The sequence below is a fragment of the Phyllostomus hastatus genome, unplaced genomic scaffold (genome assembly GCF_019186645.2).
Source record: "Phyllostomus hastatus isolate PE091 unplaced genomic scaffold, TTU_PhHast_1.1 phas_contig_196, whole genome shotgun sequence".
In the NCBI taxonomy this organism is placed as follows: domain Eukaryota; kingdom Metazoa; phylum Chordata; class Mammalia; order Chiroptera; family Phyllostomidae; genus Phyllostomus; species Phyllostomus hastatus.
Window position 1 is genome coordinate 14,127,428 of NW_025333709.1, and position 69,756 is coordinate 14,197,183.

Sequence of the window (69,756 nt, forward strand, 5' to 3'; positions counted from 1 at the left end):
GGCTGTAATTTGCGGGGCTGTCACAAAGGGGGCCTTTCTCCGCGTGGTGCGCGGCGATGATGAGCGCGGAGCTCAAGTTGAGGGGTCCGTGCCTCTCCCCGCGCTCTCTCGGAGCCAGAGCCGGCAGAATGGACGCCTAAATAGCTGAGTCTAGCTTGAGGCTGATTACAGGCCAGATCCTGCTATTGTGCCTCATCAGTTGTCATTGTTGAGGCTGCAATTGCACGGTATGTTTCTCTTTGTCGTCTGCGCCAAGCCCGTTTCTAGGACAGGGGGGAAACGGTGCGGTGAGCCCGAGGCCCGGGGTGCGGAGGATTGTTCTCTTGGTGTGTTGCCCGGGGAGGGGCGTGGCCACTCTTCGGAAACAGAAGATGGGCTGGCTTCCACCACCAGGCCTATAGCCTTGGCATTGGTTTGGCTCCCAGACTGACTTTGTTGGATAATCTCCAACAAAGAGGAAGGAAGTCAGGGCTCTGCCCTCACCGGCTGCGTGAACTCAGAGAAGCAGCTCAACTTCTCTGGACTTAGTTTTCTCATCTGTACAGCGGGATTCATATTAGTTCTCTCCTATTCTGATGGCAGGTTTGAGTACCAATAAAATGAAATATAAAAAGCCCTGACACACATACACACACACACTCTCTCTCTCTATATGTATATACATATATGTGAATAGTAGATATAAATAGCAACTACTAATATATATTATTATGGGTATTATGTGTGTGTATATACAGTTCTTAGTAATAGGGGTCAGATTATAGAGGGTTTTATATGTCAGGAAATGAAATCTGGCCTTGACTGCCTCATAATAATAATAATAATAATAATAATAATCGCGCATTGAGCGTTTCCTGCGAGCCAGGCGTTTCTCTGGGCACTTCACCTGCATCGAAGGGGTGATTCTCCACAGAGGACCATCAGCATCTGGGAAGGACCGTTCCTCGTCCTCTTTGGGACAGTCCTGGTCATTGTATGACATCGAGGTTCTTACAGAACGCTCAGCGTCTCTGCCCACTGCACACCGCCAGCGCGTCCTCAGTCATAACACCGCCTGACCCCCTGCACTCTTTAAAATATCCAACCGAGGACCAGTTTCCTAAAGTAAAGGCCTGTGTCCAGAAGCTCCTGGCCACCTGTGGCTGCAGAGCCCTGGAAATGAAGCCAGTCCTCATTGAGATGTGCCAGAAGTGTAAAATAATGCACACTGGGCTCTACAGACTCAGCGTAAGAAAACCCATAAATATCTCGTATATTTTTATATTGATTGCATGGTGCAATGATAACACCTTCGATCTATCGTATTAAATAAGATACTTAAATTAATTTCACCTGTTTCTGGGTACTTTTACAAAGGTGGCGACTAGGAACTGGGAAAGCCTGCCTGCAGCGAGCTTTGGTGGATTGTGTGACATTTCCTTTGGACAATGTGGAGCAGTTTTGAGCCAGGCCTATTTTATTCTAAAATGGGAATAATATTTACCTGAAAGTTGGCAGTGAGAATTAAATGAGAAAGTGGTTCTATGGACTTAGCCCAGTGCCTGGAAATAGTACGTTCTCAGTAAATGATAACTGCTAATGTTCTTGCAGCATCTTCCCCGACGGGCGGGGCCCCCAGGTCCCCCGCTGACCTCCCTATATTCAGGGCCCACGTGGGGACCAATCCAACACCCGCTGCAGCATCAAGGAAGCGGGAAACCTTAGGCAGCCAAGAACTCCCAGAGGTGAGATTTTGGTTCAGTTCTTTCCTAATAAAAAGGCACATTGAACTTCTCTGTGACTTTGATGCTGCAGATGGAGTTTCCCAGACAACTCCACAATGAGAAATCTAGGCCGTGTGATTAGCCAGAAATGCCACAGGCTCATAGCAGAAGCTCTGAGCCGCCTCCCTCGCCTGAACTGCAGACACCTGCCTGCCCCGGAGAGGACCAAGGACCGGGCAGGGGTCAGACAGACCCTTCCCTCACAGTCCTCCGGGCCTCAGCTCTCCCTCGTTCCAAACGCTGCGCAGTGGCCGGCTCCAGGCAGACTCTGACCAGCTTGGCCCAGGGGCGAGTGGACCTGTCGTGTGGGACACGCACCGCTGTCCTGCCGAGGGAGGACGTACATCCTGATGCCATCCTACAGGGCACCCCTGTGACTGCCCGGAAGGCCAGCTGTGGCTGATGGAGTCGAGGACTGATGGATACACGCTTCCCTTTCACCCCCTCCACAGGTAGCCCGGAATCCCCATTCACATGGCCACTTAGGCAGGCCTCGTGGGATCAGGAGGCAGCCCCCGTGGCACCAGCCACCTTGCTTCTTCCTGTGGCCCCGTGGATAACTCCCCCCAGCACTAACCCCTTCCAACAAAGCCTTTGTCTCAGGCCCTGCACACTAGGGGTCCAAGCCAAGACAATCCCCATGACTCCCCTGAAATGAAATTCATTCATCTGACATCCACTGGTATTTTTTTAAAATCAATATAATGCCCCAACTGTATTTTAATGGAGCAATCATAGAAATAGGCTATAAAATAAAATGTCTTTCAATGTGAGCAAGTTTAGGCAGAGCTCCTGTAGAAGACCACGGGAGCAGCGAAACTGTGGGCACCTTTGTGTGGACATGGCCCCGTGGTCAGAGCCCTGAGAAGGTCCGCGGACCTGGCTCTAGGCGTCAGCTCTGCCATTAACCTCCTGTGTCAGCTGAGTCCTTTGCTCTGGGCCCCGGTTTTCTCAAGGATAAAACGTGGCCTTGAACCGCATGTCCGCTCGGGTCTGCTTCTGCTCTATTTCCGTGCGGTTTTCTGATCTTCTGACCTTTTCCGAACACTGGTTTCCTTCCCCCGGTCTCCCTCCAGCTGTTCAAGCAGCTATCAACAGTTAAAATAATCATGTTCGCACAGAGGACCCACATCTTCCGGACGCTGACAGAGACACACACAGCCTGGTCATTAGGGAATTTCCATGCAGGGAGGCGGTAGGGGGTGGAGAAGAGAAGAGGCAACAAGCAAACAGCTAAACACAAAGCATGCCGGATGGGAAGTCAGAGAGAAAAGTAAAATAGGTAAGGGCCAGGGACCACGGGGCTGGGAGGCGAGGGAGGGTTGCTGAATAGATACATCCCTTATGATGTTTATCTCAGGGAGTTAGTTGTACGCGAGCTCTTTCCCGTTTGGAATGCCTGCTGTTCTGGGTACTACTGCTGCGTAAAGAATGGCCCGACGCATAGTAGCTTCAAACGGTAACTGTTTTATCATCTCGCATGGTTTCCGTGGGCCAGGACTTGGGAACCTGCATGGTAGGTGGTGCTGGTGTGGGGTCTCTCCCGCTGGGCAGTCAGACGGGGCTGCAGCTGCAGCAGCCGGGGGTGCGGGACATTGCACGGGTGTCTCCAGGGGGTCTCCCCACAGGGGGCGGTGGAAGCTTCCTCACGGCAGGAGGCATTTGTGTGGTCAGCCCACTTACGTGGTGGCACAGAGCTCCCGGTGAATGTCCCAGAAAACCAATGGAAACCCTAACACCTTTTGTGGTGGACAGTCCCTAGAGAGGCCCTGTGATTCTTGTCCCCTGATGTCTACACCCTGTGGAATCCCCTCCCTGGGAGGTTGTCAGGAAGTGTGACCTCATTCTAATCAATGGGCTGCCACTCCCCTGACTGTGTTATGTAAATGACAAAAGTGTGAAGGTTTTTCAGATGTAAAAGTGGTAACTTTGAGTCCATGACCCTGAAAGGGCCTGAGCTAACAATAAGACCCCATGGAAGGTCTAGACCTTGCCCGAAGTGAGAGGCTCCAAGGAGCAGACACCCACTCAGTCCATTGCTCACCAGCTGACTGTGCCCCCTTCATATGGTGAAGCGCTAACCCCTGGTTCCGTAGAATGTGGCCATTTGGAGAGAGAGCCTTTCAAGAGATGATAAAGCTAAAAGGAGCCATTAGAGTGGACCTTCAGCCAGTCCAGCTGGTGACCTCACAAGACTACGAAGTTAGAACACACAGACAGACAGCAGGGAGGCCTGTACGCAAAGACAGGACCACGTGAAGACAAGGGCAGCAAGAAGGTCACCATTTGCAAGCCAGACCTCAGAAGAAACCGAACCTGTGGACACCTTGCTCTCAGACTTCCAGCCTCCAGATCGGTGAGATAATGAACCTCTGTTGTTTAAGCCGCCTGACCTGCGGTGTTCTGTTGTGACAGCCCCAGCAGACTGATATTCTTGCCTTGAAGAAGCCAGCTCCTGCGAAGTCTACAATCACAAGGAAATCAATTCTGCCAAGAGCCCGAGGAACCTTAGAACTGCATCCTTCCCTACTGGAGCTTCCTGCAAAGAGCACCGCCCAGCAACACCTAGATTTCACCCCTGGGAGACCCAGCTACGGCATGCCCAAACATACGACCCCCAGAGAGGGAGAAAGATAGACGGTAATGAAAGGCGTGGTAAGCTGTGAGGCGAGCGGTCATTTGCTACGCGGCATAGAACCCGAACGCATCTTTTACGATTCAGCCTTGGGCGGGGGGGGGGGGGGCGGGCGGGGGCGGGTCACAGCACCACTTCTGCTGCGTTTTACTGGGTGCGAGGGAGCCATAAGCTCACCCAGACTCCAGCCTTGGGATGGGAGGTATTGCCGTGGCCAGATTTCGAAAAACGCAGCCTGCGGCACCGACATCAATGAATTGCAGTTTGTGACTCGATTTCGAAACCGCAGCTTGCTCTCTGCATTGACGTCGCGCTCACTGGAGTGCCTGGGCTCTCCTGGGTCTTCCACTGAGGCCCGTCCGAGCCCCCCCGCGGGACGTCCGTCTGTCCCTTCCAAGAGCCCCAACCCACACATTATGGCGTGTATTATATATAACACAGCGCTTCCACACGCGCGCTCTGTGTTTGATGGCCCCTCAGTCAGGCATGCTCTCATGTAGCAGGTAGAAACATTTATCTCTCTTTACAGATACTCCTTCCCTTCCCCACCGTGGCCGCTCCTGGTGGCCGGTTCCATCGGATGAGCCTGGGAACGCATGCGCGTAGGGAGCCACTTGACGTGGGGGTCTCCGCACCCTGTGAAGTGGCCCTGCAATCCGTCCACTCAGCCAGTCCTCAGGGGTGTAGCTGCTCTGAGAAGCCCCCCCGGCCTGGACTGGCCCTGCTCATGCGGGCACAATGAGAAAGCCACGGTCCAGAGCGCAGGCCCCAGGCTGGAGCTCCCTCAGCCAGGCCACCCTCACTGGCGCCCCCAGCCTGGAAGGACCTTAGGCCATTCAGGCAGCTGAGGCTCGGTTCCCTTCGACAACATCCCCACCTAGTGGACCTGCCAGAGTGCTTCTCCTCGGGGATAATAATAACTCCCCGTTGCCCCCAGAAGGCAAGGGCAGGTTCAACCCTGAAGAAAGAGGCTATTCATCAGCTTGAGCCTCTAAGCTGCCTTCCTTGACCTCTTTAGCAAGACCATAGTTTTGACAGCCAGGTGCTGTCAAAAGAGAAGAATTTTCTAAATGCCTCCAGTTTCACGGGCCTACTGAATCATAGTTTTACCTTAAGAGAGAGGAAAAGGGAAGTCCATTTCTTCTACTGTGGGGATTGTGGGAAGGAAAGGAGAGAAGCAGGGGCCAGGTCGCGGATGCGGGGGGGGGGGGGGGGTGGGCAGGGGGCTAAGCTGCCAAGGTCAAGGGGAGGGTCAAGAATTCTACAGAGCCCGTGACACTTCCCCACGCATCCCAGGCAGAGGCTGCCAGGGTCCAGGAGAAGCCCACCAAGTGGCTTCTTCCTACGTGGCACACAATGAGGGACAGCAGCCCTAACAGAGCAGCCCCTCTGGCCCCACGGGTCTCAACGTTTACCTGCCCTGGCGAGTGACCGCCAGACGCTGAGAGGGCCGGCGGAGCGGCCTGTGAGGGGGACAAAGAGGCCGCTGCAGGTAAATGCCTAAGACTGGGGCAGGCAGCCCAGACCCAGCGATGGGCCCAGCCAACAGCAACAACGCGAGCCATGTATGGAACACTCGCTACATGTGAGGTATTGCCCAAAGCGTTTCTCATCTATCCTTTCAGCTAACCTTTGAATTCATCTGGCGAGGTAGGTGCTATGACAATCACAATTTTGCAGAGGAGGGAGCCTGCCCAAGGTCACTTAGGAGATCATACAAGATCAGCCAGACCTTAGTGGTCCCAAGGCCAAGTACCAAGCAAGGACAGGGGAAAAGCCAGGCGGTACCTAGAAAATTCTACACGCATGTGAGGACCCTCCCTCCCCTACTCCCTCTGCCGCAAGGACCCTGAAACTTGTCCCAAAGTAGAAACCCGGAGGGTGGAAATCTGAAAACCTGTGTGTTTAACTCACCACAGCCTGAAGGATCTAAGGAGAGTATTGAAACTGTTCAATAAGACCGAGGTTACTGGTTGGCCTACCTTCCATTACTCGTTACCCAGTGGGGTGGGCCCACAGAAAATATCAGGTTAATCAGGGGACTAACAGAAGCTCAATTTTTGTGCCTGTGGGCGGGGGGGCGGGGGGGGGGTGGAGTCAGTTCAGGAGCCGGCTTCACGTCTCTGTCTTGGCCTGTCGAAAGTATCACCTGTTTGGTCTCAGCCTGAGAGTCAGACGCTCTGGTGTGAATTCCTGCTGAGCCACTCACTGGCTCCTTGACTTTGAACCCTCCGGAGCTTCCTTCCCTTCCCATGTACAAAGTGTGGGTGCTGGATGAGGGTTGCCAGATTTAGCAAATAAAATACAAGATGTTGTATCTGTTAAAATTTGAATTTTAGAAAAACAAGAAATCGTTTTTAGCCTCAGTGTGTCCCATGCACTATTTGGGACATGCTTATGCTTTGAGATTTTGTTGTTTATCTGAAACACAAATTTAACTGGGCGTCCTGCCTTTTCGACCCTGTTCTGGAGGTGAACTGGGTGTGTTCCTACCCCAGGTCTTACTCACTCCACAGATGTGGGCAAGTTACCTCACTGCTCTGGGCCACGGTGTCCTGGCTTTGCTGGTCTTCAGCTGTACGACCCGGGGAATCCCTCACCCTCTTTGTGCCTCTGTGTTCTCATCTGTAACATGGGGATGTGAGAGTGCCCGCTTCATAAAACAGTTGTGAGAATAAGAGAGTTAAGACATGTCATACACTCTCCCTACTGTCCAACACTCAACAATCACATCCTTTCAGAAAATATTAATCGGGGAACCCTTTGGGGCTAGGTGACATACTGGGTCCTAGAAAACCAGGGGTGACCAACACAGACGCAGCCTCTGGAATGAGCGTTCCCCCTGCTGTGGCCACTCTCCTCCCCCAGGACTTGGTTGGTTATAGAAATTCCACGTCAACTTCATCTTTCATTTCCTTAATGGCTCGGTGAGCTGTTGTTTGAATTAACTTATTTTTTTCTTTGTGAATGTCCACTCTTTTCTTCCTCTGAGCCATCACGATTATGAGTCATCGTCTGAGTCCCACGCTTAGAAAGAGCCGTCCTGGAAGCTCTGGAGGGTTTTACCAGGCTATTTATTGTGACCGAGATGCAAATGCGCCCGCAGCACACACAGGGGGAAAAGCCACCTCAGCAGCACGCGCAGAACGTAAATGCAGATGGAAGCGGTGGGAGAAAGTGTCATTTTTAGTAAGTAGAGCAGATACTCCACTTTGCTGAAAATCTGAAATGCCAGAAAATTCTCCTGATTTTCTGTGTTACTGAAGGAAATTTAAAGTTGACCTGTTTCTTCTTGAGGATCCCAGGATGACATTATATTCAATGTGAAAAGATAAAATAGCCAATAAAATCTAGAAAGGGATTGTGGGGAAGAACAGAGCTTTACCCAATTCTATCAGCTCCTGTCACCTGCAAAGCAGGTCCTCTCTCGGCGCTGGCAAATTTCTCTTGTCTCCGGGTCTGTTTCATTCCAAAAAGATCTTTTCCACGAGGTGAAGATACATTGCTCTGTGAACAACTTGCAGATAGACCCTAAGAAATAGGAAGCCTGAGCTCCCCAGATCTGCTCAAGTATGAAGAGACATTGCCTAGTCCCGAGGTGCTGACATCAGGGGGCAAAAAGTCTCCTTCCCCACTCCTGGTGTCACCTTCCCCGTGGAGGACACCCCAAGGGTATCATACTCCCAGCACCAACCTGCACGCTTCACTCTGCACCCGAGCCAACTCGGGATGTCCCACAGTGACCGGGGAGTGCGCAGAGACACTGGACGTGCCAAAGCCGGTCTCCCCTCCCCCTCCCGGTGTGCATGCCGAGAGTGAGTGTGCCCCCTGCTCCTCCACACTGTGAGTCTGCGACCTGGTATGTCTGTCTGTTTCGGGGTTCAGTGTCAGGAAACCGACCCGCCTGCTGATAGTTAGTCACAGTCTCCAATCTAACTCTTAGCGATAATAAAGGTGCTAGTCTGGCATTCTCCCATTTCTCAATGGGTACAGTCTTTAAAGAATAGGGGCTTGCACCCTGGCTGATGTAGCTCAGTGGTTTGAGCGTGGGCTGCGAACCAAAGTGTTGCAGGTTCGATTCCCAGTCAGGGTACATGCCTGGGTTGCAGGCCATGACCCCCAGCAACTGTACATTGATGTTTCTGTCTCTCTCTCTCTCTATCTTCCTCCCTTCCCTCTCTAAAAATAAATAAATAAAATCTTAAAAAAAAAAGAATAGGGGCTTGCATCTTAGTCAGTTCAGGCTGCTCTAATAGAATACCATAGATTAGATGGCTTACAAACAGGGATTTATTTCTCACAGCTCTGGAGGCTGGAAGTCCAAGGTGTTGGCAGATTAGGTGTCTGGGGAGAGCCCACTTCTGGTTCACAGATGGCCGCCTTTTCCTTATATCCTCACATGAGAGGGAGCAGGGACAGACCATAGGTTTCTCCTTCTTTCTGGAAGGGCGCTGGTCCCCTTCCCGAGGGCTCCACTCTCACGAGCTGCTCCCCTCCCTCCCAGAGGCCTCGCATCCAAATACCATCACACTGGGTTTAGCCTTCAACAGAGGGACTCAAGGGAGGGACACAAACATCAGTCCCTCGCAGCTAGTGACAGGCGGAGTATCCCGGGTGGTCTTCAGAGCAACGTCATCTTTCCCGGGGTCAGACACAACCCTCAAAACCAAGGCTGAAGACTGGGAGCAAATCACACCCGGGCTGAGCAGAGCTGAGCCTGGGGTCAGGACAGGAGTCAAGACTGCTCTCTCCCTCCAGGCCCCAACCTGACATTCACAAGCCCTTCAGCCCGTGCTGCCCTTGAGAGATAAGAGGGAGAGGATAGAGCTGACCGGGCTGGCGATACAACCTGGCGTCTGTCAGTGCTACCAACCAGAACTGCTGGTCAGAGCTCTGGGTGACTTCAGGGGACGATGGACTTGGTGAGGTGGCGACGGGGACCTGGGCAGCTTTCTCTCCCTCTCTCTCTCTGCCCCAACCATTATTTATTGCAAAGCAAAGGGACTCAGCCGGGCTTTTTCTCGTGGTTCCTGGTAGACTTCCTGGAGTAGACCCCTGGAGGTGTGCGCAGGAGAATGTGCTTCAGGACTCGCATACAAATTTCAGAAAGTGCTGGGGACTCTGGGGTTCACGTCCATGACTGAAGGCCTCTTTTCCTGCATTGCTCTGGTTTGCTGTCTGGCTGAGGGCAGGAGCAGCTCAGGTTTAACAAGAGACTGCCTGGAGCGGTGGCCAAGAGGTGGGGTTGGTCTAAAGCCTTCGGCCTCCACGCTGCTACCAATTTGTTGGGGAAAGTCATTCGCGCCAATTAGACCCTGCTCGGTAAAGGGCTGTCCTGTTTGGGAGGCAGGTAAAGAAGCCATTGCGGGAATAGGTGATCAATGAAAGTGACACATCACTTATGCCTCCAGTCCTTCGTAGACAGTTAGCCCTCAATTAGCTCTCCAAGAGCAGAGGAAATACATGTACTTGCCTTGCTAATGGGCACATGGTCAGGACTAGGCAATTCATACAAGCCTTTATGTTCTAAGATGAAATGCACCGAGATATTGGGATTAATGAGTTTCTGACTTGTGGGTTTGGAAAAACTGTGTTTTTTCATACTTCTCCACAAGCAATGGTTTAATGGTAAAACAACAATGAAAAGGAACCAGGCCCCTTTCCTGCCTTTATCCTGCTCAGGAGAGAATGTGTCCAGGAGTGACATTTTCCCCTGTGCCTTTAACACCTGTATTCACAGCTCATATCCCACAGGAGTGTGCGGGGCCTGAGTCGGTGGTGGTTTATGGCTAATGTCTACTCCGATCAGCTGGGCATCCGTTCTGTTTGTGGGTGCCTATGGTGGACACACCCTAAGGTGACACTCTCTCCCATGAGTCAGTCATGTTCTTTTTTTTTAATTTTCTTTTTTTGGGGGGTGTGGTTTTGCGGTGGGGGGGGGGGTGCTGGTGAGTCACGTTCTTTAGAATCCCACCCCTTTGAGTGGCAGCAGAACCTGTGACCTGCTTCAGACCAATAGCACTGGGTGAACATGACGGGATGTCATACTCATGACCCCAGATGATCTTGAAGACACCTACAGTCACGTCGTAAGAGGACTTGGGGAGAAGGCCACTGGCGGCTGCGTGTGGGGAGCCTCCAGGAGCACAAAGAGGCCCCCTGACAACAGCCAGCAAGAAAGGAGGCCCTCGGCGAAGGCCCAGATCCCAGGTGTGAACTAAGTCACAGGGGTGAGAGCACAGCATCGGGGCCAGTAATTTCTTAATAACTGTGTACGGTGACAGGTGGTTATTAGATTTATTGTGATCACTTCGTGGAGGATGTAAATGTTGAATCACTATGGTGTAAACCTGACATTAATATAATATTGTATGCCAACTACAATTAAAAATAAATTTTTAAAAAGTCCACTGCCAAACACACACACACACACACACACGCACACACACACACACAAATACGAGGCACTCAGTCCTACAGTCGCAACGAAGTGAATTCTTCCAAATACCTGAATGCGCTGGGAAGCAGGTCTTTTCCTAGCAGGGGCTCCATGTGAGAATGCCGTCTGGCCAACGCCGTGACTGCAGCCTGTGAGACCCTGAGCAGGGGCCTGGCTGAGCCATGCTCGGACCCCCTGGCCCACCAGAACCACAAGCTCACGAACGTGTTTTGTGTTAAGCCACTACACTTGCGGTCATTTGTTACATAGCAACAAAACCCAAATTCATTGCACGTGCTGTACCAGTCATGAAACGTTCAATGATTGCCCGTTTCGTTTGTGGCATAATTAGCTACACCCCAACCGCTCTGTGATACAGCATGGTCCGTAGACCTTGTGCAGTGACTATGGACTCAGGCAATTATGATTTTGCTTCCTAATGGGATTGTGAGCCCCCGGAGGGCGAGAACTCTGTTCTTGTACTTCTTAGAAATCCCACAGTGCCTCAACGTGCTTGGCACACAGTAGGTACGGAGGCATGTGTGATGTGAGTTTTTGACCCTTCATTTGTCCAACTGAACTAAAGGGGCCTTAGATTAAAGACGTAGAGGCATGCAGCATGCCTCTGCTAAATGCCTGGGGTATAGCAGGTTAGGTCCCACACACGCAGAGAACAAGTCAAAACTCCTGCCCTGCCCGTCGTTCATGGTTCAACCCAACCCATGAGGTCTTGCAGTCTCGTCTCCTTCCCACGCAGAATCAGAAGACACCCAACGATTCCTAGAGTTGTCAGTCTGTCAAATTCTGATTCTGCAGGTCAGGTAAAGGGGCAACTAGAAAGATCTTCAGGGACTTTTTGTGAGTTTTCAGTTTGCAAGGTGAAAATGCAAAAGGCCGCTGTGGTGCCCGTCTTCCAGGAAACAGGGAGGGAGCGTGAGGACACATGGCCACCCTCTGCTTGTCCTCCACAGCCCGGGCAGTTGGCCCTTCACCTCTGACTCGGGGACGTAGCCACATTCAAGCAGACCAGAGATCAAAGCCGTAATAGGCAGGAGCTACTCTTTATTCATAGGTTTACAGAATGGATCGAATTAAGAGGCATATCATTTGTTAACTCTATTTACCAAAAAGAGCTAAATATATGTTCAGCCTTAAAATGCATTCATTGTAGCTTGTACACTGCAAAATTCGCTTTCATATGCACATGAACTATTCTTAGTTTGCCTAAATTATGCATTTAAAATACATAAAAATGATACCAAATGGCACACTGGCCTATTTTATCACAGGTCTTATACATTCCTGATAGTCAAAGGGGTTAATGGGGAATGCATAGTTTCCTACTAGAAAAAAAGGCAGATTCTCATACAAGCAATGGCGTAATGTAAGGATAAGAGTGCCTCGGTTTAGATTTCAGTCACTTTTCAGATACTTCTTACTCTCATTAGTGTTATAATTGGTTTTCTTCATGAATAATTGGGATGCTATTAATTTGCCTGATCATTCCACCGTCTACTTGCCTGGCTGAGGCAAAGGAAATCATTATGACTTTCTCTTTTCTTCCAGTTTATTTCCACTTTCCCCAAAGAGTTCCCTCCACCACAGCCATCTGCCCTGCTTTTCTGCCCATTTCCTTTACTTTTCCCCCAGGTCCTGGCCGTCTCGCTCACTGTGTCAACAACTAGATCATTGCCCTCTAGTCCAGGGTGCCGTTTCACAGAATCTCTGGCCACCGCCTAATTAAAGAACTGTTCTAAAGCTGCGAGCGAGGGGCGGAGGCTTCTGCAGAAGAATTGGGGAGCCAGCCCGAGACATTTTCATTAGGTGGCTTGCAAACAGACTGCCCTCCCGCAGGCCTTCCCCTCTCTTTCATTATCCCCCGGCGGAGACATTTCCATCGCGAGTGTTCCTGGCAGCCCAGCCTCCAGCATCCCACGCTGATTCCTTTCCTAAAAATATGCAGCCTCTCAGTCCGTGGGGAAGAAAAATGCAACCCTGCCATTTCCAGCGAGGCTGAGGGCGGCCTGGAGCAATTCATCATCGCTCGTGCATTCGAGTTCTCCGCTCCTCCCCGCCCCCCACGGAACCGTTCTTGTTTATCTTGTGGACGTCGTGACAAGAACCAGATGCGCCTCAACCTCAGCCTCCTTCCCACAGGTATGTGAGGGGAGAGACGACCGTGCCGGATGGAAACCCTCTTCAGAACAGAAAATTCTCTGCAACTCCTGGAAGACATTCAAGAGTGGGGGCGTGCCTGGAGCGGCGGTTCCGTGGCGTTTAATCGTTAAATGGTCCGGTTGATTGGATGGTTGTCTGTTCAGCACTATTTTCCTTCGGGCGATGCCCATTTTGTTGCACTTTTCATTTCCTCTCAAGGTGCTGCTATCTTCAAAACCACAATTAGAACGTTTTTCGCTCAGAGGACACAGCCGAGGCACAGAAAGAAAACGCCGGGCTTGCGGCTCAGAGGGCAAGTTCTAGTCTTGCCAGTCTCCACTGGCTCATGTTGAGCGAGCAATTGACTTAGAATTTCTGTGTCTACTTCCTTCTCTCCGAAACTGGAATGATGTCTGCCCTCGAATCAACTCCTTCTGAGCAAATGAGATGAACACAGATATACGTTGGGAAATATAAAGCTTTGATGAAGTACAAGTTGGTCTTATTATCCACCGCCCACGAGCACAGCGCCATCCGCACAGAAGGCTTATTTTTAGAGTCTTGATAAGAGATCTATTCCTGGCTCCACGGCATTTGGGGACAAGTCCTTGCTTTCAGGCTGCGTATCTCGGCCACACGGCTGTGTGGAGGGACTCGGAGTGAGCGCCTAGTCACCAAGATTGTAAAGAGAGAACAAGCTGAGATGACCGACCAGCGGGTGATGGGAACGGGTGGAGAAAGAAGCACATCACCTCCTAAAGCTCCCTCCACGGGGACGGTCCCCCATGTCCCTTGGCTTTGGATGTCTATCGTCACTCGGGGTTTTTTTTTTTTTCTCTCTCACATTATTACTGGAAGAAATCTTCTTGCAGAAATTGTTTAAAACTTGAGGGACTCTTGGGATGGAGCAGTAAGATTAATGAAGCAAAGCTTCCCTCGCCTCGCGCCAAGAACATCCACACTCCTTAAGTAAGTCGGCCAGAACAAATATCTCCTCCCTCAGCGCAGACACTCTGCGGGCTGCAGACTCGGATCCTGTCTAAGAGTTTCTAGACAAGCAGGTAGAAGAAAAGAAATCCTGACTGCAGCCGAGTGGCTTGCCCACCCTCTCACCCTCCAACCCCCACTCCCATCAGAAGCTTTAGATTTTTCTTCCCCCCTGTCTCACCTGGACTCAGCAGGTCCCTCCACCCCTCCTCACACCCAGCCTGGCACCCTGTGCTCCCTGGTTTTCAAGATTCTGGGCAAGGGTGACCAGGGGTTGAGGACACGTGGTTAGCCCCTAATTTTGCCCTCAGAGGTGAAGCTGGGAAGCAGGGGCACCACTCGGTAAAGGCAGCACTGTGGCGACATCCCGGGTGCCTTCTCTACAGATGTCTAAATCAGGACATCATTTTGATCTGGCCCCAGTGCGATCTAAACATCTGCTACCTGACTATTTGCCCAGAGCCCATTTTCCCACCCAGCCTTGCCTGAGGGCTGCCAAGCACCAGAAAAAATAGTTTGCCCATCTTGACAGCCCGAGGCACAGCAGGGCTGGCCCATGGTCAGCCACCCCAGGGCAGGGATCTGGGCGTCTGCTGTCCATTCAGGCAACCAGGAAGGCACAAGAACGCAGAAGAAAGAGTCACTTGTGCTTTCAAAGAGAAAAGCCCACCACTTTTCTTCTGTTTGTTTGGTGCTTAGTAGGAATGTTTCAAGCAACAAAGCCACTGTGTGTGGATGAGTTCGTTCACTAAAATCCCTGGCGTCCTCAGCTGGAAGCCCTCAGCCTGCAGCCCCAGAATGTACCCAAGAGAGCTGCGGTGACATCGATGCATTGTTCTCTAAGTGCTATTTATTGCCTCGATCTGCACTGCTTGAAGTCTGGGAACAAACACATTCATATCTGCGGCAAAACATCTCCCTACTCATGACTTGGCCAACAAAAAATCACTAAAAGAAATAACAATACAGTACAATGATTATGCTGTGCTCATGGCTAGAAGAGAAGTTGTGGGTTACTCTGTGAGAGCCACTCCTGAAAAGCATCCACTTCATACTCTCTGAAGAGACCCAGCTAACCAGGCAGAACATCCCCCTGGACCAGTCCACAAAACCAGACCCCCTGCCCCCACCGCCCTGCGATGAGCTTCCCAATGGTCCACACCAGAGTGGCCCATTTGAGACAGGCCACCTGGGCCCCTGAGTGCAGACCCACTCTGTGGGATTCAGCTCCACAGCTCTTCCCTACGGATGAGCTGGTCCCCCACCGCCATCCTGGATGGGATGAGCCCCCTGGCAGCACATGGCCCCCACTGAGCTAAGAACTGAGAGAGGAAGGAGCGTGCCATCCAGAGTACCCCACCTTCTACAGTTTGGTGCTATAGCACCTTTGGAAGGGCTGTGCTGGCAGGACGTCGACAAAGCAGACTGTTACATGAGTAGGGAGGTATGCAGGTGGGCAGGTAGGCAGGTTGCTATTCAATTACTTCGAATATTAAGTTGCCCAGAGGGCAGAGACATGCATCGGTCAAAAGGCCATCGCTAGGTTTCAAAGCACGTCGAGATTCGTGTCAAGTCCCCCTTGACTCCGCAAAATCTTCCTTCAGAAATTCTCCCCAGATGGAAATACCTGCTCTATTGCTCTGCAGGACAGAATAAAAAGCACCATTCAGTCTCTGGGCTGTCTGCTGGTTACCCGCACCCTCAAAGGACGGGGTCAGAGAAGCAGGTGAGTCGCAGAGAGCATCAAACGAGCACCGTCGCTCTGGCCACCGCGGGGGTCAGCTCTGAACCACAAGAAGAGGAGAAACTCCTTTGTCTCGCTCCTGGGCCCACAGCCCGTGCTGGGCCTAGACATGTATCAGCAGAACATTTTCTTGGTAGCAGAGGAGGCAATTCGTTAAACACTATTTGTTGACACACCCATGACAAGCATCCATATGAGCCAATGAAATAAATAGTCAGGGTTCAGCTAATAAGGGGGGGAGGGGTTTGGGAAATTGGGATGGCTCAAAATAGCACTGCTGAGTGTTATCAGATTTTTAAACTTATCATCAGCAAATCTTTTCAGCTGACTTTGGCTTTAAGCGTTCTTACCAGAAAGATTGCTAAAACGAGGTGAGAAAGGCCCATAGTTTGTTTGGTCTTTTTTAAAAAAAATGGTTCATTGTAATAGCTGTCACACCTTATCCAATGTTCTCACTTAAAAACAAAACAAAACAAAAAAACACATTCCTTTCCTAGATGGTAAGAGTTAAGACTGTACTCTTTTCTCCAGAATTACAGGCTTTAAGATGTCTTTTTAGATGGGAGAATGGGCGTGTCATGCAGTTAGCCAATAAACGCAATCCCTGATTAAAATGTGAGTTCTAAAAGGTTGAAAACTTCTAACTACTTCCCCGATGCAGGTTTAGTTTCAGACCTCTGAACCGGGCTCCTTTTTAAATATCTGTCCTCGCCCTGTCTTGGGAGAGCTAGTGCTACGCGTCCCTCACGTTCACCCAGCACCCCCCTTCACAAGCTTAAGTCAACCACTATGTGTTCGAAAATCTTTGTTTTCCCTTTGAAACTGGAGGCGAAAAAGAAATCTCTCCTGTCGGTAGAGACCGCTGTGAAGCACCGAGGTGCCTGCACATAAATCTCCTTAAATTTCTTGAACAGCTGCTTCTCTTTATCCCACTGGTAGATCTGGGAGAACGTGTAGTCACTGCCCAGGGCCAGGTAGTGGTTCTCTTTAAAGGAGAAGGGCTGCAGGGTCATGGCCCCCCGGGAGGGCAGAGCCTGGACCTCCACAAACTGCTTACTGTTCCACCTCATGACCCTGGAGTCCCCGATGAAGCGGGTGAGGGAGAGGTACAGGGCGTTCTGCATCCGGAAGCTCTTCACGGCCAGCACGTCCTCCATGTTGGGGATGTCACTGTGGGGGACAAACTTCTTGGAGCTCTTGTTCCACTGCAGGATGATGGGCACCTGGGAGCGGCTGGACAGGATCAGGTGAGACTTCCCGTCGATGTCCACGAACTCGGCATCCGTGTCCCTGAACCACTCGTGCAGGGACTGGTACGAGTAGAACCCTTTGCTGTTCCACTTGTACACCGTCGACAGGCCGGCTTTCGAGCTGTCGGCAATGATGAAGAATGTCTCGTCGTCGATCTGAAACAGCTCGATGTCGTTGGGCTTGGAGATGCGAGAGACTTCGATGTCTTGGAATTTGACAAACTTGGTCCAGCTCTCATCGTATTTGTAGATGTGAGAGCCGCCGAAGAGCTGGGCCACCACCACAAAGACCTGGTCCTCGATGAGGATGGCCTTGCAGCCCACGATGGACTGACCTGCGCTCCAAAAGAAAGGAGAGGGGGTTAGGGCAGACACCACGGCGACAGGGGCTCCTCCACGGTGACGTTGGGACCCAGGGGAACTACTGGCGAGAAATGTGTAACGGCGCAGCCCCTATGGAAACCATAGGAAAATTAAGCCATTGAAAACAAAGAATTACCATATGATCCAGAAATTCTATCTCTGGATCCTTAGCCAAAGCAATTCAAGATAGGGTCTTAAAGAGAGATGTGTACACCCAAGTGCCCAGAAGCATTATTCAAAACAGCCAAGAGGCGAAAGCCACCCAGGTGTCCACTGAGGGACGAATGCACAAACACACGTGGGTTATCCCTACCGTGGAACATTATTCAGCCCTTAAAAGGAAGGAGGTTCTGATACAGGCTACACTGTGGATGGATGGTGAGCACATTGGCCAAGTGAAATAAGCCAGTTCACAAATACACAAATGCTGTGTGATCTCACTCATATGAGGCACCTCGAGCAGTCAGACCCACAGAGACAGGGAGTAGAGTGGCTGCCTGGTCTGGGAGGAGGGGACAGTGGGGAGCTGCTGTTTCATGGCTGTGGGTTTTCAGTGTTTCCAGACGAGAGGGTTCTGGAGTGCGGCTGCACAAAAACGTGAACTTACCTAACACAGCCGAATGGTACACTTCCAAATGGCCAAGGCGGTCGGTGTTATGCTACGTCTGTTTTCCCACAATTAAAGAATTTTAAACCCTCTTTAGTACATGGCAGTTCCACAGAAACAGGGACATGCTGGCTGCCTGGGTCTCTGCGTCTTCAGAGGCAGGCGTCCAGTTCGGGAGACTCACTGCCACACCGAAGGGACCGTCTTCACGCTGTTCAAAACAGTGCTTCCCGACTGCACGGGACAGAAGGAGGCCATTGCGCGGGCTCCCTCTCTGGGCAGGTCGGGGTGGGGGTGGGCAGCCAGTGTTAAAGGGAGGCCTGAGGCCTCGTGGAAAGGAGGAAAAATTGTTAATAAGGGCTCTTGAAGACATTTGGCCTCTGCTGATTTCCAGAGCTACAGGAAACCGAGGCAGCGTGGCGTCAAACCTTGGGACTCGAGACCAGTGGCCCAGGGTTCCCAAGGAAGCCCCGCACCTGAAAAGCCCTGTGACCCCGAGCCAGTCATCTGGACTCTGTGTGCGCAGGCTCCTCGTCTGTGAAACAAGACAAAGAAGGAGGCTGGCCCTGACCTCACGGGCTGCCGTAGAGACGCAGTGAGACGCCCCGGTTCAGGTGTTAGCCCAGAGCGCCTGCACGCGGGAAGGAGTCGATAGCTAGTGGCTATCATCACTGAGTCACTGCAGCAACTGTCTCCGGAATCAAAAGACCTAGCTCTTCGAGAGACTGCCCACTGCACAGACACCTGTGGGATGAGCGATGATCGGTGGTGTGGCTCAGGGGGCACAAAACTAGACCTTTGCAGCTAAAAGGGAACATTGTGACTCCCCCAGAGGTCTGGACCACCTCCTACCAGCCTCTCCCACTCTGCTTTCAGACCCCAGACGACCCCCACCATCCTTCCCATTCCAGCCCACCAGCAACAGGACCCCCCCATGTTTCCAAAGTATTGACCCTCCATCTCCGTCATTTTATTAAAAGTTCTTTCCTCTAGTTTTCTAGGCAATTTGGACCAAAGTGAATTTGATCTGTAAATCACAAGGGAAGCCACCCAGTGTCTGTCCTCGGCAATAACTTTGGGGGCAGGCAGTAGGTGGCTGTTACAGCGATGTTAACTTTTCTCTTTCACTACGCTGGCCTTCTTGCAAGAACCTGGTCCCTTTCCTCTGCTTCTTGCATTTTTTTCTGAGTATCAAAGTTTTAAATGTTCCCTAAAGCAAGTTTTTAAAAATAATAATAACAGGTAGCATTTATAAAGTGTGTACTATGACCAAGCACTGCACTAAGCACTTTATATGTATCTTCACTTATTTAATCCTACACCAACCAGATGAGGCAAGTACTATTGTTACCACGATCCCCATTTTATAAAGGGTGAAACTGAGGCACAGAGCTTACGCAAGGTCAGACAGCTAGAATGTGATTGAGATGGGAAATCTATTGCTACCTCCCTAGTCTGGCTCTACTCTACACTCTGTCAACAACACACAGAAAGGTACGAAGAAGAAAATCTACATCACTGGTATTGCAAATGCTGAAATAATACTTCATATCTTGATGCATTTCTTTAATCCTCACTCTATGCTCATATTCAAATGCACTTTTAAAAAGTAAATGTGAGCTTGTGGGATATATACACAGGTTTCTGATAACCTACGTGCTTTGCACTTGACCGGTGTGTTGTGGACATGTCCCATGTTACTGCATCTTCTCTAACTAGATTTTTAAATACTACCCAGAACTCCAATGCATGAATGCACCCCAGTGTCACTAGTCCCCTATCGCTGGGCATTGCGGTTATTTCCAGCTTTTCATTATTGTGAGTAACATGCTCCCTTATAGAGAAATCTTTTTTGGAAAACCATCTGGCAGTGTTCTTCAACGTTTGCTGAGTCAAACATTGTGCACATTTTCAAAGGCTTCTGGGCTGAAACTACCAAGCTGCTCTTCGAAAGCTGCACCGACTCCCCGCCGCCGACTCTAATTGAGAGTGCGTGCTCCTGGTCTCCTTCCTGAACCGCCTGGCCGTGGAGGTCCCTGCTGCCCAGAAGCTCCCTCCTGGCCTGCCAGCCGCAGCGGAGGGGCCGGTGGGGCAGAAAGAACTCGTTCTTTAGGAAGGCTCCACCACGTTTCTGTGCACGGAGGTGCCAGTAGGAGCAGAGGTCATACTGTGCGCACCCGTGTGTGTGTGTGTGTGTGTGTGTGTGTGTGTGTGTGTGTGTATTCTAACGTAGGAAAGAGAGACTAGAGGCTGGGCCATACTTTGTACATAGAAATCAAAAGTCAAACAAAACAAGTCAAAACCAGAAGAGCTGAGAAGAGATGTGGAAAGAAAAAGATGTGAGGAGTAAGCCCTTGGGGTGAACACGACCACGGGTTTCCCTCGCCCCCTAGAAGCTGATGCACAGCTGGAGCTGGCCCTGTCGCCCAGTGCTCACTGGGGTCACAAGGGCGGAAGCAGGTGCACCTCCCACTCCCCGGAACTCCGGTCTTGCCAGGCAAGGCTGAGAAAATCTGCCCAGCCCTTGCCTGACTCTGGGACCACCCCGTGACCAAACAAGATGACCAACGAGACGTGCTCGCCCCATGAAGAGAAACCAGTCCACATTTGCCCAGGTCTTCTTTGGGGCAAGCGGTTGCGTGGCTGTTCCCTTTCTCACCCTGTGCCTGGCGCATGCGTGCTGCGGGGCCTCCTTCAGGTCAGGCTCAGGTGCAGCTGGCCACGCTCCTTCCTGCACCCAGGGGTCCACCTACTTCAGCAAACGCCCTCTTCCCCTGCCTCCCTGCTGGCCCCTGCCAGTCCCTACACTAATGAACATTGTGGAGAGGTTTTATCTGAAGTCAAAGAGTTAGGGTCTGTGGGGGGAGGGGGCCTGCGCCTGTCTCTTCTTCACTATAAAACAGAGACAACACTACGCATGTTAAGAGCTTATGTGGTTTACGACAGAAAAGGCTTAAAAATCACTGCGTACATAAATGTCCGTTGTCTTCCTCTGAGGGAAAAATTGTGTGGCAATGAATGTGATCTGTGTTTAATAGAAACTCACGTACTGAGGGAGGAGAGAAGACAGGTGTGTTATTCCAATCGGGTCATCAAGGAGTGCTTCCTGTAGGAGGCTGCATTTGAGCCTGGAGACCCGGGTGAAGGGAGAAATATATGCAAGTGAGATGGCTGAATTGTAAGATGGGATCCGAAATCAATAAATGACGTAAAATAGGCCACACATATCAGGCAGGCATGCTCAGGCCCTGCTGCATGGATTTGTGTGCTTTCGTGACAACGGGTAAACAATCTGCAGCTGGCAGCTCCCCTAGTGGTGGTGGCAAGGAATGGAAATCAAATACCTATTTCTTACTCCCCGCTGGTAACCCGACGTTCATTGAGAGTTTACTATGTTCCAGGCTCTGTGCTGAGTGTTATACCCGTTACCCCCATTCAATTCCCATGGGCCCAATAATGCTACCACGGCCCCATTTTACAGACGAAATGGGAATGCATGAAATTCCTGTTTTACAGATGAAAGGGGCACATGGAAGTTAACTAGCGTGGCCAAGGTCATCAGCTATAAACATCTGAAGCCACTTTTATCGATCACCAGTGTGATGTTCGCACTTGTAAGCTTTACCACTGTGGGAGCCATTTCTTGAGCTTGGCTGCGAAGAGAATCCCAGTGAGCTTCATGACTGGCTGCCACCCCTCAGACTCAGACATCGAGACTGAGGGGTCCAGGAATCCCTGGAAACTAGCAAGGTCCAGCCCTGGCTCTGGCCATGGCCACACCCACTCCGACCTCACTGACCACTTCCTACACTCCACCTGTGTGGGCTCCACTGGGTCCAGGCCATCGGTGCCCACCTGCAATTCCTGCAACAGCCTTTCAACCCTTCACTCTCTTTCCACCTCTGCTCCTCCTCCCACAGGCCACTCTCAACCCAGGGCAGCCCTCCGATCTCTGCACAAAGCCCTCCAAGGCTCTGCGGAGCGCTTGGAGAAAACGCCCGAGCCCTCTGTAAGACCTGCAAGGCCCCGTGATCAGCCCTCCTTACCTCTCCGACTTCGTCTTCGCCATGCTCCCCCGGATCGTTTTGCTCACGCCAAACTGGCCTCCTGAATTGCCCAGACAAGAAACCCTCCTGCCTCTGTACCTTCGCACTGCTGTTCCCTCTGTCTGTAATGCTCTTCCCCAAGTTCTTCGCATGGGTCAAGCCCTCATGCCCCACAGGCCCAACTCAGAAAACACCTGCTCCATGAGGACTTTGCCAGACACCATCTAAAATTTCAACCTCCCACACCCAGCCCACCTTCATCTCGCTTCTTAGCATGCTGCTACCTAAGTGTTATATGTATTACAATTATTTGTCCTTTTTATTCTCTTACTCTCTCTCCTGTGAGAATGTAAACTCCTTGAAGGCAGAGGTGTTCATCTGGCTTGTTTGTTGCTACGGCCCCAGCACCAAGACTGTATCTGGCTCAGGGTAAGTGCTCAAGGAGTCTCTGTGAATGAATCAATGAATGAATGAATGACTTGAACTCAGGCATGCCATGAGCTGTAGGTGGGGGGCAGTGCCAGCCCTTCCCACCCAGGTCAGCCTGGGAGAGGGAAGGAGTGTGATGCACCAGTGACAAACCCTGGGCTCTGCAGGGTTATCTGCAGAAGTCACAGTGGAGTGACTCATCCATGACAGTGTGAAGAGGAAGCCAGCATGAAGAGCTGCCTGCCCCGTGCCTGGCACTCGTCAATCCTCACAGCTTCCACATGGGGTGTACCTGCCCATTTCGCAGATGAGAAAACTGAGCCTAGGGGGCCACCGGGACTTCCAAGCACATGGCAGAGTCAGGAGTAGGACCCACATCCGTCACTTTTCAAAACCCCAGCTCTTCAGAGTCTGGATGCCAGCTCCCCCTTGAAGGGAGGGCTTTTGCCCTCTACCTAAGGGCAGGCAACTCACAGTATTACCCCCAGTGGCTGCTGTGAGTTTCCAATGAGACAAAGCAGCGTCTGGCACCCCGCACCCTGACAGCCAGCACTGACAACGAGTGTGGACACTGGGAACTCCCTGCACAAGAGCAAAGCATCACTCTGCTCCCACCTCGTATCATGGCAGAAGGCCGCAGGGGGTTGGGGGGGGGGCAGCTCTCTCACCCCTCACCTACCTTCCAAGTCAGGGAAAACAGGGGAAAAAGTACATGGGTAGCGAGTCCCTCTATCGCCTCCCTTTCTCCTTTAATGTGGACTCCGTTTAGTGTCCGAAGGCCTCAGCTTCCGTCGACAGGTTCACCTGCGCGGCGGCTCCGTGCTGAGTCTGCACTTGGACAAGCGGGGCTGCGCTCAAGAATGTGAGCTCAGCACCAGGTGGCCAGATGGCTCGACAGCAACGTGGCTCATCTGAAAGGGCCTCTTGGTGGCATCTGCTTGTGCGCCTCACGGGCCTCTCAGGGCTGCGAGATGAGGCTCCTTACGACACTTTCCCTGCCTCTCTGCATCCTGCACCTGCTGCGAAGCCACTTGGTGCCGGAGAGATTCCTGGGAGCCTCCCCATCCGGAAATTCTACCTAGATGTGCTTCTCGCTGCCACAGCAAAACGCTGCTCGAACTCCAAATCGGGAACCGCTAAAGGAAATTCTCTCTGGGGGTAACAGTTGGGCCACCGTGATGCGGTTTATAAAGTTAGTGTCATTATCAGGTTGCACTTGATAAATGAGAAGTCTTTGAAATATCATTTTGACTTTATGCGCTTATTTAAAAAGCAAACAGACCACCCATTTTTAGTAGCACTAAGACCCTGGGATGCCCTGCCAGCACTGAAAGAAGCACTAACTCTTGTCCCAAAGGCCTGAATCTAACAGCTATGTGTTTTTATTTGTTTGCACTTACTAAAAGGAAGCAGTGACCACCAGGACATGACATGGGGGCAGGAAGAACAGCTAGAGAGTGTACATGTGTTTGCATGCATGTTCACGTGCATGAGCATGAGCACTGTGTGTGCATGTCAACACATGCCTGTGTGTGCTGCATGAGCACACATGCACATGTTAGTTAATCATCGGCTTTTAAAACGTCAAAGGAGTCCTGTAGATGCTGCAGAGCTGGTGCCATCTTAGGCAGCCATGCCCACTCAAGATCAAGGGGTTCTCGAGGTCACTTCTCACCCCTCCAGGAAAGTGCCCCCCACCACAGGCAACCCGTCACCCTCTCCCTTTCAAAAGGATCACCAGCAATAAACAGGGTACCACATGAGGCTTCTGGTCTCACCAACAATGGACCACGTCATGAAAAAAAAACAGAGAGATGGGGTGAGGCTGGAACATGTCCCCCAAATCTAACCAAGTGAGAGAGCAAGCAGTGTCTCAGCAGAGAACGTCTCTTCTCTCGCCACAGTGAGGCCCGCACGTCTGATCACAGCCACAACACACCTGTAATGTTGTCGTAGCTCCGGAAGTTCATTTCGATGTGGTCCCACTCGAGCACCATGCAGTTCTCCATGCTGGGCTGGGCGATGGCCACATACACATCGTTCTTGGAGTTAAACGTATCCACCGAGACCGACTGGTAGGGCAGAGTCTGATGAACGACAAAATCTGGGGAAGGGTGTTGGGACAGAAAGCCTCCGTGAGAGCTCTTGTGGGAATGACCGAGCACCCCTTCTTTCCTTTCTCTCATCAGTTCCCAACAAAAGGGGGAGGGGGAGGACAGGAGAGAAGCAATGCAAACATCACAGCGTGTTTGGCTTTGGGAAAAGGCTGTGGCGTGCACGGGATCATCAGGCCGAACGCACAGCTCCTAATACAACTTCTTTGAGATAAACAGGTGATGGGTTTGGCTAAAAGATCTCGGTGTTTTAATCAAATTGGGTGAGACCTGGCTTTCAAAAAGGCATGACAGAAGGATGCCACACAGCAGCATTCCGTGAACTTTCCTCCGTGAACAAGGGGGGCCGTGGGCAACTTCATTTGGGAGACGCTGTGTTTCCAGCCCTCCCAGAAGAAACCTCGGTAATAAGGAACCCTGCTGGTGGTGTTTGCCACGGTGGGCCTCCAGCTCACCGGACAATGGGGTCCTTGGAGCCCATTAGCACGCTCCCCTGCTCTGCGTTACACCAGCGCCAAACTGTCGTGGCAGGGTCACAATGAAAAGTCGACCCCCAAGCGGCACACTGCATATGTGGCAGCCACACCAAGCCCTCCGGTGTGGTCTCAGAGGTTTATGAAGCCCCTCGTGCAAGGAGGTTAAGCATGTTTGCTGGCTCCTGGACCCAGTGCAGCGTGAGTGCCTGCAGTCTGGAGATCTGTTGGAGCTTCAGGCACGTGCTTGACTCTTACATTTAGCAGTAAAGTAATACCCCTTGTCCACATCGCTCCCCTGACTCACTGTATTAAACCTCGGGAGGGAATGTACAATTTCACTAAGGGGCAGGGCACACATGCTCTCAGGTGCACAGACAGTTAGTGTGGGGGGGAGCCAGAGAACCGACGAAGAAAAGGAAGAAAAGAACACTAATAAAGTATAAGAGAAGTCCTTTCTCTGGCCAGAGAGCTTTCCACGTGCACTGCTTCCTGGAGGGTTAAATGCGCCCGGGACACAATGATGGAGGGCGTCTGGCTAAGGAAAGTCGCTCCTAAGAAAAGTCCTGGCTTTGTCCATCTAGCCCCACACCATCCTTGACGGTGGCCCCTCAAGTCCTGTCTCCCCTGCAAAGCCTCTCCGACCCTTCCAATCCTCAGGACCCTTCCTAATGCACTGGGCACATAAGCCGGCCCTGCTGTTTTACACCCTATTATTCACGATGATTGAATCTTCAACGTGGTGACAGTGGGGTCAGCTTTGGAGAAGTGGGAGAGAGCTAGAGCCTCGAGGAATTTTACAGAGCCAGGAGCCCAGAGAGGGTGTGTGTCTGCCCTTAGACACACAGCACGGTGCATCTCCTGAACAACTGGAAGGCCTCTAAGGTCAGACCTGGGTCCTACACTTCTCAGAGCCCTCATGGCCCCAGCCCATGGCAGCCACTCAAGAAATAACTCTGACACGGAAGCCTCTTAAAGCTGTTACACGAGACAGGCCGTAAAGGGACAGGCCACCCACGAGTGAGTAAAGAGGGGCAGCGCTGAAGGAGGGGAGGCGGGAACAGAGGTGAGAGCAGCGCTGGGCAAGTGCTGGCGTAGGGAGCATGGAGGCGGCAAGAGCAGGTGCCGGTCGGTCGGGGCAGCGGCGAGGGGCCCGACTGCGGGAGTGAGGGCGACGGGAGGCACTGGAGAGGGTGCTGCGCCTGGGGTCAGACCACCTGAAACCACTTCCTGCACAGGAGAGACACTGCACAAGTGCTTCCCCAGACAAGGCCTCAGTTTACTGAGCCACACTATGGGTGCACTGGTGCTTACCTCCCCAGCTGAATGGCAGAGGGACATGTGGGGCAGTGTTGATAGAAATGCCCACCTCGGGGCTTAGCACACTGTAGTTGCTTAATAAATATGGAATTAAAGTTAGAGAAAGGACGGTCTACCTCCCCTGTCCCAGCTACCACTGGGCTGTCACTTGGGGGAGTGTCCACTTTAATGGCATCGAAGACAAGATGCTAGAGCTGTGACTCCATCTGCCTGCTGAGTGACCTAGAGGAAGTTACTTAACCTCTGCCTCAGCCTCCTCATTGTACATTACGATCCACACTCACTTAGACCTGCATAAAGTTAGTGCCCGATACACGTTCACTGTCAGAAGTGTCCCTCCCTGTGTATGGAAGGTGCTTGACTGGTGCTGCTGGCTCATTCTGAAGGCCGTGGGGGTGCAGGCAAGGACAAGGCTGAGTGGACGATGCTCGCAGGTGTAGTGAGAAGAGGGAGAAGCAAAGAGGAGGCTGTCCCTGCACACCAACAGCAAGAGGTAGCCAAGGGGGAATGGGGACAGGTGGCACTGTGGATGGGACCCCGTCTGTGGTCGCCCCTTGGTAGTGTTATGTATGTAACTAGACAAGTACATATAGTCTTATGGTATTAGTTCCAATGATAACCTTAGGCTACCTGCATGAAGATACGGAAGAGTCACGATGGCCCCTAGCCCCAACTTTCTACCAACAAACCCAAAACACCACCGTTCCGCACTCAAAGGGCAAAGCAGAAAACGTCAGCCTCGGTTCTTGCCTGCTGGCAGGGGCAGGACCAGTGCAGGAGCCGGGGACCACTGACCTATGACACGTGTCTCCTCTGTGCTCGTGCATCACTGCGTGGGAAGTGGAAGCAGGCCCTGTCTGCGTCCTCTTCAGGAGTCAGAGAAGGACTCAGAGAGTAGCAGTGCATTCCTTCAGTGACAACTGAGACGGCTACAAACCCTCCCCGACCCCCGGGTACAGCCCTCGGATCCGAGCCTGCAGGACCTTCTAAACACCACGCGATGCCCGTCACACTTGTTCTAGTCTGTCTCCTGGCTACATACATATTGAACTCCCAGAGACACGAGCATCTTCTTAAACATGGGGGTCCTTTAAAGTGATGACCAAAACGTCAGTTTTTTATGAACGAAGCCCAGAAAGAGAAAGAGCTGCCAGAGAGGACAGCCTTTTACACACCTAGCCATCAGTGGTCTGCTGATCATTTATTTTCCCCAAAACATCCGTCTCATCATATTTTCTATAAACTGAGTATCTGACACAAAACAAACTGTTAAGTCATTTGAATCATAAATCTAATTCTAAGGAGATTCCTTTTCCCTTCCTCCCTCCCACCCCCCCCACCCCCTTTAAAAAAGGAGGAAGAAGACAAGAAAAAGAGGAAGAAACCGGGTGGAAGAAAATGATGGATGCAGATGTGCATGTGTGTAGCGGGGAGGGGGTTGGAATTTAAAGATCTTCTTCCGTCCTCATCTTAATTTATCTTTCACAAACGGCACACGCACATTCATGTGGAACGCTCTCAGAGAATGCACATATTGATACGACACCAATTTACTAGTGTTTAAGTATTATTGGTATTCTCTGCAAAAGCCTGCCGCTTCCCTTCGCGCTGGATTAGTTCATGATGTCAGTGGGACGCTTTCAGTTCAGGCACGGCTCCCACTGGAATCAACAGATTTTTACACAGCTATTTATAGCACTTGCAGAAAATAAATTATACATGATGCCTATCCTGTTGGGAGAGAAACTGCACATTAATGCATTATTTCTCTTCGCATTTTCATCAGCCCTGAAATAGGGAAGCTAACAGGACCATTAGGATGCAAAACTCACTCCCTCTAAGGAATTTAGTGAATTATCCACCTAATGTGGGGAATCATGAGCAGGTAACAGGGATTTCTGAGGTGGTTAAAAATAGACTCGCGGCGGAGGGTGCTGGCAGGACGGTGATTAAGCTGGAGAGCCGAAACCGTCCAGGGCTTGCTGCGCGGCGTTAATTACACCCCTGTGCCCAGAACAGTGTCTGCCTCGCTTCTTCCATCTGAAGAACTCACTCTTCGCCGGCAGCTCTGAGCTCAGAGGAAAACAAGGCACCAAGGACATGTGCTTCCTCCCGAACCTTTGGCGAGGATGCGCTCACCGTGCCGGCGCGAGCGTGGGCTTTCCGTCTTCCTCAGCCCTGAATAAAGCGGAAGATAGGAGCCCCCCGAACCTCCCAACTTATGAACCTATGTTTCTACAGGGCAGGGACTCTCTCTGGGGACTGGTCACAACCTGGCTGTGCCATTGTCTTCCATGGTGGAAGAAACTAGAAGCAAGATAACTTGTCCAGGAGTCTTCAAGGGAGAAAACGACAACCCAGAGTCACCATCTCCCTGTTACCAGGGGGAGCGCTGACTATCTCGATTTAATTGCAAGCTTTTTAGCAAAGATATATATATGAGAGAGAGAATGCCCTGCAATGCATTAGGGGCTCACACTGCCCTGTGCATTCTGGCTGTAAGACAGATTTCAGATCGGCCACCTCCATTCCCCTAACAGTTCTCAGAGCCCGGATTGTTTTGGTAGCCATCCACGGGGCTCTGAGGTCAGAAGTCATACTGTGTGTCGCGTAAGTTATTCCCCGCTCCCCAAGGCCCTCTAGAGCCTGTGTCATTTCTCTCTGAGCTGGGCAAGCTTTCCGTGCATCGCGGCCTGGTGTGAACAGCACAATGCAAAAGCTGTTAACGTCACAAGGGGGGTTGGAGAACACTCCAGAAAACCTGCAGAAGAGGTCGAGAGGAGCCCCGATGAGCTTAGGTGTAGCAATGCATGCCAAATGGCCTTGAAGGCCACCTTTGGGTGCAAATGTCCTTGACTCGACCTCTGATTTATTGCGCTGCCCCACAACACAGTAAATAACCTGCCAGTGGCCTCAGCTGGCTACAGGGCACCTGCCGATTACACAGCTGAGCAAGCTCCCACTCCGTGATGAAAGACAAGGTCATTTCCGCAGGAGTTCAGGCGTTCTCTCAGAAGGGAGCAGGACTTGTAGGGTCCCTTATTTACAAAGTTATCTAGAAATAATTTTTACTTTCTGAGTGTTTGTTCATTTGGAAGACGGCAGCAGGGCTGGCCTAAATGTGATATTTTATTCTTGAAGTCCTTTTGTCTTTTTAGTTTCTGGAACTATTTCCTGAGTTCTCGTGCCTGCTGCTCCTACTGACATGCCCGGAGGCTCTGCCGATATCAGATCTCAGCCTACATGTTGATTTTTTCTGAGTCTGATGAGCAAGTGCCGTGCTGTGGGTGGATCCTCCTCTCCCCTTTACAAACCAGACTTCAGAAGCCGCGGCAGCTCCGTCTCAGCCCGTCCGTCGCAGGGAGACACTCGCCTGCCCCCTGCAGGGCGTGCGGAGCGGAGGCAGTTTGCACCACGGAGCCCCGGTTCTCCAAGGTTCACTGCGTCCCAGAAGGCTGTTTGAGGACCACAGTGTTCGAGACGGGAGACGTTGGAGAGCCGAGGTTTGACTGTATCCTAGTTTTATCTCTATAGCCTGCGAAATGTATCAACTGAAAACTTAAGGCAGGCCCTCCAGTTTGCAGTTCATACGAAATCAAGCTTGACATTTTTCCCTCAATAGGAGTTGTTTCTTTTGACAACTAACTGTTCACTTAGATTTCTACTTCACCACTGGTTATAATTGAGCTAGTTATCTTTTTTTTTACCTGGAACTACGAACACGATTTATAGATTTTTAAAGTCTATAAACTTGAACTTTAAATATTCACTCAGATTCATAGAATTCAATAATTTTGGTGTCTCAGTGCTAGCTTTAAGTGGAAACCCAAACTGATTTGAAAGTGGTTTTGTGCCAAACTCACTAGTGTATACTTCATTCTTTTTAAAAAAATCTTTTGAGAAATTTGAATTTTGTAAAGAACCAACAAGACTCGAAATTAAAGCCAGTGCAGTTAACAAACATCTAAACGGTTGAGATCTTTTTTGCACCACATCAATTCATATCCCTTAGCACCTTTACATTTTGCCTAAACTAATTTTGATAGAAAAGGTTTACACCCACTTTTCTCCACTCCCTGTTGACAGTCTGAAAGAACATCAGTGGATTATCCCGCGTAACCGTCTTCGGGGACAGAGGGTCTGAATACCTGTCGTCGTGCACTCGTAGTCGAAGCTGGTCACGTCGTTTAGCTTCTTCTCCTGGTACTCAGGGGGACCGATACACAGCACATCCGAAACGGTGGAATTCGTCATCTTCAACCACAGGTACAACCACTTGGCTTTGCAGTCACACTCAAATTTATTGCCCCTCAAATCTCTGAAAATAAATAAATAAATAAAACAAAACGCAAACACAGAGACACAAGACAGGCCGGAAATGTTTTGGCAGTAATACGAGACTCCTGAATCACTAACATCTTGATAGAGGTAATGCCCCCCAAAAATGTAATGTGAAATTGTTTTTCTATCCAACACATCCTATTTCTTGTCCTTACCACTGCCTTTATTGAGTAATCCTCAGTGCCTACGAACTGAACCATACGGCCTCCAGAGAGCCTTTGGGGCCAACATACCACCATTTCTCCCCCGTGCTACGCTGGACACGGGGGACTCGGCAGGGGGACACCCACCCCCCCACACACACACAGGTTCTCACAAACACACACAGGACGCTGTAGGACACCAGTTTCCACAGACACGGCTGGAGCGGGAAGATCCCGTGAAATGACACCCAGTGAGAAGGGGCCAACGCTAGCAGGCTAAAAACACTGTCTCCGGGAAAGGGCCCAACGCTCCGAGGTCTGTTCTAAAATGGCAAAATCCAGTCCAGTACAGACTCGGAGCTGTCTCCTAGCGAGCACCTCCTTGTCACAGAGTCTCCAGCTATGTATGACAGGAAAGAAACGCAGCAAAGAAGGAGAGAGTATTTAAAGACACGATTAACTGGGGCACAATGACAAGCAGGCATAAACTGGATCTTCATTACTTACAGTTCAATCAGAGAGTCTAAATCACTGAAGACGTCTCTCGGGAGTGCTTTTATGTGGTTATTGGCCAAAGAACTAGAACAAGAAAGTAACATTTTAATGTGGTTATTATCTTCATGCCCTATTACTCTGGAGTCCCTTAAATAACGTAATGATTTCAAATAGAGCTCTAAACCTCTTCGGCACACTGCGGTTCAATTTCCGGCTTTGGTCATCAATACTGGGATAAAGAAATGCGTTTAGTTATATACCAAAATAACATTATAGATGCTGGAGTACCATGTAAATCTTTTGTTTTGTTTTTACAACAAGCATTTATTAAACTCTTCACAGACATCTATGAAACCTCTGACACCACTCACGCATCTCCAAATAAAAGCTACAGTCCCTTTGATGGCACCCAAGGCCCTCCCCTGGCCAGTCCACCCCCACCCCCACCCACCTATGGGGCCGAATCTACACCACCAAGATCCAGCCACATGGCCTCTTTTTACAAAATATTCTTTAACCGATTTTAGAGAGAGATGAAGGAGGGAGGCAGAGAGAGAGAAAGAGAGGGAGCGAGAGAAACACTGATTTGTGTTTCCATTTATTATGCATTCATTGGTCGATATTCTTGTATGTGCCCTGACCAGGGATCAAACCCACAACCTTGGAGTATTGGGATGACATTCTAAACAACTGAGCTACCTGGCCAGGGCACGCTGGCCTTTTTGTTATTCCTCAAACAGGGGAAACGCAGTCCCAGCTCAAGGCCTCTGCATCTGCAGTCCTTCTGCCTAGAATGTTCATCCCCCAGGCCCCCACAGCTCACCCCATCACCTCCTGCCTCTGTCCTCAACTGTCTCTGACCTCTCCGCCTCTTTCTCACGGGCTCTGTTCTTCCCTGCATGACTGTTGCTTGGCACACTATACATTTTATTTATCTATTTGTTTATGGACTGTGTATTTTTCCTATACATAAGCAACATGAGGAAAGATTTCTGTCCATCCACATTTGCATCCTTGGCTCACAGAACAGTGCCTGGCACATAGTAGGTACTCAATAAATCTTTGTCGAATGAATGAATTAATGCACTAAAATGACAATGATTTAAAAAAAAAGATGCACAGTCTTGTGCCAAGAAGTTCCCTAATGGTCCATTTAAGTGAATGCTATCACTTGTGACTCTAAGAAAGGACTCGGTAAATACACTTTTACATAAAGACTTCCAGCTCTAACCCGAACGACAATATAAAATCTCAATGAGCCACGTGTATGAAATGAATGATGGTGGTCACTTTCAGTTTCTCATTAACGAAGGTTGGCTAGAAACCACTCTGCATGCTTGCTCTGAGTGTTGAAGAGCTTTCTATAATGCCCTAGCCCACCCCCGCTCACCCAGAAGGAGACTTGAACGAAGAACCATCAACTCCTCCGAAGATTCGGGACTTGGCAGCACCCTGCCATCATCCTGCTGAAGACGAATGCCCGAGGGCCGGGCTGCTGACGTTGAAAGATGCCGGTGCAGAAGTGCCAAGCACCAGGCCTGCAGCCCCACCCCCACCCCCCGCCCCCCCCATTCTGCTCTGCTGTGAGTCAGCCACAAAACAGATGCCCACAGCTTTCCCTCACACGGGAACACAAACAGCAAAACTATACAGGATAAACACGTGGGCAGTTCAGCACCAACCTCTTTAAATAGATACATGAAATTACTCTTTCGTGGCACCAGAATGACCCGTCGCAGAAAGAGGAATTAAAGAAACGAGTATTCTTCCTTAGACTCAGCCAGGGCGGACAGCTCTGAGCCCACTTCAAACCGACCCTTCGGGCTTCGAGATACTAACAGAATACGGGGAGACCCCTTCCTTTCTAGAGAACCACCCCTGGATTAGAATACCACTTCGTGTATTGTTAAACCTTTCTTTCCTAAATGACTTATCCGTGCCTTTTTAAAGATGTTGGGAAATAGACTAAATATATAATCAGATTGAACATACTCTAGACAGATTTCTGAAATTAAAGAACATGTTTGTTTTGATTTTTTTCCCCTGGTTGATGGTGGCTTTACCTGAAAAGCACAAATTTCTTTCTAGCTCATGAAAGGTTAATTATTTAGCTAAATGTGCTGTTGCTTGAAATGTATCGTACTGAAGTGACAAGACCATACAGATTGGTCAAGGCCAAAGAAGCAGACCGTTTAGCCACCGTTCCAAGTGCTCCATTTAGATTTCAGAAAGCTGAATTATTTACGCGGGCCGGCCAGCCCACTCACACTCAGCGCCTAATGTCTTACTCCCCACTTCATTTTCCCTACCAATTCACAGCCCTTACTTCATTTCTAAAACTCCTTGACAGCAACCTGTCCCTTGGGCTGCAGAGAGAGGCCTGCTGGAAAACAAACGCCCTAGATCTTAGTTACAGATTGGCGCTGCTCCCCCAGCACTCTGAAACCTGATCTTTGATTCTTTACATATACATGGTACCCTGCAGGTGTGGGGAAAGTTCTTAGAAGTTTAAAATCAGACACGTAAACAAGCAAGTTCCATATAGCGACTTTTTTAATCACAGGAGTGAACTTGAAAGAGCTGATGTGCTCTCTCTGCTTAGAAGTTTACCACATGGGGAGCTGTGGGGGGCACCATGGAAGGCTCAGCTCATTCTTAAACGATGTATTCAATGTTTTAAATACAACCTACATCTCCAGCCTGGGGGAGGCCACTTTAAAGCCACCTCACATGCCAAGAAGTAGAGTCCCTACAGAAAATCCAGCTCAGGAAGGAACATACTGGTCAACCAGCAAATCGGAAACAAGTCCTGCTGGCTTAGCCCGGAGCTAGAGGCTGGGCGCAGGGCAGAGCTAATGGAAGATCCTGACCAGCCCTCTCCTCGGGGGACTTGTAGTGATGCTGGCAAGATAAAACTAATGTCCGTGAAACAGCACAACCAGTATGGCCTGCGTCTACAGGAAAGTGTGTGGGTGTGTGGAGCCAACAGAGAGGGCCACAGGAGCCATCCAAACGGCTCCATGGCAGGGACAGAACTTCATCTGGACTTTGAAGGAAAAGCGGATGGATTCCAGGATATTGCAGACGAAAGAAACAGCCTCCAGGGCAAGAGAAAGGCTGGAAGGAAAAGCCCAGGAATGAGATGAGCTGGGTCCACATGGGGACACCCTGAGAGCCCAGTGTTCTGAGGACTTTGGGGATATGAGGCTGCAGAGCTGGGGACAGGGGGCCCTGTTGGCTTGGCTGTCAGACGGCAACACATGCTAGGACAGGTGTATTAGTGCATCTGATGCGCTCTGGACCCAAGCCGAGGATTCCTTTGTTCCCTCTGCATTTCACACAGAGGAGGAGGCGCCTCTTACACATATGTACATCTGATATACACAGATATGGTGGTGTGTGCAGATGCACAGACATGCACACATGAAGCAGTTATGTACACACGTAGAGAAGTCCATGTACCCATGGGAACAAATGTGCAAAGCTATGCAAATATACATGCATGATACCTGCATGTTCTCACTGGTTTTCAGACCAGGGGCTGTAGCCAATTCGTTGAATAAAAGTTGACATCTGGGCTAACTCAGTCACGTGAGCTTTGCTTTAGGTTCACAATTTGCCCAGAGTCTTTGCTTAAAACAAAGCCCCTCATTCCTGACTTCTGGGGACTGGGTTTACCCGGCCACAGCTGTTCCTCTCCAGACACCCACAGCTGTCTTCTTAGCAGGCCCTGTCTGGCCACCCAAACTGCCAAGGCTACTCAGCAGTCATGGAGAAAATTGAGACTTCTTAATGAGCGCAGGAAGGGAATGCTGTTGTTGATGATGATGAAGATGATTTCAAAAAAAGCCAAGCATAACTTGGGCATATACCTGGGAGATGGTCTAAATGCAGGACCCCACTTTGCATGGCAACCCTCTGGGGTCAGTATGATCACCCCCATATTTAGGAGGAGGAATCAGCCTCAAGAGGCTGAGTAACAGTAATAAATGACGGCACTGGGATTTGAACCCAAGCCTGTGTGACTCCAAGCCCATTGTCTCAGCCTTGACAGGACTGTGCAGATTCAGCATCTAGGTCGAATGTGGGGGGAAATCAAGGCTTCGACAGGAAGAAAAGAAAGCCTGGAACAGCCAACAAGAGTCTGACACGCTCCGGGATCGACTGTGCTGATCCAGAGGTTTAAACCTCCCACTTCTGCCGCCTCATCGCCTTCCTCTGTGAGCCTGAACTCAGGCAGAGCTGCTGCCCTGCAGGATTCCAGAGCCGAGTGCTCCCCGAGCCTGGGGACAGACACCTTTGCCTACGTCAGGGTTTGAGGTAAACAATTACCTCTGGAGAGGCTGTATCAGTCAGGTGACACCGGCTGAGGGCATTGCCACTCCTGCCCAACACCCCATTCAAAGCCCATCCCCCTTTTCTCCCTTTCTTTTTCCCACACACAAGCTGATCTGACTCAAACACAAAGCATCTATCACAAAAACGAGATCTGGTCCTGGCTAATAAATGGCTCCTACAAGACAATGACCGTTTTTACGTTTTCATAAACCACAGTCCCTATTTTTTCCACTTTTCTACATTTGCTAAGTAAGTGTATTCACTTGCTTTATTCTGATATGCCAATTCAAATCAATCTGTTTAAACTTTTTTTCTCCAGGAAGCTATTTAAAAACCCAGAGAGCTTAGCTTAAGCCACTGATTAATCCAACATAAAAGGAAAAGCTATTTGCATTCAAATGAGAGGAACCACAAAATGTCTCTATTCCATTTTGTCCTATTTCTGACCCTGCACCCAACATTCTTCTACGAGTCATGAAAGCCTCAGTTCCTAAATCTGTAAAACGGGGACTCACAGGTTATTGTGGAAGACAGACAGAAGGAGGCTCACGCAGCACCCAGCCCTGTGCAGGGCACAGAGCGGGTGTACATTGCGTGTCAGTTTCCTTCCCACCTCCTCCATCACTCACACAGGCACTCCCAGCTCAGAGGGCTCCCTACTGGACATGCAGGCATGTGGTCCACCACAGTGATCCAGAGTGATGGAAAAGATGATCAAGAAAGTGTGTCTTTCTGAACTAGAGAACAGTCTGACAGTGTTCAGAGGGGAGAGGAGAGGGAATTTCAGGGGAAAAGGGGAAGGGTTTACAGGAAGAAGTATAAAGGGCACATGGATAGAAACTAGGGGTAGGTGGAAATGGGAGGGAGGAGGGGAGGGCTGGGTGGGTGGGTTGGGATGGGAAATTGTACTGCAACAACAATTAAAATAAAAAATATTTTTTAAAAAAGAGAGAAAGTGTGTCTTTATTATCTTGGGATGGTGACTGATTGGCAATATAGAAACCTCCAGGGTAACCTGGAAATTAGTTTCACTCAGAGGGTATTCACACTATGGAGAACAGTGGAAAAAAAAAAACACACACACACAGAAAAATAGAGTCACCAGGAAGTGAATCAGACTTTACACCCTAAAAGACTTGACATCACTTTTCATAGGACTTACAGGTGAGTCAGGTCACGGAGGCCACGGAAGGCATTTCTTGAAATGGTTTCTATTTTGTTCCCTTCGATGAACCTAAGGAGAAGAGCAGTATAATTAAACTGAATTTCCTTAGCTTACTATGTCTAAAAAAATGACATTGGTATGCTTTTGGAATAAAACCTAAAAACGTTCGTGAAGTTAACAATTCAACTCTGAAGAGTAGGTCAGCCGCCCCAGGCTCCAGGTGGGAGCAGGTGTGTGCTCCCCACACTCCCCAGACGCAGCATGGTGGTCTTCGCATTCAGAGCTGGCAATGTGGGCAAAACCATCTTGGGGACAAAGAGAAGAAAGCACTCTACAAAGGCAAGAAATGTTCGCAGCTCTGCGAGCCTGGCATGCTCCCATACGGTCACCCCTTCTTACATTTCCCAGCCTGGCTATTAATACGTTTGTTAATATCACTCTCCCTTGGGGGAGCCCATTGTTTCATATCTCCTTATGGAAGTTTTTGCTGAGGGAGAATTCCATTAAGCTTGGCTTCTGGCAAACTTTGAGTTCATCGCGTCCTACGCAGTCTGATCTCTGAACAGACCGGTGACGAGGCAGGGTCCTCTCGGGACCTGGAAGGCACTAGGAAGTAGGAAGTGTGATGACACTGAGTGTGGGCCAAGCCTCTCTCTCTGCACTGAAACGTCTTAGGGCTGGAGCATAGGACCCTGCAACATAATTCAGGCCGTGCTTTAAAGTCTCAGTGAGAGATGCAAGCACTGCGACTGTGCCCCAGCGCCACAGAGGCCTACAGCTTACTTGAAGGCATCTCACGTCTTCAAATGGAAGAGGGTCTTTGATGAATGACATGGTCCAAGGGACAGGCTTTGCCACACAATGCCAGTGGCTAGTGAAATAGCTCTTGGTTCTTGGACTGAGAACATTCCTATGCCTGGTTGTAAAAGTCAGGGGTCTATTCAGCGACAGACTCCAGTATAAACGAAGCTACCCTCCTGCTCAATCACCTCGACAGGAAGACAAACCGCTCACAAGAGAAAACCGGTAGCTTCACAGCAACTCCCTCCACCGTCTGTTCACGCGCTTCAGCAGAACCTAGCTGGGCTTAGCGCTCCAGTCCCACCTGCCTGTCCGTGTGAAGTACACTATCCCGTGTCATGAGAGCGCACCTACTAGGTGCACTCTGGAGAAGGAACTCCAGAAACATCCTTCTAGGACGTAAAATCAGCAGGGAGCTTTCTTAGACCCAGGATGTGTTTAGAATTCAAACATCTACAATACCTGTCTACCTCAGATAAGAAAGCAGAGACAAGGCGTCAAAAATCCCTCTGAATGCTAAGTAAGGAAATCCCATCTGATAGCAGGATTAATATTATTACAAAGTTACAAAAGACCAGGATGAAAGAACCCAAGGGGGGGAAAGACATGAAAGAGGGAAAGACAGAAACCAGAGGGAGGGCAAAGCTCACTGCTGGGGAGAAACTGCACATTTGAGGAGAGAAAAGGAACCTCTTTTGAAAGGAGGAGAAAGGAAATTAGACTCCTGTCAGCAGCTCACAGGAGATACCGCAAACGGGACATAGGCCAACTGAATTAAAAACATGAAGTTGCATTCCCATCGAGGGAGACTTTATTTCGAAATAAGTAACCCCCAGAATCCTCCAGCTTTATTTCTGGCTGATCAGCAAATCCATGCCCAGTTATGAGAGGTAAAAATATCCAACGCAATTTCCAATTGTGCTTACTACATGACAAATTAAATGTCAGCAGAGAATGGATGTCTTTCCTTCTTTGTTTCCTTTCCCCGCTTTGTCCCCAACCTCCTCCCATCCCGGCATGTTCATACACAAGTAAACTACAAAAGGTCAGTGCTGAAAAGAGAATGGGGTTTTCTCCGTTTTCTCCACCCCTAAGTTCTCTAAGAGATTCTGTTCGGCCTGGAAAGCAATACAGCAATTCCACTGAAATACCAAATGCTCAGCAAAGGGACAAAGCACAACACTTACAGGTATTCGAGATGAAAAAGTCCAGCAAAAGCATCATCCCGGATGACTGTAAATGAGTTAGAATTCAGCAATCTGAAAATAAAGGACAGATTTCAATGCAGAGACGTAAAACTGGAGTCCCACAGTGAAGCCATTTCTGTTTCTTTTCCTATGTTCTGATCAGTGGGCAAATATGGGCTCTTCCCTACCTAAGGCTGGCCCATCAGATGCACAACCCAACTCACAGATGCTGACAGAAAATGGCAAGTGGGTTCCCTTTGTCCAATTTTCTGCTCACCCCCATTATTCTACCTTCTCTTGCCCGTGGGTCTCAGTAAACATTCCAACCCCAGCACACAACTGAACAGCCAGGGAGTGCTCTGTGGTGCACAAGCAATCACAGAATTAGAGACCTAAAAGGAGCTAATCCAACTCCATTTTTAGAGAAATGTGAGCCCAGAGAAGCTGTCACTTCACAAAAGTCACACAACTGAGACCAAAATAAAAAAAATTATAAACCTTTTTACTATATTATACATTCCCATGAGGGGAAAAAAGGTTTAGGAAAACTTCAGAAGACTCTTTATCACCAAATATTTTTCATGAGTCACTACCTGAGTAAACTTGGTAAAAGTTCATACGGTCTCTGTAGTTACCACTTAAGTCTACTTGGTAAAATACCTAACACAGTATTTCTATCATATGGAAAGTGTGTTTTATTAGAGCTAGAATTTCCAGGAAATTTCAGAATTTAATGTATATTGCTTAATTTTGATCTCATCTCAAACTTAAGAAACCAGTACAAATACAGAGAGTAGGCTGTGTACTCATGACTTTGCCTGTCACCGATTCACTTTTGAAAGGTGCTTTCTGGACATTTCTTTTCCTTAGCAAACATCAACTGACCCGGGCAGCAGGGCGCAGCCTAGGCACTGGCCAAGAGCAGCCGGGGTGCAGAGCAGCTATGCGTGTGTGTTAGAATCCTGGCTGTGACTTTGAGCAACTTACTGAACTTCTCTGAGCCTCAATTTTCTCATCTGCCAAATGGGGTAATAAACATATCCTTCTTGTAGGGATAACAAAATGATTAAATAAAATTTTGCATATAAATATATCTCATGCTTCCCAATAGTTCATGTATTCAGTCAACTAGAAATACTGCCATTTCCAGGGTAACATTAAGAGTTTAAACTGTAGGTTTTCTCTTAAAGTACAGGAAACAGTTAATTGAGATGAAGTTCCAGTCAAAATTCAGTGTAGGCCCTGGCTGGTGTGGCTCAGTATATTAAGCGCCAGCCTGAGAACTAAAAGGTCTCTGGTTCAATTCCCAGTTGGGGCCTGTGCCTGGGTTGTAGGCCAGGTCCCCAGCTGGAGGTGTGCGAGATGTTTCTCTCTTGCATCCATGTCTCTCTCCCTCACTTTCCCTTCTCTCTGGAACTAAATAAATAAAATATTTAAAAAAAAATTTTTTTGACATAACCACTTGCTTAAAATTTTTTTGACATAACCACGGCCCCAGTTGCTGGGGAGCCGGGGGGGGGGGGGGGTGTTGGGACCTGCAATAAAGTCTTTGAGGAAAGCATGTGCAGGAAGAAGGACGGGACACTGAACCAAGCGCCTTGGGACTCAGCTTGAGGGGAACACCACAGGCCAGGCTACCACTAAGATCCAGCCATGCTTTACTCAGGGGCCTTGAGTGTTTCAGGAAGAACTGACATCAAAGACGCCGAGATCACTCCTCCCAGGACTGCACCTCCGGGACCCCCATTTTCAGGGAGAACTTCCCACACTCACAGCAGCTGCAGGGAAGGCAGATGGGAAAACATGCGGTCCTTGATCTCCGAGAACGTTCCATTTACCAGGCTCCTGCAGGCACAAGAGGAACACAATGAGGCCTAGGCTGTTTGAGGAGTGCTGGGCAGGATGGGCAATCAGCCTTATCCTCCACCTGCACTCCCAACGCCTCCACTAGGGAATGAGTCTTAAAACAGTCGGCCAGGGGATTCTTGGGGTAGGAACAAGAGGGAGTCGAGTTCATGTGGCAGTGTACTGGATCAATGTGAAACTAGTCTGAATAACAGAAACCTTTACCACCCATCCAGCTCCTTCTGTAGACGTTATCTCAGCCAGTTTGAATCAATTCCCCCTGCTTCGTTTTACTTAACTACAGGAGGCCCAGGCTGCAAATGGATAATTATTTCACCTCTGCCCATGATTCTGTTTGTGCAGACACATTGTTAATGTTGGCCAAGAAACTCCGGGGTAGGATTAAGCATTCCCCTTGGGAGCCTATCTCTGAAAGACACTCAGAGCACTTCTGATTAAATGCACCGTGAAAGCCTTGGGGAAAAACTCAGAGGCACCTGAACTTGAATGTGCAGTGGGAGGCAATGCCATCTGCCAGACTTGACGGTCCATGTAGGGGCAAGAGGCTTGGCTCTGCTATTGCTCCAGGTTCCCCATCCTTTCTGGCCACAGCAGGACCTCGGCACATTATTCACAATGACTTCAGTTAGCATGCAGATAAATGAAGCAGCTGCTGGTCTAAAGGATTTAACAAGGGGAATTCTAATTTCTGGGATCCTCCATGTCACCAGATTTAGCAACATCAGGAAACAAAAAGGCCCTCTTTCCCTGCCAGCCAGACTCCGAACTTTTTAGAAATGCAAACAGGATGCCCATCACTCCTGAGTCCGGGCCTCTGTGCCTTGCCAAGGGGTTGGAGGCAGGACAGGGTAGTTCCAAGAGGAGGTGTCCTGAGCAGAGCAGCTTCACCTGGGAATTCCCCACCTCTGCAACTCACAGGGCATCCCCCAGCACCGAGGCCTGGAACAAGGGAGTCATTTCCCCAGGAAACATTTCCCGGCAGTGAAGATAGAGCCCAGTAGCCCCCTTTCACAGCCATTATGAGAGCTGGTCACGTGGCTTGAGTGGCTATGTGCGGGCAGGTTGAAAGCATCTCTTAGCAGGTGGATAAATGATGTGGAGCCTTTTCCCATCAGTTCCTCTGGCACTGGAAAAGCAGCCAATACAGTATGTGGTGCAGAGACAGGGCGAGAAGCCCTTGTGGACTCAGGGCAAGAAGTCAGGCCGACTTCCAGCACCTGACCACTAGGCTGGGTGCCCTACGTGCCTCAACGCTCTGCCAAGCCCTCTGTGTTCTCTTCCAGGTCACACGGGGAAGCACCCCACCACCACCGCCCCCCTCCCAGAGGCTGTATGACTTTACCCAGGTTCTTCCCAGCCTGACCTGTAGGGAGGTCGGGACGAGGCCACGGTGTAAACCACAGCCCCAGACCGGAGGTGGGACAGTGGGGCTTCACCTCTTCCCGGGCGCACTCCCTCCAGCGTGCTCACCGCACAGACGTGCCCACACACAACCCCCGCAACGTACACACAGCCTCTCAAACTTTAACGCACCCCAGATTCACCTGGGGACGCCAAATGCAGACTCCAAGGCTCCGCTCCAGAGCCCCTGCTTCATTCAGCGTGGACCCCAGAATCTGCCTTGGCACAAGGCAGGCAGGTGGGTCCTGCCAGGTAGGTGGGTCTGATGCGGGTGGCCCGAGGGCCACACTTGGAGAAACACTGTCACAGGGACTTGTCCGGGTTCCCAGACTCTGCGTCTCGGTTCCCTCCATCCACCCCAGGGCCCGAGACTCCACCCACGTCCCGCAGCGCTCCTCCACCCAAACATAAAGAAACCGGCTGGGGAGTGGGGTCGGGTCGCGGCGTCCCAAGGCCAGAAGCAACTCGCTGGCGACGGCGGGCACAGGGTGGGGCGGGGCGGGGGGCTGGAGAGGTCCCACTCACTCACAGGGAGCTGATGTCGCCCGGCACGACCCTGGGCACCCAGGAAGAGCCCACGCAGATGATGGACTCCTTGGTACAGCTGCAAGTGGCGGGGCAGCGCGCCAACCGCCTCACCTGCGCGCTCGGCGGGACCCAGCACGCGGCGCCCAGCAGCAGCAGCAGCAGCAGCCGCCCCGGCACCCCGTTGCCGCCCCTCCGCAGCGCCATGCCGGGTCCCCGCACCCCGCCCCAGTGCCGACCCCTGCCGCCGCGCCGCGCGCCTGGACCGGGCGCCGCTGCAGACACGGGCGCCACTCGCAGCTCCGCCGCCGCCGCTGCTGGCGAGGACGAGGGCGCAGCGGGTGTGGGAGGCCGAGCTGCAGCCGAGCAGCATGCTGGCCGCCGCCCCCACTCGGCGCCCCCCCACCCGAGCCCGGGCTGCTGGGCGGCTGCCGCTGTGCCCGCCGCACTCGCGCCCGCCTGACATCAGCGCTCTTGCCCGCAGCCCGCTCTGGCCAATGAAGAATGCGGGGCGGACGCCCGCCCCGCCCCCGCCGTGCCCCGGGGCCGCCACCCCCTCCGGACCCTCCCGGACCCTCCCCGGCAGCGGCGGGAAGAGGGAAAAGTTGGGTGACCTTGGGGGACGGCCGGCCTCGGACGGAGACCCCCTGGGGGCCCGCTGAGCGGCGGGGCGTCAGATGCCCGCAGTCCCTCCGGCGGGCTCCTTTTGCCCGACCAAAACAGGAGGTGGGGGGTGGGGGGCGGGGGTAAAAGTAGGGCCGAGGGAGCTGGCTTGATGACTGGGGAGGGACATTTTCGTCCTGGGTGCTTTGAAGAGTGCAGAATTTTGAGCAGCCTTTACTAATTTTTTTGAAAAAGAACTGAAACGAAGACTGCCGTAGAGTGGGGCGGGGGGAAGGTGGGGGGGGTGCTTTGCTCGTGCTCTGCGGTGGGGCTGTGGGGCCTGGGTCCGCGTTCCCCCGGCGCCCTGGGTCTGCTGAAGCCCGCCACCTCTCCCTGCGGAAGGAATGGAGAACGGGGAGCCCGCTACGGCAGCGCGCGCCCCTGCTACTCTGAGGCCTGCCTGCCGCTGGCTACAACAGAGCTGAGAAGCCCGCGAAAGTTTCCCCTCTCGATTCAGCACTCTCTCCGGCACCCCACCCACCCACCCGAATTACAGGGCAGGCGTGCTTTGTTAATAGAGATGGAGGGCGTGATTCGCTCTGGGTGCTGTATGTTTAATCTACTCCTAACCCTTTGAAGCAGGTCGTATGTATCTCCTTAAGGTACTGGTGAGGAAACTGAGGCACAGAAAGCACCAGTAACTGGGTGATGGTTCAGGAGTAGATGGCTGGGCAGAGATGGGGGCTGGATCCTGGGCCCTGTAGTGCAGCCTGGGGTAGGGATTGGTAGCCAGTCCCTCCTGAGCCCCTCTTCCATTCTTCACGTTTGCTACGTGGAGCTTGAATCTTACTAGCACAAGGTAGCATCAACTGGGGAAATCAAAGAAAATGGCCAAAACAGAAGCAAAATGATGGTTCATAGCCTGAACCGGCGGAGCTGGGAGTCCAGGGTGCCATCCTCAGGCTACCACCAAGGCGAACCATTTTCTCTGTTAAGATTCACCCAGAGGAGGCAGTGCCAAGGCCAAAGGTGATTCCTGCAGGAATCATCAAGACTATCCCTTCCCCAGACCTCCTTCTGAGCATGTCTCAGGCTGGCGGCCATGGGAGGGGACAAAGGGCGCAGGCCCTATCCTCAGGGAACTTGAAGTCTAGCTGGGCAGACAGCCCTAAGGAGTAACTGCACTGGCCCAGGGGTCACACCCTGACCAAAGGGGTTCAGGCATTGAAAGGGAGCTGTCACAGGTAACCTTGTGGAGGAAGTGGAGGTTCACTGCAGGAAGCGTTTATCCAACACCTAGCATCTCTGTGAATCAGTCTACGTTTGCCGTCACTTCGTTCTCACAGCTCCCCCGAGAAACAGGTCTTCCCATTTTATAGACGGGAAAATCAATCTCGGAGACTTTTTTTCTTGCCCAAGTTCTCCAGGAGACAGCCAGGAGCATCCTTCCCCAGAACTGGCTGCTGTGTCCAGCCCTCACTCCTGTGTTGGCTTGCATTCCATAAATGCTCTACCCAGCAAGGCCCAGTGCGGGGGGTGAGGACGAAGACCGTGGTGTGGGTGGGGTGACAGGCAGGGGGGCCCACCCCCATGGATCTGTGTCCCACACGGCAGAAAGACACCTGCCTTTAGATGGATAGGCTACTGCGGGGGAAGGAAGCAAGGCTTCTCTCGTGTAGCACCTTCCTGCTGACCCAAGGAGGGAAAATCCGCTTCTCACTGTTGGGGTGGAGTGGGAGTAGGGCGGGGAAGGTAAACTCTCTGCCCCCAGGATTAGATAGATAGCCTGGAGTGAGCGTCCCAGCACGACACTCACTAACTGCAGTCACGGGCAAGCTTTAAGCCTCAGTTTGGGGGGTTAAATGTGATCAAGAATGTAAAGCACACCTTGCCACACAGGAAGTACTGGGTATTTATTTGTTCGGAATTCTGAGTGATGTTGTGGACAAAGCAATTCTCAGCTCACCCCCGTGACTTGCGGGAACAACCAGGGTCGGGGGAGGGGCTCTGAAAGGGTGAGTTTTATTAACTTTTGTGTTTCCATCACAGTCAAAGACAGAGACACAGTCCAGCATAGCGGTTCTCAATCAGGGGTGACACTTGGCAATGTCTGGAGATACGTGGGGTTGTCACAGTGGCATAGGTGCCACTGGCACCTAGGGTAGAGACCAGGGATGCTAGGAAGTGTCCGGCAGTGCACAACAGAGAATGATACAGCCCACAATGTCACCAGTGCCCAGGTGGAGAGGCCCTGGTCTGGTGTCCTGGAAAGACGTTCGGCATCGGGGGCGCCAGAGACGCAGATTCCAGGCCCGGCTCCACCGCGCATGAGCAATCCTTGCTCCCGTCACTCCCATCTCAGCCTCTACTGCCTTGTCTATGAAGCGGGAATAATGGGACAGCGAGACCTTCCTTGCTCTTCCCCGTGTAAACACAACATAGCAGTATTGCTACCCTTACCCTCCCCACGCCAGGGCTGACTCCAGCCCATCCTCTCCGACCTGGAAGACTAGAAAGTTCCTCACAGGAAGGCTGCAAAGAGAACTTGGGGAGCATAGCTGGGGGTGTTGGTATTTGTTTCAACTCCATTAGAGACACTGAATGCTTGTAATATTATATGTGAAGTTCATAAATTATGACCTAAAAATGGAAATGCAGATTATTTTGGTTTGGTTCCAACATCTTCAGCCATTGGGGGGGAAACACTTAGTAGACAATCAGAGAAAATCTGTTTCCAAGAAATAGCAAGAGTTTTTCAAAATGTAGAATTCCACCGTGGCTGGTGTAGCTCAGTGGATTGAGCGTGGGCTGTGAACCAAAGCATCGCAGGTTCGATTCCCAGTCAGGGCACATGCCTGGGTTGCAGGCCATGACCCCCAGCAACCTCACATTGATGTTTCTCTCTCTCTCTCTTTCTCCCTCCCTTCCCTCTCTAAAAATAAATAAATAAAATCTTAAATAAATAAATAAAACCCACTTTAAAAAAATGTAGAAGTCCTTGTTCAGATGTACACTGCCTCGAGCTATCTCCATGACGAGAGCACACGCTCGTCCCTGCAGGGGCTGACGCGGTGCCAGCTGCAGTGGCAGCTCCAAGCATTGCCCGGTGCAGCCCCCAGCTCATTCAACCGCCTGTCAGTCTGGTCCGTATTGACTGAGAGTCTACCAGGTGCTGGGTTGGATTAGCTTGGAAATCAATGGAACATCAAGAATGCCTCCCATCAAGAATGTTTTAGCTTGAGCCAGGGAGTAGATAGGTAGAGGCACCATTTTTTTTTTTTTTTTTGAGCTGAGAAAGCCTAGAAGAAGAGAGGGTTTGGCTGGGAAAGAGGTATAAAAAAATTGGTTTTGGAGATGTTGGTTCTGAAACACCAGGAGGTATCACGTGCAGCTGAGTGGGCAGCTAGGTGACCACTGGGGATGGTAAGGAGGAAATGGGAGGGCGGTAGATGGGAAATCTTCGTACCCTCGATGAAACATTGATTCTCACATTGTTGATGTGGTGGTTGTTTGAATGAATGAACGAATGAATGACATTTTGGACATATAAACACTGAAGAGGAAATATTTCTCAGGTGCAGGCAGTAAGAAACAACAGATATCTCACAGAACAGGGTGAATCTAGGAACACTGCAGTTTGGGGAAATCTATTTTTAGACCAAAAATAGTTCCAAATACTAAACCAAACTGTGAATCTCATAAGAATCTCAGAGACCTCATCATGCTTCTCATCTCCCTCTCCTATTTTCTAACCAAATGCCACTCCCTCCCCGCCCCCCTGCAGCTGGCCTTCTCACCAGACTACAAGCTTTGGAAAGCGTTCACTAACGTCTAACACTTCTGGCTCCAATGCTTACTGTAACCACCGGAAGAAAAGCTACTCATCCAAACCTCAAAGGCACTCAGTTTGAATGGCTACAAGTTAGATCCCCTGGGGTAGAAAAAAATAAATAAAAAACAAAACCATCTTGCCCATTTTTTTTATCAGAAAATTGGCCAGTCCCTCTTTGACCACATCACCCCAACACGCCACTCCTGTGGTTGGCTGCTGGTCAAATGGAGATGCCATTTCTGGCTTCCCACCATGTCCTTTCTTCACAAACTCGGTTGCGGGGGGGAGGGGGTCACAAGTCTGGAACTCGCTCTGAGTCTGCCTCTGAGTGGCCTCTTGATTTTCAAGCGTGTCCTTGAAAGGCTGCCTGTGGGTATCTCATGCAGTTTCCTAAATCAACGGAAAGGCCCTCAAGGCCCTGGCCGTGGTTTCCGGTGACCCTCGCCACCCCCTCCCCACGCCCGTGTTATGGAGCCCTGTGGGATATTTATCACCCAGCCTCAGCTGTCCCGTCTCAGGACAACCGGACACATCTTTGCTTGGGAGGAAGTGGCTCCTTCTCAAAATTCAATACGTGGGGCTCACTCGATGAATACTTCCAACAGCCATGCACATGTCTTCTAGACCAAAGCATTCCTGAACATTCCGTTCTCCCAGCCCCAGTGACTGGTTTCATGATGAACATATCGCCCAACTGGGACCCCCCTCGGAAGCGTGAATTTTCTCCCTGCTGGAGCCAGGACATCTGTCTTCTCCTGTCCTCAGACACTGGCACTCCTATTTCCCAGGCTTTTGAACTCGAGCCAGGACTTTCAACACTGCACTGCACCCTGCCCTTCACTCCCTCCCCGATTCTTAGGCCTTTGGACTAAGCGGAATCACACTATCAGTTTTCCTGGGTCGCCAGTTTACAGATGGCGGATTATGGGGCCTCTCAGCCTCCATAACTGTGTTGGCTAAGTCCTATAATAAATTCCCTAATATATATTATATATGTGATATATATATACATAATCTTATTGGTTCTGCTTCTCTGGAGAACCCTGACTAATATATCACTTTATAAGACAGAATGCCTTGAGCTATGGGCCTAGTTCTAAGAACCCAATCACAGTTGGGTTGAATTGATTGGAAATACATCTGTGAGTCACAGACAGTGGAACTGAGCAAAGTCAGTCCCCTAAAATCAGGACAGTTTTCTAAATAACAAACTTTCACAGTCTCACATTTACAAGCCAGTATAATAATTTCAGGGGAAATCTCGTTCTTCTTAGCAGACTTAGAAGTTCTACTTTAAAACAAGCTGCACAAGGGGTGCAGATTTAACTTAAATTTATAATAATGAGTCTGGAAATATCCTTTAAGCTCTAAAACATTGGCTAATTCAATGCTTTGCATCCTCTAGGGACATATATTCTCTCAAGATTCCTGCTACAGAAGCCTGTGGCCTCTGGTCTCAATTTTAATCAAGGTGAAATCAGAGATACTCGGGGCTTATAATTTTCCCACTCTCCAACATTTGAGGTATTCTGTGTTCTATGCCCTCTGCTCGGCCCACCCCAGCCCCCGTCAGGATGTGCTCTGAGAAAGGCATCGGAAATGCACCCACATCAAATCCCAAGGGCTGTTTGCTCATTGGACTGCCTTGCCAAGGGGCATTCGTGTTTGAACATTGCTCTCGGAACTAAACTAAACACCAAGGGGGAATTCCAGAGAGTCCCTGAAATTAGGAAATGAACTAAGGCTTCCCGTGCTACCTATAGGCCAGGCAATAGGTATCCCCTCTCCACCCTACCTATGTCTTAGAGGAAAGGCTGCTCTGAAAGAAAGCCTCCAGAACTTATCCTCAGAGCCCCTATCCCGGCCCCGGCCCATGTCTCCCTTCCCCGAGCCCTTGGGAACCCAGTACTTAGAAACACTGGTGTGTGAGCGCATCGTGCAGTGTGCTATTGGAAGGCTATTGGAATCTCAGCGTCGCCACTGGTTACTCTGGCGGATCCTAACTCCCAGGGGCCGTGATTCCCAATTCTGCAACTTGATGAGGATGATGCATGTCGCTCTGGGTTGCTCGAAGGGTGAAATGAGTTGAAGAATGTGAAACTTCTTTATAAGCTGTACAACAAGTTAGTTAATTCAGCAGTTAGCTAGTGGGTCTCTACCTGTTCACTGAGAGCCAGAAATCACTGTAGATACATTTATGGATATGGGTGTGGACAGATATAAATGCAGGTGTAGACATGGATATGGGTATAGATGGATATGGGTGTTTCTATCTCAAGGATATTTCCCTTCCCTTCCCTTAACTTCTCCTGCGGCACGAGAAGTTAAGTAGCTCCTAGGGGTACAATGAGAAGATTTGACATTTACACAGCAGTTTCACACTTAACAAGGCCTTTCACACCCCCACAATCTCAACTGTAGCCTCACAACCACCCTGGACCAGAAGGCATTTCCCGAGGAGGAAGCTGAGATGTGGACAGGTTAAGTGTCCCGCCCAAGATCGGGCAGCCAATGGCATAGTGCCAGAGGCTGCAGTGATCAGAGCTGTCCTGCTCCGTCACCACCCTGGAGGGTGTTGGGGCAGCGTTAGGGGAGGCACTGGAAACAGAATGTGTCACTGCCTTCCACAGGATTCTAGAGAGCAAAAGCCCTGCCATTTCTTCCTCCATCTCGCCCCAAGGTATGTAAAGACGTATCTTTTGTGTTCCCCCTGTGCACTGTGGGTGGGAATGCACATGGGTGCAGCCGCTACGGGAAATAGTATAGAGGTTTCTCAAAAACTGAAAGCTAGGACTGCCATATGACCCAGCAGTCCCACTGCTGGGCACATAGCCAAAGGAGGTCCAGCCAGGATCTCAGAGAGGTGTCCGCCCTCCCATGCGCACCGCAGTGTTCTTCACAACAGCCAGATGCAGAAACCGCCCGAGTGGCTGTCCATGTAGGTGTATCTCTGACGCTGGACTGCTGACTAAAAGCAACCTTAAATGGGACTATTCTACAAGCCCTCAGGGGCTGGGTCTTGAAGACTTTCAGGTCACACGTGACCTACAGATAAACCTGTCCAAATACGCCAGGAGGCACCAGCTGCGTGCCAAAGGGTGAGTGGCAGGATGAAAGCCCTCCATGAATTTCCCCTCGATGCACATGTCGCCTGGCTTGAGACAAGAATCCCCAGGAGCCGGAGGGGCTTGTCGAAGGATGACAAGGGCAGGGAGAGGAAAAGACACAGTCGCACTTGGAGATGGCAGACAATCCAGGGGCCTCCAGACCAAAGGAGGGCCAGCTGGAGAAACTGCCCCCGGCCGCCCTCCACACCCCTCCCCGTTCCAGGACGAGACGCAACAAATCCTCAGGGTGCACAATCGAAGACAGCACTATTTATTTTTATCTTTCATCCTAGAAAGGAATAATAGGATTCATCAATAATGTCTTGTTTTTAGACTCATTGGGGAAATCAGGAAATTTGCCACACGGATAGCATTCCCTTGGATCGATGTTACTATGATTTTTTTTGGACAATGTAATTATAGCTGGATTTTCCCATGAAGACCAAAGGACCCTCAGTGTCCTTTCTGATATATGGGCAGGTCGCTGGATGGGGCTTCCAACGGCCAGAGTGTGGCCAGAATTGGTGCTGTCAGGTCAGCTCAAGATTCTATGTTTCTTCACCCGCCATAAGCGTGCACAGCTCCTGGAAAATGAGTCCATCTTCCTTCTGGCTCTCTCTAGGCTCTCTTGGGACACGGGTCTGCAGTGCTGTGCTGCTTGGGATCTTTGGGAAGCAGTGGCTTAACTGAAATTGAAAGGAGAAGAGACTTATTAGGGAATAATCCCTGTAATAGAAAAAGGTGGGAAGTAGGCCAGGGCCTGGGTGCCATCAGTCTGTGACACGGACCCCACAGTTCAGGCAGAGGAGCCCTGCACTGTACCACCCACTCACTCAGTCACAGCCCGGGGGTTCCCTGGGAGAAGAGTGAATTCAGCTTGCAAGCTGAGGAGAAGCCAGAGGAGCCAGCAGCTGAAGACTGACCCCTGGCCACTGGGCCTCCAGGCCTTTCAGGAAGACATACATGAGCTGTGATTCCTCAGGTCTGCAAAACCTGGTAAAAAAGACACTTGGGCTTTGCCAGTAGACATGAACGGAGAGGACCTTGGTAAAAGTTGGTACAGAAGGTCTCCCGGCCTTCCCAGGGCCCAAAACAATATTAGCAGTGACTTCTGCCTTGAAAATTCACTGCTAAACAGGAGCTAAGAACTCCTGTTTATTGAATTTCGTGTTTCATAGATGAGCATTTCATGCACGTCTACTGAGCATTTTGTGTTTTATTTTTCATTTATTTTTTATCAAAGTGTAGTTGACATCAATATTATGTTAGCTTCAGGTGTACAACATAGTGATTCAGCATGTATATGCCTTACGATGTGGTCACCACTGTAAGTCTGGCACCCACTTGTCCCCACAGGAAGTTATGACAATATTATTTCCTATACTGCCTGTGCTGTGCACTACCGTCCTGTGACTTATCTGGTTTAATTGGACGTTTGTACCTCTTAGTCCCCTTCACCCTTGTCACCCTCTCCCCCTCCCTCTCCAGCAACCATCAGTTACTGAGCACTTGCAATATACATCTACCGAGTTCCTTGAATGTGTCAAATCCTGGCTGAAGGGCTGCAGCCACAAAGATTCCTGGCCCCTAAGCCCTGCCCTCAAAGAGCCAGCACTTAAACAACAGATAAGTAACCATAAAACTTACAATAGGTGACAATTGCTAGTGAAAAGAAAGACACTTGGGCTTGATCAGTTGACCAAAAATGAGACGGGCTTAGTAAAAGTTGCTAAGGAAGATCTTCAGGTCTTTCTGGACCCAAGAGACTATTGGCGATGATTTCTCCTTATAAATGCACCATGTACTACTTGGAGTTCATGACCCAGAGAGCCTGAATGCGCAGAAGCGGGAGCGCACAGCTCCCCAGCGGCGGCTCCCCAGGGCAGCTGCACTGGAGCTGGGCCATGGCGAGTGAGTGGGATCTAAACAGACAGGTATGGGGAGAGCACCCTTCTGCATGGAGGAAATTCAGTGAGCGAAGCCGCCAATTAATAACTGCAGGAATAATAGCTATCATTCTTCTAAGGCCAACTTGTGCAGGGCCCTTTAGGTAGGTTTATCTTACTTAAGACTGGAAATGCCTCTGCCAAGAAGGTGTTAATATCCCCAACATACAGGGGGAAGAATCTGAGGCTGGGGGTGGGCGGCATTAAGTAATTCGCCTTAGGCTGCACAGGCTGTGGCGGAGTCAGAATTCAAGGCTGGGTTTTCTGATCTGAAAGCCCATCCCCAACCCTGGGCTGTTCCCTAACCCTCAGGCAGGTGACTTGGAGACCAGTGCCAGTGTTGGCCAGGGAGAGCACGCAGCAGGGCGAGGAGGGGAAGAAGAGGGCTTCCGAGGGAGAGGAACAGTGGGTCCAGAGCTGGGCTGTCTGGGGAACATCAGGGGCATGGGCCCAGGTGCCAGGGAGAGGAGACTGGGATTAGAAAGGGGTTTGGGATAGACGTGGGGAGAGATGGTTGCTGTGTTCGTAGGCGGGGACCTGTTTATTTACCCAGGAGAGCAATGGCTATCTTAGAAAAAATACTGTGAGAGTAAGATTCAAAAGGTTGGCTAAATGCCTTGCAGGAGAAGAGAAGCAGAATCCGTTGTCTCAGGAGTGAGTGTGGGATAGAAACTATGGGGAGAGAAGGAAGGGCAGGGATGGAGGGATAAGGAAGGTCCCTCCTTATGCTAGCTGTAAGCATAAGGAGCTGTGAGTCTTCATACTGTGCCCATCCCCCACCAATCTTTGGGAAAACCACCAAAAGCACACAAGCTCAAGATGAGTGGTTTTGTTTGTTTGTTAATTTGGGTGGAAACCAACAGCGAAGCCTTTCACGTCAGGCACACAGCAGGTGAAGTAGAGACTCCGTGCACAGACCAGGGGCCCCAGGCCGAGGGACCCTGACAACCAAGCCCTGGGGATTTGTAGAAGTCACGGGCAGGGCTCGGGCCTTTCACAGGCTGGAGATTCGAGTCAGACCTACCCAGTTCTCCATGGACACAGGAGGTCCTGGCTAAGCAAGAACAGGCTGCAGATGGAACTTTTGTCACCACTTATAGAGCTCCATGGAGACGAAATCCAGGGAAGGAGAAAGCAAAGGGCAGAATGGAGAGGGGACAGAGGTGACATTGAGCAGAGGGAAGAGCCCGGGGCCTGGCTCTGCCCTGAACCAACTGCTGGGCATTAGGTAAATCACCTGAATGCCTCTGGGTCTCATGTCTCTTAACAAGAGCATGAGACCACACAACCCCAGAGGTTTTCAATTTATGAAGCTCTGGGCTTTGGAGACGAATACACAGGAAGGCAGCAGCAACAGGAAGACCTACAGGTCCTGGATGCAAAGAGGGGAGACACGAGGAGGCAGCTCCCAATGCTGTCGAGGGCTGAGACCGAGGCAGTCTCGGACTCAGATTTGCCCACTGAGTCTGGACAGAGGCCGTGCTCTCTGGGAGAGTAGCAGGGCCACATCGCCGGTGTCCTGTCAATGGCATTGTGTCCCCAATTCCTTTTTTCAATAAGGTGCCAAGCATGGGTGTGTTCAGTTGGAAAAGTGTCTCTGTACCGAAGCTGAGTGGCCAGCCCTGACGTGTGTGTGACAGTGGCACATTCTGTCCTGGCTGCTGACCCATTTCTCAACGCCAGGTGACAGGAACCCCACTGCTCAAACGCGTGGCCCCAGGGATAATTAGGTTCTGATCAAGCAGTTCTCGGAAATGAGGCTCTCTTCTCCTAAACGGATGAAGGACTCCCGGGAGGCCGGAGGGATGTCATCTCAGGTGGCGAGTCCCCTTTCTGTCACTCTGACTTTGACTTTTCCAGCTGGCTCTCCACAGTGCCCCCCAGCTGCACTGTCTCCAGCTGAAGAGGACACTGAGCAACTTCAGACACAACTTCATGAGCCCAGGAGAGCAGATGGAGGGGCGCTGGGAAGACCCCCACCTCACTGATAAGCCCAGCCTCCACTCAGACACCACAGGAACCGAGGGACACAGATTCCTTCTTTGTCAATGCTTCCCTCGGAAGGAATAATAACTAACCCATCACTCACCTCCACTCAGCAGTGGCTCATCTAGATCTTTCCTCGGGTGCCTTCCAAGTGTGCCTGAATTGCTTACAATTATGTTTATTAGATGATTCACTCTAAACTTTCAATTAGACACAATGTTCCCCACACCCTGTCGACTGGCTTTGGATTCTTCTTTACTATCCCATGTCTGTGGTTTTATACTATGGCGCCCCCCCACCCCCAGAGCAGCCAGGGGTGGGATTACAGAAGTAACTGACCGCATAGGGCCAGAGCCATGTTTCATTTGGACAACCTTTGGTATGTTCTTAGAGCCCAAGGGCTCAGGCCAGGCGCTGAGCCTTTTCTCTTTCTGAGTGTTTGCTCAAAACTGTTCCCTCTGCCCAGTACTCTCTGTGTTCCCACATCCCACCGGCTAGCACCCTTACTTAACTGAGCCCTAATGATTCTATAGCTCTAGTTCAGCCAATGAGAGGGATTGAGGGGGGTGGGAGGGCAGTGGAAGGAGAGCTGGGCTATTTCTTCCTTGCACCTCCACCTCTGGTGGCATCTGCTGCCACCTCAGCCCGCTGTGGCTCCAGCTTCTTATAGGCGACCCTGACCTCAGAGCACCACCTCCTCCCTAGGGCCAGCCACGGGTGCTCGCAGCCACTGTCTCTGGGTAGTTCCTCTGCCTCCTTTGGACGTTTTAGCTTCTGTCTCAGGACTGTAACACATTCCTTTAATGAATGCCCTCTCTGTGTAAACACCCCAAGTGGTTTCCCTAGTCGGACCCTGATGCATATAGGTGGGGAGAAATTATTTTAAGTAGACTCTGCCAGAAAATAAGACACTCATTTCAATGATACTGTTACTGCTCAAATTAATTATGAAATTCCTCCCTCTTGGGGAATTGTCTGAAAACCAAGATTTTAAGCCTGATAAAGAACACCAGTGCATTAACTTTCTGGAGCTGCTACAACGAATTACCCCAAACACAGTGTCTTAAGACAAAAGAAATTCTCTTCCTTCTGTTAGACAGGAACCGGAAATCAGCTGTCAGCTGGGCCATGCTCCCTCGGAAGGTGGGAGAATCTCCTGCAGCTTGCTCAGCTCCCGCTGGCTCCAGGCCTCCGAGGCTCAGGGCTGCCTCACTCCAGTCTGGGCCTTCACCCTCCAATGGTCTTTCCCTCTGTGCACGTGCCAGTCTCCCTCTGCCTCTGCCTCTGCCTCTGCCTCTATGGTGCTTGCCATTGGATTCCAGGCCCACTTGGATACTCTGGGATAATCTCATCTTGAGATCTTTAACTTTACCTCTTACACTTTAAAATAGGGTCACATCCACGAGTTCCTCAGATTGGGACATAGACAGATCTTTTGGGAGAGGGGACACCATTCCACACACTACCGTCGATTTTATGGCTTTATTGGCAATTAGGGAAACCTTTCTCTTTCTCACACACATACATACTCATTACTCCGCGGGATCATCAGCTTTCTCCACCCAACTTAACTCTCAATGTTTTATTAACTATTTTCCTAAACTTAAGTTAATGCTTAAAAGATGAGGAGTGCGTTCTATGGCAAATAATTAAAAAAAAACTCTACCACAGCGGCATAAATAGAGAGAAAAGGCGATTTGCTAACATCCAGAAAAGTTGGTCAAAAAAGGGAAAGTTACGCTGTGAACTCTGTCTTTCACTCCGGCTGACGCCCCCAGTCAGCAGAAAAGGGATCTGGGATTCTTTCCTTGAACAGTGCGCTCCGTCCACTTCGCACTGCTTCCCCGCCCTCACTCGGCGGTTGCTTTTTCTGTTTCTAATCCAAATATACTCGTATGTTTTCTCGGTTATTCTTAGTACACACGCATCTGCCGAGTTAAATATGGCGAAGGCCGCTATTTATCGGTCTTGTGATATTTTTAAGGGTTCAGGGAGGTCCTTCACAAAGGCATAATTTACACAGAATCAGCTAACGGCTTAATTTACATCACTTCTCTTGTCCTGGCTCAAGCCGATGAGCAATAGTGACGTGAACGAAGGCTGCAGATGACTTATCCGAGATTGCACTCCAGTTGTTGGTCTGCCGCACACAGAGTCTTTTACTGAGAAAGAGCGGCACCGACAAATGCTCACCAAGAATAAACTGGAAAGAGCATGCGAGGTAGAAATAGAGCAAGTAATTGCCCTGACTTTGAAAAAAGATGTGCTTTGTACATGACTCGAATGCCATCTAATTTTTAATGTAAGGTAGAAGCAAGGTCCTGTGCGGATTATTTGTAGAGTCTTTAGGAAGCAGGGGAATGGGGGGGGGGGGGGGACGACTGAGTTTTAAGAGCACAGCCTAGCGCTTCTCCCTGAGGCTATCGGTGATGAAAGTTTGCCTCACAAAGCAGGGATACCAGAAAGAGGTTTTAGGCAGCATTAATTAAAATGTAAAGAAGAATGAGCCCCTAAAAGCTTCCCTCTCATTTTCCTTTTAAAATGGCGAGTAACCGAATGTGTGACCGACCATGCAAGGATATGGATTATTCTAGCAAAACACTAATCAGACACATATTTTATGATGCTCATAATAGACTCCCTGTTGATGAGTTAAAGCTCCCCGTCACTGTGCTGCGGCCATTGTATTCATCTCTGATACTCACGACAGCCCTGCCCTTTTCAGATAAGGAAATCAGGCCTCAGAAAAGCAAAGACTTCACCCAAGGCCACAAACAGAATTACCTCAATTCCAAAATGCCATTGACTGTGGGACTCTCCATTGATTTCACAACTGCTTTACAGGGACCCACAGAAAACACACTTCATTAAGTGGACGGCTCTGTTGTAAGATCAATTGCGCTTTCAAAAAACATTAAAATGTGAAGGGGAAAAAAAGAGCATCTGAAATACTTTAAAGTGGGAGAACATCAGCCCTGAGGACAGGCTTCACGGCAAGGTCCTTCCGGTCCCAGGGCCCAGGCTCTCTCCAGCGCAGCCCACCCGCCCCCTGCTCCGGGCATCGGGGCCAACGAGACGGCAGGTCACGTCAGACCTAGAACCAACACAACAAAACCACAGTTTCGGTCCTCCCCACCTCTCATTAGCTCTTCTGTGCCCTCATGTCAGACATCGCTGATGCATCAACATCCTTTTCACCTGTGTCCTTACTCTGCAAAGATTGTGAACCTGACCACACGCTGGGCCCTGGAGGGTCAGCAGAGAGCAGAATGCTGTCCTCAGGCAGCTTGCACGTGGGTTGGAGGGGAGGGGAGGGGAAGCAAGGGCGTTATCAGCTTATCACTTAAACCAGCGAGAGGTAGAGCTGGGGAAGGTGGTGTGTGGAAGTTCTCAGTGCCCTGGAAGCCTCCGCGAGGAGACCTGATCTACTGGGGGAGACCGGGGATGCCATTCTGGAATCGAGGTCTGGGAAGAGTCACCTTTGCTAAGACAGAAGAGAGGAGTGTGCTCAGCAGATCAGAGTGTGTGCAGTGGCCCTGTGGTGAGTAAGAGCAGGAGATGCACAAGGAAGCAGAAGCAAACCAGTGTTGCCACAATGCAGGGAGCAAGGAGGCTGGCAAAGTGGCAGGGGCATCGTGGAGAGTTTCAAAGGCCACCAGGTCACTGTCCAGAGCAGCAGGTGAGGGGACAGGCTCTGGAGCCTGTCTGTCTCCTTGGGTTCGAGTTCCCATTCTACCACTTGTTAGCTGTGTCACTTAACCTCTCTGCTTGCTCGAGTGAAATATAAGGGCATTAACAGTAGGATTAAAATAACTAATAGTGGTGTATATAAAACTTTCTAGAACAGTGTTTGACACATGTCCAGTGCCATATCCATCTTTGTTATTATTCTACGAGCAACAAGAACACCGTACAGCTTAGTAGCGAGAAGGTAACAGCATAAAGCCTGAGTTTCAAGCATTCTCTGGGCTCCACAAAGAAAACAGGTTGTGGGGGGGCAAGAAGCTGTGCTCTAGCCAACTAGGACGTTTGCAACAGGCCTCATCTCAGGTATTGTCATCATTCTTCCCCCCGTCACAGCTTTAAAAACCTGCAAAAGGAAACTCAGAAGCAAAAGCAAGAAGTCTACTTTCAAAGAATTGCAAGGATGTCAAAAATTTAAAAAAAAAACACAACAGGTATTTTTTTAAAAGAAAAACCACTACAAAAAACTGCCAAGATTGCCAACTTTCTATTTGTTCATGGTGGAATAACAGCAATTTTCAGATGTGATTTTTATCTCTACATCTGTAGAAACCAACATTGCACAAGTCAGGGATAAAGGCATTTTGCTAGTGTAATCAGCAACTGTCAGGAAATGCTCAAGGACTCATTTATTTGGGGCACGAGAACTAGACAGGGTGATCCTGTTCTTTAGTTGTTTTCTTCCATTGTTATTTTATCTCGGGATGCACAGTGTTGTGTGTGTTTGCCATCCGTGAGACATGATGGCTACCCCTAGTTAGTCCTAGCGGAAATGGGCCAAGAATCAGGTTTGCTTCTGCATTCCATGTCCGTTACTCCCTCCTGCCCCCTGCAGTGCTGTTAGCAGGTAGCACATCCTTCTCCGGTCTTTTCTGGCTCCTCCTGCCCTTTGAAAGTCTCTAAAGGAGCTACCTGAGCTCCTCTCTGGTGCTGGGTTTCCTACATGCAAGGGGTTTCGAACGCAGAAATTCAGGGACATGGGAGAGAAGGCAGGGGGAGTGGTTGGAAGGTGCCTGGCCATGATTCAGAGTCCTAGTAAGAGAGTGTAGTGAATTGAATAGTGCCCCCAAAATCCGTGTCCATCTGGAACCTCAGAACGTGACCTTATTTGGAAATAGGGTCTTTGCAGGTATAATTAATTAAGGATCTCAAGAAGAAATCATCCTGGATTTAGCACGGACCCTACATCCAATGGCTGGCATCCTTGTAAGCAGAGCTGAGGAGAGAGAGAAATAGAGAGAAGATGATGTGAAGATGGGAATGATGGGTGTACAAGCCATGGATGGCCAGGAGCTGGGCCAGGAGCTAGAGGAGGCAGAGGAGGATTCTCCCTGAGGTCTTTGGAGACAGCGTGGCCCCACCAGCACCTTGATTTCAGACTCCTGGCTTCCAGAACTATCAGAGAATAAACTGCTGCTGTTTAAGCCACCCAGTGTGTGGTCATTGCCACAGCAGCCCTGAGAAATTAATACGGATAGAGTGTTGGTGCCGGGGGTGGAGAGGGGCTCAGAGGAATGGCAGCCGGATGCAGGTGCCAAGGAGAGAAAGACGGGATCTGAACAGGATCCTGCTCGGGTTCCCATCAAAACAGAATGGCTTTCGGGACCACACAAAAACTGCTATCGACCCACACCTTCTCTCCCTTCTTCCTCTTAGTGAAGTGATGGACCTCTTCCTGCCGAGGGCTAGCCACCCAGCCAGAGACTACAGTCCCCACTCTCCTTTGCAGCTGGATGTGTCCCCGTGACTGGATTCTTAAGAATGTTAAGTCCAGGAAAAGTGACGCCTGTGACTTTGGAGTCTTGACTGTACAAAACGTGGGCACGTGTTCCCCTTCCTTCTGCCCAGGAGCTGGAACGCCAAGGCAGTGCCAACGGGCCAGCTTTAACCAGGTGGACGAGAGCCACGTGTGCTACCCAGCACTTGAGATGCGGCTCAGCCACACGGAGGTCTCTTTCCGTGAGTGATACATGCTGGATGCCAAAGCCTCCGTACGCACAAAAAGACTGTAAAATACCTAATTAATACTTATTTCTTTGGAAAAAAAAAGAAAAAAAATATATTTATTTTGATTACTTGTTGAAATGATAAAATTTTAGATATGACCTGGGTGGCATAGCTCAGTGGATTGAGCACGGGCTGCGAACCAAAGTGTCGTAGGTTCGGTTCCCAGTCAGGGTACATGCCTGGGTTGCAGGCCATGACCCCCAGCAACTGCACATTGATGTTTCTCTCTCTCTCTCTCTTTCTTCCTCCCTTCCCTCTCTGAAAATAAATAAAATCTTTTAAAAAAATTTTAGATATGAGTTCAACACAATGTAATATGAAAATGAATTTGACTGCCTTCATTGTACCTTTTTTAACGTGGCTATTAAATTAAAAGTTATATGTATGTGCCTTGCATTATATTCCCATTGGACTGCACTGCTCCAGATCCCAGTGAGGAAACTGCCATCCACAGGCTAAATCCTGCCCACCAGTTGTTTTTTGTCAATAAAGTTTTATTGGAACACACCCATGGCCATTTGTGTAGGTATAGTCTCTAGCTGCTTTGGTGCTGCAACGGCAGAACTGAGGAGTCACAGCAGAGGCCATTTGGATCACAAAGCTGGAAATATTTATTGTCTGAGCCCGTGCAGAAAATATTTGCTGACTCCTGATCTAAAGGATGGTCACCTTCAGGAGAGAAGCCACGTGGGTCCCGAGGGCCAGGCCTCAGCAGGCGGGAGTCACCCACGCCGCCTGCACCATCTTCCTACGACTGAGGTGTTATGTGAGAGAGAAGTAAATTTAAATCTTGTGTAAGGCCGTGCATTTTTTTTGTATTATTGCAATGGTTTAGCATTTACCCTAAAAAATTATGGGATCCCCACAAGAGGAAGACACAGTGAGAGTCCCCAGAGATGGGCATTCACAGTGAGACAGTGAGGTACGAGTTAAGAAAAGACATTTCTCCAGCTTTGCCCAGGAACTTGGGCCCAGAATGCTAATTGTCACCATAAACCACCAGCCTGTAATGTAGGGTCAAAACTTCATCTGGGGTTGGCATCTAATTCTGAGAAAACCAGTGGATAATAGAGGTCCTGGAGGTTAATTGCCAGCTTTTGCTCAACAGTCACACTCTTGGCATTTTAATCCCCTTTGTCACCGGGCTACGGGTCACATAAAGCCCTCAGTAATAATGACAGCGCTGTTTGGAAACAGGCCCCCAAACGTGCAACCATCTCTCTTTCCCAGGCTTCACTAGGGCTGAATATCCAAATTCTCCAAGTGACGATGACAGTGTTCCCAAATGGGAAATGTCCAAACATATAAGCCGGATGGTCTCTTCTCTCCCACATCTCCCGGGCCTTGAGCTTCCCTCTGCATCCCCCACCCTCCCCCACCCTCCCCCACCCGCCAACTTTGAACAGGGGCTGGGCCTCTTCACACCACGTCTGCAGTGCAGTTACTTACCTGCATTCCTGGTGACAGCAGTGCCTGGGGTGATTACTGTCCTCTCTCCCACAGGACCGAGGAGGCAGCCTCTGTAAGGACATTTTTGGCAGAATTAACCTATAAATTGAGGGCCTTATTACCCAGCACAGCTTGAGGGCCTGCGGGCCAACCCCGGCCCTCTCCTTTTCCCCTATTCTATAAAGAACGCCGCAGTCGTACATGAGACTGTTTGCATGGGCCCTCGGATCAGCTTCGCAAATGGTCGGCCATTAAAGGAAGGCAAAGAAATGAGGCAGGCTGGGTCGGATAGAGTGCTCTGCGTGTGTGCCTGCATGCGTGTGCGTGTGTGTGCCAGTGTCCAAAATTACCCACCCATTTCAGGGAGGGGGTCCTGTAGATGTTCACAGAAGGTCCCTATTTTCAGTCCGGTCACCGACCCTCTCATCTGTGGCAAATTCAAACGTGGTATTTTATGAACTCTCATTTCTTCCGCTGTGAAGGAAAACTGATGGAGAAAAGGCTGGAACGAGGTAGGTTCTAGAAACACGTGGATATCCACCTGCCCATTTAGGGTCTTGGGTGGGCACTCAGTTTCCCGGATGCATTCCAGAGAGGACCAGAGGTTTTATTTTCATCGGATAAGGCTGGCACCAGATGTGAGGACATTCTTCCGGAATTCCTACTGCTTGGGGCAATAATTTCCCAAATTCCCATTTTTACTCTTTTCCTCATCAGTACCCCTCACATTCTTTATGTTTTAATTTATTTTTTCTTTTTCCCAGTACCATTCACATTCAACATTCTTTTGTATTAGTTTCAGGTGTACCGCATAGTGGTCGGACAATCGTATACTTCACAGAGTGTTCCCTCTGATACTTCCAGTCCCCCCTGGCACCGTACACAGCTATTACGGTGTTACCGACTGTATGTCCTGTGCTGTACTCTGCATCCTCATTTCTATTCTGTAACCACCAGTTTGCACTTCCCAATCCCTTCCCCTTTTCCACCCAGTCTCCCAACCCCTGCCCTGCTGGCAACCATCAGTGTGTTCTCTGTATTTGTAAGTCTATCTCTGTTTTGTTTGCTTGTTTGTTTTGTCCTTTAAATCCCACATATAAGTGAAATCATGTAGTATTTGTCTTTCTCTGTTTGACTTGTTTCACTTAGCGTAATGCCCTCTAGGTCTATCAGTGCTGTTGCAAATGGTAAAATTTTGTTCTTTGCATGGACAAGTATTATTCCCCTTGTACATATGAACCACAGCTTTTTATCTAGTCATCTATCAATGGGCACTTGGGCTGCTTCCATATCTCAGCTGTTGTAATTAACTAATAAATATTTCTCCAAAGAGGACATGTGGATGGCCAATAGACACGTGAAACGATGTTCAACATCACTAATCATCAAAGCAATGCAAATTAAAACCACAAGATCACCTCACACCTGTCAGACTATCATCAATAAATCAACAAGCAAATAGAGAAAATTTTGCAGAAAGGGACCCCTCATGCACTGTCAGTGGGAATGCAGACTGGCGCAGTCACTGTGGAAAGCAGTATGGAAGTTTGCCAAAAATTTAAAAATGGAACTCGTCTTATGACCCAGCAATTTCACTCCTAGGTACGTATCTGAAGAAACCCGAAACACTGATTCAAAAGAATGGATGCACCCCTTGCATTTTTTAGCACAACTGTATTCTTGAGTGTGATTGTATTCTAATTACTTGTTTCCCTTTGTTTCAAACATTTGCAAATCCAGGAATTAAGTCTTTGTTTCTCCACACCATGGCAGTCCTGCTTTCCCCTACCTCTCTAAGCCTTCTCCACCTGTGCCTTGGGCCAAACCTCAGCAAACCCCAGCTGGCCCCTCTCCAGAGCCTCCTAATCGGCCCTCTGCCTCCCTGGTGCCTCAGGCCGCTCCTGACACAGAGCCACTCCTTCCACAGCTCCACTTGCAAATCTGAGTTGAACGTCCAATGTCGAATTCTCAGGATGGTCCCAAAGCCCTTCTGACCCCAGTTCACTTCTCCCCTTTCACCCTCCCTCCCTGTCCTAACACTCACAATCTGTGCTCCTGCCACACCAAACGCCTTACTGCTCCTTCAGTGTGCTCTTTCGGGCCTCCCCCACGTTTGTACACCTTCTTTCTGCCTGGACGTCCCTCGGATCTACCCGGGGAAACTCCTATTCATCCTGCAGGACCCAATTTAAACATCACGTTTTCCTTAGGACTTCCCTGACTCCTCCAGGCAGAGTGGTCCCTGTCTCATCTGGATTCTTATTTTTATTGGCCCTCGCCTTTGTTATGAAGCGCATTTATCTCATTGTGCCATACCTACTGCAGGATTCGAGAAGCATGATTGTCTGCTACCCACCAAAGCTGCCGAGCACGGGCTATTTTCAGATTTTCACTGTAAGTAAATAAGCAGAGAAGCTTGCTTCACTTGGGACAGAGCCCTAAAAGTGGTGTTAGAGATATGAACGAAAGTCGTAGAGCAGATACAGAGCAGCAACAACGCTAAGAAGGAAAACGCCAGGTAACTGTCCTCACTGTGCACCCAACAGGACCGACCTCTCGCCCGACCGTTGACATGGAGTTCATGGGCTCCCTCTGATCCAGAGCAGAGCGAGAGGGCAGGGCTCCCCGAGCAGCAGAAGCAACCTGCTTCTTTCCTTTTTCCTTTTTCAGCTTGACCGTATTATTTATTTCTAAATGGAGAAGTTAAGGAAATGAGATAAGTGAAGTCAACAAGTGAAAAAGCAGCCCACAATAGAAGGCAAATTAACAGACTTCAGCGACTCCTCCTAATGGCACCTCTGCCTTCCCCGGCCGCGGAGGGATCGATAGCCATGGCTAAGTGCTCGGGGAGCCGGGGCGGGCCGCGCGGGGGCGGCTCGGCGAGTCAAGCCTCGCTGCAATTTCATTAAAGACCCACGGGTGACACCGGCCATCGATTTTGTTTTTCCCAGAACTTTTCTCTGATTCGGTGCTTTGTGAAGATGGATGGCTGGGGTAGTGAGCGGCGAGCGGGCGGAGAAGAAGTCCAAGGAGCGGAATACACACCCGGGCCGCCGGGTCTCAGACTTAGCCAGGGTTCCACATCAAAGAGAAAACAGCAAAGGTCCAGAAAGATGACTCAGGGACGGTGCCCTTGGCTTCGACACTCCGAATTAAGATTCGGAGAAGTATAGAAGAGGCGTAAGCATGTTGCTTTGAGAATGGAAAGGCCAGGTGAGGTTCTGAGCTCAGAAGCTAACTTACTGTCAATTTGGACAAATTAGCCAACATCCCTATAACTCAGTTTCCCCATCTGGAGAAGACCACCTGTCTCCAATCCCCAAGGACTGTTCTGAGGGTTCAGTGAGATGATTCATGTAAAGTGCTTTACCTGAGAACGAGCATTCAGGATATGTTGGCCGCTGCTGTGTTTGGTGGCACTATTTCATTACTGTTGTGCAGGTCTTACAGAGCGGATCCATGCTTCTCCATGTGCTGTATCTTCTGCCTGAAATGTGCTTCTCCTTTATCTCATTCCCCTCTTTAATAGCCACTCTTTCTTCAAGACCTAAGTCAAATGCTACCTCCTCCAGGAAGCCTTCCCCAGCCCCCACAGGTCTGTGAGTTGGCTGACCCTCCTCTGCATCACCATGGCACAGAGAGGAAGCAATGTGGGGAGGAAAAAAGGGGTACCTTCTCGGGGTGGGGGGACCCCTCTCTCAAACAGAAGCCCAGCTGCTCCCTCACAAGGTCAAGTTCAAAGAAAGGGAGCATTTCTTCTGAGTCCTCTGCTTCGCCCTAGGGTGCCATTCTCCCCTCTGGCCCATCCAAACCTCCCACTTCATCTCCTGAGCAAGGCTCCTGGTCCTTTGGCTGCTCCACGCTTTCAAGAGGCCGGACTCTGCAGAGGAGCAGCACCCAACCCACGGGAGAGGTGATCTGAACGAAGGAAGGGCACCTACTGCGCACCAGGCGCTTCCCACACCATTCACTAATGCCTCCAAGAACCCTGAAAGGTAGATGTCATGAACTCCATTTTACAGATGAGGAAAGGGAGACTCAGAAATCACGCCTGGCCCAAAGTCACACAGCAAGTTGGGTGTGGAGCGTATGCACCACAGTGCCAAACATCTAAGAGGCTCTCGGTGACCACATGTGCTTTACTCGAACCGCTGGGCCACCCCCTCTATTTCACTGGTTGGGCAACGCGTGCTTACCTTGCTGCCTTGTTGAGTTCAGAATGTGAAAAGTTTTCTGGCATTTTCCTTCTTAGTATCGTCACCGCTCTGCCTCTGGCTCTGCTTTCCTGTTTCCAAGTTCCCAAATTTATGTGCTCTCTCTCCGTCATTTTTTGGCACCTTCCTCTTCATAGTTTTAAAAGGGTTATCAAGCACTGGGCTTGCTGTATGTGTTGATGCCTGCCCTATTGATACAGAATAGAGAAGAAATACCAGGCTGAAACATTTTTTTTAATGCACACACACACACTCAACAGGAGATAGTGGTGGGTGATATGCTAAAAAGAAATGACATTATGTTTAGACCAAAGACTCTGAAACTCAGCCTTGCCAGGTGACAGCCAGTCAAGGCAGCCCTACCTAATGGATGGTGCGAGCATTGTTTGGGGACATTTACTGCAGAATACAATGGAGTAAAAGCACCAAAGGTGAACAAAATATCATCCTTCATGGGCAGAAACACGGGCAGTGACAGAAAATAAATTGCTGGAGAAGCGTCTCTTAAAGAAGAGTAGTTTTAAATGTCTGCCCGGCTTGAGTACCAGAAGCTGCCAGGATTTTTATCAACTGGAGGAATGGAGCTCAGCAGGAGAAATTTGTTTTATTTTTCCTTTGGGATGTGGCGTGATGTAGGGAAGGCTGGTTGTGCGTGGAGAGACATTGCAATGCCTAGCTTCTTTTACAGAAGTAAGCCCTGTCTTTCTTTTTTTAAGATTTTTTTTTTACCTCAAATAAATAGTTTGGTAGCAATACAGGATAACGTGATAGCAGTAGAGTATAATGTGAAAGATCACAAAATTTGGTATCAGAGAGAGTGAGGGTTGAATCCTGACCCCAGTGACTATGAGCCATGAGATCGTGGTTAGTTACTGAACCCCTGTATATTAGTCAGGATGGGATAGGTTCTAGTGCAGTAACGAATACGCCCATAGCTCAGTTTCATTTCTGGCTCATGTGCCAGTTCAATGCAGATTGGTCACCCAGGAGTAAGGCTCCGTCACAGCTTTTGACGTTGCTGTGTTAAACATGTGGCTTCCGTGGTTGCTGTGGAAGGGAGAGAGGGGGTAGTGGACAGTTCAGGGAGTTTTAGGGCCAGGCCTGGGAATCATATGCATCACTTCTGCCCATCTCCGTTGGCCAGGCCCAGTAGCAGGGCCCCACCTAACTGTCAGAGGCGTGAAAAGGAGTTCCTGGAGTTGAGCACATGGAACCGTCCCTGCCACACTGTCTGGGCATCTGCACAATGCAGGGAAGGCAACACTTTCCTGACATGGTCGTGTGTAATTAATTGCTCATGCAAAGGTAGCTATTGGTATTTAAAATTGAGCTGATATAGGTGCAATCAATCTGTCATAAAATTAGGTCTGGTTAGAGTCAAATTCCTGGAGAAAGAAAGGAGAATGGCTGCTACAGGGGCAGGGAGAGGTGGAACGGGCAGTTCTCACTTAATGGGCACAGGGCTTCAGCTTTACAAGATGCAAAACCCCTCTGTAGACAGACTATGGCGATGGCTGCATAACAATGTGCGTGTACTCAATGCCACTGACCTCAAAGGCGGATGAAATAGTAAGCTTTATGTTATGCATACTTACCACAATTTTTAAAATGAATAATGTTGTTCAACGTTAGGTAGGAGTTAGCCTGGCGCTAGGACCAGGTGAGTGGTGTTTGCGTCACGTAGCAGGGAGCTCAGTTCTGAGCCTACATTTCCGAAGAAATGAAGTTTGAGATGACTTACCCTCTTTGTGCTTTATTGGGAACCTTGGTGTTTAAAGTTCTTAGAGCCCACCTTGAATGCAGAGTTCGTTACCAAGAAAAAGAATGAAAAATAAAGGAGTAGAAACCCCAGTCATCCTTGACTGAGGTGCCCCCAATATACTCACTGGCCCCCCACTGTCTGGGGGTCTTACCTCCTCCTGCCTCCGGATGAGTCCCGGCTCCAGACCACCCAGCTGCAGTGCTCAGCCCTAGTCGCACGCACACCAGATCCACCTGGGGAGCTTTAAAAAGCTACCAATCCCCCCCGCCCCGGGCCACAGCTCAATTCAATTAAACCAGCCACTCTGGGGTGGGGGCTGGGCACCAGTGCTGTTCAAAAAGCTCCCTCGCTGATTTTAATGTGCACCCAGGCTGCGAAGCTCTGAATAGCCTGTTCTGGCTTCTTCCCCGCCGCCTTTCTGCAGAGCTCCTAAAAGCAGGCACTTGGGACAGACTCAGGCGTCAGTCTCCTCTCAGGACCCCAGCTGTGTGGTCTCAGGCACATCAGACAACCTCTCTGGTCTTTAGTCTTGGCATCTGTACAATGGGGGCAGTGAGATCGGGTGAGATCATGGGTAGGAGGCAGCGAAGTGCCTGGCACTTGGCAAGGGCTCACTGCACGGAGATCCCTGCTGCTGTGCGCCCTTCCTGTCCCTGTACTCCCGACGTTTAAGGACTCAGTACGCAGTGATGCACGTTGCCATCATGAGCACTTCCTGGCATGGATCCGGACCTGCCGTTTTTCCCACAAGAATTCTTTGACTTGCAGTTTGTTGCCTGCTCCATCGAGGGCCTTTGGATTCTGTTAAAGGCAGGAAAGGGCCCATCGTCCCCTTTGTACTTTAACGCGCCCCTCCCCCAGCCTATCCCCTGCTGCCCACTTCCAGCACTCCTTTCCCTCAGAAGCTTCTAAATCTTTTTAAGCAAAACCAACCACAAATATAAATAATCAAATACAGATTCCTTCCTGGCATGCACCTGCCAAGAACTGTGACAGGAATGTGTTTATGGAAGGGGTGGGGTGGCCCTCTATCCGTGGCTCACCGGCAGGCATTTGTCCAAGCTGGTTTGAAGCGCAGGAGCTCAGAGCAGTAATGAGATGGTGCTGCTCTGAGTTAAGCCAGGGTTGGGTCTTCATCTCCCTAAACAAACCTGTCAGGCAGGCTGAGGCTACAGGCATGGGGGTGGGTGGCAGGGGGGTGGAGGCCGCTGGAACTGGTGGGGTGGAGTAGAGGCTGGGAACAGGCCCCAGGAGCTAGCCTAGGGATGGTAGGACTTTGAACTTGGCCACAGCAGGAGGAGAGGCCCAGAAGCAAAATTGCCAGAATCCTGTGACCCTCAGCCTGCCCCCAGCCATGGTAGTGGGTATGAGTTTTATTCTCGCTTTATGGATTGTACTTAAATGTAAAATTAAATACAAGTCAAGCCACCACCTATCAGAGTCCTTTCCTTAGGAAAGGTCCTTTCTGGGTCGGGTGGAGGGAGGCCGGAGTTCATGAGTGATCCAGGACATTTCCTGAGCGTCCCTTAGCACCGGGTCCTCACTGGGCGGTGCCAAGGAGCCTGTGTCTGAGACTCTGAGACCTCCAGGGCCCCAGGGGGAAGCTCCCCAGAAAACCATGCTTGTGTTTTCCCTCAGGTGCTACCCACCCCAAGGAACCAGGGGCGGGACCAGTCACCTCCTGCCCCCCTCCTAGACCCAGTTGTGTCCAGTCTTCAGCAACGTCCCCCCTCTAGTTGGACACTTTTCGGTCACCCACCTAACCACTCAGGGTCTCCGTTTCTCCTTGATAAGATGAGAGTGGCCATTGTGTCTCCCTCATGAGGTCGGGTCCTGACAAAGAACAGGACCCTTGGCAAAGCCCTTGGCATGGTGCCTGGCACAAAGCCAATGCTGCTCACCGGTTGGCTAACCCTCAGAGCCCAGACCCTCACCACCACCTTCGCCCCGCCCACTCCCAGCCTCTCCCCCAGCACTTGGGCTCCTAATCTGAACTCTCAAACACAGAAGCCTCTTCCTTCCACCCCAAGGGTGACAAAATACCAAGATTCCTAGCTCCGCTTCCTTCTTGAGGGAGGGAAAGACCAAAAAAAGCAGAGGGAGGGGGAACCTTCCATTTTTACCAACTCATCTATAAATGCAAAGACAAACAAAAACTAAAACCCCACTAAACCCCCAATACCTTCGCCAGCAGCCAGAGTGAAACATGAGGAAGAGGAGGAAGGCAGGGCATTTATTTACTTGTTCATTTTGTATTAAGCACCTACTGTATACCAGGGAGAAAGCCCCTCGCCCCCATCCTCAAAGTGACCCTGTCTAAACATTAGGATCACCTCGCCTGGGGAGCATTTAAAAATGCCAGGCCACCCAAACCCATGAAATCCGAATCCCCTGGGGGTGGGGCCCAGGTGGCAGAATTTTTTAAGTTCCCCAGAGGAGTCCAATGCGGAGCCCAGACCCAGTGATCTGGTCTCAGAGGCAGACAAAAGACTACTCCAACCCGTGTTGCTAGAACAA

The 69,756-nt window shown here is 50.3% G+C and overlaps 1 protein-coding gene across 1 annotated transcript; it reads right to left on the bottom strand.

Moving 5' to 3' along the window:
• Window positions 1-11,882: 11,882 nt before the first annotated feature.
• LGI2 (leucine rich repeat LGI family member 2) lies at window positions 11,883-42,996 on the bottom strand. The gene is made up of 8 exons (XM_045834573.1): window positions 42,594-42,996; window positions 40,571-40,642; window positions 38,798-38,869; window positions 36,807-36,878; window positions 31,319-31,390; window positions 30,476-30,645; window positions 24,360-24,524; window positions 11,883-17,310 (listed from the first exon to the last, which is right to left on the bottom strand). Exons 1-8 carry the CDS (start codon window positions 42,794-42,796, stop codon window positions 16,493-16,495), a joined length of 1,644 nt encoding a protein of 547 aa, XP_045690529.1. The 5' UTR covers window positions 42,797-42,996; the 3' UTR covers window positions 11,883-16,492.
• Between the last annotated feature and the right edge of the window lie 26,760 nt (window positions 42,997-69,756).

Bases quoted from the DNA above. Each gene is read 5' to 3' on its own strand.
- LGI2 (XM_045834573.1), bottom strand. From the start codon at position 42,796: ATGGCGCTGCGGAGGGGCGGCAACGGGGTGCCGGGGCGGCTGCTGCTG. The intron at 40,643-42,593 runs GTGAGTGAGTGG...TTGTGCCTGCAG, and splicing joins CCGGGCGACATCAGCTCCCT to GAGCCTGGTAAATGGAACGT. The intron at 30,646-31,318 runs GTAAGTAATGAA...ATTTATTTTCAG, and splicing joins TTAGACTCTCTGATTGAACT to AGATTTGAGGGGCAATAAAT.